Source organism: Aulostomus chinensis, chromosome 15, assembly GCF_037954235.1.
Source record: "Aulostomus chinensis isolate RoL2024-O1b breed Wild chromosome 15, RoL_Achi_v1.0, whole genome shotgun sequence".
NCBI classification, from domain to species: Eukaryota; Metazoa; Chordata; class Actinopteri; order Syngnathiformes; family Aulostomidae; genus Aulostomus; species Aulostomus chinensis.
Window position 1 is genome coordinate 18,906,474 of NC_141334.1, and position 72,089 is coordinate 18,978,562.

A 72,089-nucleotide genomic window follows, 5' to 3' on the forward strand; every position below is an offset into this window, starting at 1 on the left:
GAGACAGAGGGAAAGAAATTCAGACATATGCCTGCTGACCTCAACGTTTTTTTTTTCCTAACTAATCAATACAGGGAAGTGTGTGTGTGTGTGTGTGTGTGTGTGTGTGTGTGTGTGTGTGTGTGTGTGTGTGTGTGTGTGTGTGTGTGTGTGTGTGTGTGTGTCTCTCCCAATAAGGATCAGAAGCAGTGACATTGGCTCAGGTCTGTCTGACTCCTCTCTGGCCTTCCAACCTTTGCACATGCCTCTATTTAATTTTCTACCCTGTAATCTTATAAAAGACTGAGAAGGTCTGATGCATTTAGACTGTCCTCATCGCTGAGCTCACAGAGGCAAGTGGGAGATAAAACATCACGACTGCACAGTTGACTAAAAGCATCCTCAGGTACTTGCGAGTGCAAGCGTTTCCTCATGTGTTTTTGTTTTTTCCCGGTGTTTTTATGCATTTTTTCATACAAATTAATTACATTGAAGCAAAAATGAATTGTTGGCTTTCAGGAGCTCTCTTTCATACGAATACCCAGTAAAAAACAAAAACAAAAACAAATCTGATACAATGCATTAAATAACAATGTTCATTAAATAGCTGGGTGTATACAGCAAATTACTCTGAGCAGTACATATTCACAGCAGATTTCTCAGCAGTGTATCAGCGTAAATATGTTGTTTTGCACTCAGGATTCACCCCCTGTCAGCCTTGTTATTGGTTCCTCCTGAAAAAAAGCACAGCATTATTCAGATTTAAATTGTATCGAGTGACTCAGAAATGCCATAAAAAGAAAAAGAGAAACGTGACGGAAGACAAGGAGATGGACAAGAGACACAACAGGGGAACACGATCCATGATGACATGTTAGAGAGTCAAAGGTAGCGAAGGCACCCTTCCTCATCCCAGCTCTCAGATGTTAGTGGTTCTTTGGATGGTACATAATCACCATCTGAGACAGAATCACCACTCAAAGGGCTCCACTTTATGAAAGTGTAAACGGAATCAAGCAATCCTCCTGTGGCAATGCTCCACTGAAGATCTCCTGATGGACAGAGACATGTTAGAAACCCTGAGCAGAATGGTGTCCATCCTAATTGTCATTGATTGTTGAGCTAATGGAACATAAAATACACAGCACTACAGAGAGTGAGGATGTTTTGGCAGGTAGAACTGTTGGATTTTTCCAGGATGAGATCAGTGAATCTCCAGGCATCCTGTCACTGGGAGAACATAAAAGCAGGTGCAGGATCAGCACCAGCTTGATCACTTTTAGTAGTTTCGAAGGGAAAATGCCACATGTGAGTCATTATATAATGAAAACCAAGGCCTCAGAAAGCCACCCATGTTACACAGTAATAGCAAACTTATTTATTTAAGTTGTGGTGCAAACAGAAGTGTAAAAAAGGACTCTGGTCAAACTACAAGTACAGGATCTGAAATGTACTCAGTGTGTAAATATGAAGTATCCAGACTGAAGTATCTGAACCTGCAGCAGTTGTGAGGGTGTAATATGTCTTTTTAGATGAACATGGGTTGTAAATTGGAGAAAATCCTTTCTTGAGGGGGTTAGGGTCGGACGCCATCACAGTTCAACATTCTGCAGGTCCCTTGAAAGTGCGCAATGCTGCTAAAACTTTGATAGTTCTGCTCAGATTCATCAAAAAATAATGAGCTCTGTTAGGAGCAGAAAGTGCTGATATTTTGTTAAAATATAAGGAGTAAAAAAAAAAAAAAATACAGAAAAGTCATGTGGAGATACCTGAAAACTTAAGCAGGCTACAGGGTTGTTGTTTTTTGGCTGTTGTTTTTTGGCATGTCAGTGTTGATTTACACCGCTGGGGTTTTAAGACGAGTAGCTTTCACATGTTTAGAAGAAGATGCGGTGCCAATTAAACACACAGGATGTTTCTCTCGCCCGTTGTGTTAGCACTGCTGAGCTAGATGTCACGTTTTATATCTAGATGGCAAACACTAGACAGAGGTTTCTTGTCTTGTCTTCTCTACTCATTCACAGACCTCACCGCTTACGCACACTTTTTTTCTGACGCCCACTCGACTTTTTCAAACCTTCAATTAAATCTGGAGAAGGAAAGTAAAAGCCTGTGGGCAATTTGTAGCTCTTATTATATTTCATACAAGTATCAATCACCCGGGCTTGCAAAAACTTTAATATTGCAAGTTATGTATTATCAAATGTCTGTAAGAGTACATTTGTGCGTATAAGATACGTTTGCCCTTTTTTCCTTAAATTGTCACCAAAATTTTTTGGACAGTCACCTTCACTTCATGGATATTTGTTTTATGATGCTGTTCCTCAGAGCGTGCACTGATTCCCTCTGCTGAGAATCTTGGCGGAAGCGACCCTGGCAGAGTAACTGGCGCTCTCAGATTCCTGCTTCTGTGTCACTGCTGATGGTCAGCTTACTCACTCAACGATAGCTCGCTTCACCACAATCGCTGTCTTTGAGAGAAGATGGAGAATTGTGCTTTGAACTGTGAACAACTTGTTTGCCATCACGTCCAGCAGCTGTCTGAGCGCTCTGGTGGTGAGCCATGTGTGACTCACCTCCCCTGAGGTGTTTGTTGCGACCCGCTTTACCTGAGTTCAAACTGTACTTGACCAGTTACCATTTTGTGTCAAAACATACCCCCTCACCCCCCCAATTCAGCTTATTTGCCATGGTAGGTCCATCAAAACTCCTTCATGGGAACCAGTCAGTCCTTAGGAGGATACAGTAAGAGCAGGTGATAACAACCATTGTGGTGTAATGTACTGTATTTTCCCTTATGAGTAATGAGATGAGCCACTGAAGTGACGCATCATTACCACCTACATTTGAGGTGTTTGATCAAAATGGTCGCTTTGACAATACCAGAGGACCGCTTGGATCTTAAATGATCAAATATTACTCACCACTAGATCTGTGGATAGAAAATAGCTCCTTATGTAACTGAGACGTAACTGCGTTTCTCTACCTCACGGCCTGGTCCGTTCATCTCCACAGGCCTTTCCTAACTGTTAGAATAAGCACACACTTGAGAGTAAATGGAGACTTGTGCTCAAATAGAGTCAGTCAGGGGCTATTTGTTACAGTTTTTGCAAGTTCAAAGCCTTCTTCCTTTCTGCTTCTGGTAGAGGTCATGACAGTAAAGATACACAAATTCAGAGTAATTGCAAAAATTGGCGATCTCTTCTCAACATCCAGCTCGGTCAGTAAAATAGAGATATTTCTTTCTTGGAAATAATTTGAAAAGCTTGAGAAAGCATTTTTTGAAACTATCATAAGCTTCTCTTCTGTCAAACAAACTCTTTGCAGCCACACCTTCCATTAAGGTTGATCACTGGTATTTTGCATTAATGATTCACGCTATTGTGAATCAATTCCACGTTTATGTATGGAACTGCGTACGGCCCATTATGGTTGTATGGAGACAGGTGTTAGAGGAAATAGGTATTTATATTTGAGATTAAAATGAGGGGGTGGAGCGATACTCGGAGTCAAACTGAGGGCGACAGCTGGGCCGGTGCTATTAGAGTGTCAACTGGGAGAGAGAAACATCCTAAAAGGTACAACGCAGTCATCCAATAAAACAAGAAAATGTTGATCATAAAACAACACCGATGAAACAGCTGGTTGCTATAATGAGCGCCCAACACTGTGCCATTCAAAAAAAAAAAAGTTAAAAATGTTAAGATTTTAAAAGTACTACCTATTTTTGGAGTTAAAAAAAATTCAAAATATATTAGCTCAGCAAATGGAAGGACGGAAAAAATGAGAAAGGTTAGACTTCTACTTTACTTTGTGATCAGTGTCACATTAAAGAAAATTCCAAGGCACAGTGGTTTGCAAAAAAGGCTTTACTGAATGGGCTTAGTGCCTACGCTTCTTACCAAAAATGAACTTTTTCATCCCACAGCTTGCATTTAATCACACAGCAATGAGACATCTCTTGGGAAAACAAATAAAAAAAATTTAATGTTCCCTCAGTGACTCCAACAAAGAAAGCATGTAATCAGTCAGAGGAAGTCATTTACAAACCCACACAAAGAAAACAGGCTTTGACAAAGAGACAAAATGATGCGCTCATGCTAACAATCAAATAGCATTTCTTCTATTAAAAAAAAAGAAAGAAAGAAAGAAAGAAAATCTCGTTTGAAAATTTTTGTCCGTCTGAAAATCTAAATCGCAATCACACGCTATCACAGGCCTCCTGAACCAGCCGGCGTGTTTCTCTGTGTGACACCGATGACAAAGAGGAGATTTATTTTCCTCGACATTTTGACTGGATCCTTTTTTTTTCTTTCTTTCTTTCTTTGGAGCAAAACACACAAACTCTAAAATTAACCCGATACATCTCATCATCCCTGTCTCAGGCTTTAAAGTCCCATGAAATGATAGCTACAGTTGCCCACTTTTAATCCTGCGTGTTTCCCTGTTGATAGTTAATTATCTCTTCATATATGAAAATACATGTAAAAAAAATAGTAATAAAATGCCTTTTCTTTTCCTCTCAAAATATAATTCCAATGTATTACTCATCCTGCACTGGGGGGCATGTGCTAATTTAGCATCCAATGAAAATGCTTTCTAGGGTTTCGATTTCTCTCCTCATCATTACGCAATACACTGCAGCCCCAAGACTTGCATTGTGAAAGGAACTGCTGTTAAATGCTGCATATATTGGGTTGTTCATCATATATTCCTCTTGAAACGACTCGTTTTACTCCACAATTTGAATCATTTTTATCTGAAAATATTCGGAAGGTCTGAAGGGGTTAAATTATTCATCCACGTTTGAAAACGCAGAGTTAGTCAGAAGTATTAGCAGAAGTCCGTTTGGGCAGTGTAAGTCTCTAGCGATTACGCAGGAGGGTGTTATGCACATTCAGCAATATTGGTGAACGTAAACAGCAGTCATATCCAGGATAAGTCCCTCCCTCATTTGGGGTTTCAACCAAATACACGTAAACATGAAGAAACAAACAGCCTTCTCACACCAGCTTTAACCCTGGCCCTGATTTTATCGCATTTCAGCCCTCTTATTGGATTGCTGCTAGGACAGCTGGAGGTCAGTACTTTTCAACCCTCTACGAGGATGGTTGATGGGGCAAAGTAGAATTAGAGGCCTGTGGATGACATACATTGACATGTGAATTGCCTCTGGCATTCCTCTTTAACTGCGTGGTCGTTGGATTAGGCAGGGGGATGTCATTGGGATAACCCCAGCTAGCCCTAATGCTAACCATCACCACTGACCCTAAAGTCATCATTTAACTAATATACCAACACGCGCACACACACACACACACACACACACACACACACACACACACACACACACACACACACACAACTACCACAGGTCTACACCTTCAAACTGCTGATCCAATGGACTTTAACTGGAAGTGTTTTGCAGAAACCTCAAAGGGCGCCACACTGCACAGATTCCAGCGTGCGCACAAGCTTTGTGTTAGTTTTATTAATGACTCCGGTAGAGTGTATTTGCTATCTGAGTCTTTCCTCAACAAACTGAGTCAGTGCTATTACCCTGAACTAATTTGTAAATCCAATTGGTTTATAAAATATAACCTTATACTTTTATCCCGGTGATTACGACTACTTCAGATTAAATAGCACACTTCATTTAAATGTTAGGCTACTGAAACAGTAGAATTGTACTGCAGTAAATTTGTCTTTGCAAACACTTTAATAAAATCGGTCACTGCTACACACAAACATTGTGTCTCAGTTATGCTCACCAAAATGCATTCTTATCCACTCATCAAGTGGGTGAGAATGCAAGCTTGGCTGGTAACAAGAGAAGCTAATCAACAATTCTGCTCAGGTTAAAGCTCAAAGCATTTCTTAGAATCTTTTCCACAGCCTAGCCTCTGAGACCTTGGAAGAGACAGAAGTAACAGCTGATATAGTATTACTGTAGGATCGTTGTGCAGTAATAAAATGTTTAAAGGCAGGAGATCTTGCTTCCTTGCTGATAAATGTTGGGAATTACTTGAAGAAAATCAAATCAAAGTCTAAGAGAGAAAAACTGTAAGAGCATTAAACCTAAAAGCTCATGTGGGTCCGGTTCTCTGTGTAACTAGGTTTTACCAACTAACCAACACATCACATTCAATCACTAGACCTCAGCTGAAGCAAAACATGCTCGGACCGCATATTCTACAGATGTAACGGGACAGCATCATATCATCTCCTCGGCGAGCTCCAGCTAACCAGCTCAGCAGCATCTCTTGAGGATGGTGGTGACGTCTGTTGGTGCTCTGCAGTACAGTTAGGCTCTCCCGCACCACTGTCAGGACTGGTCCCTCTCTCTGTATAGAAACACATTTCTGGTAGTTTGTGTGTTTCACTTTTGATTTCTTCAGAGTCTTTCTCTGTTTTCCAGAGGGCAGTTTTGAGACCTTGTGCTATTTTCTCTATTTATACCACAGGGCACTGAGAGGTCTTAGATTAGATTTTCTACTTACAGATGAAGCAACAAGAGAAAGAAAAGGTCGTCACCTGATCTTTAGTAATGGGTTACGGGCAGCTACTTCCTATTTTCAGGCCCAACATTGATTTACTGTGACTTTTCAAAAAGAAAACTCAATACCGAGTTTGAGACGATTGTGTTGCTTACCCTGCAAAACTCTCTCTTCTTCAGGGATACTGCTGAGAGTGTAGCCAGTCTTTTCCTCAAGATCTTAAGAGCTCAGACAAGGCTTTCTTTCCAAAATCCACGATAGTCTCATATTACGCTCATCCAAGATGATCAGACTGTGAGCTTTTCAACCCATAATTGTTCAAATCTCAGAAAAACATTATTAAACCATCCATGTTACAAACAAAGCAAGCCCATCTGCTGTGAGACTCCTCAAAGACTCTCATTGCCAGTGTCTCCATTATCTCTTTCTGTGCAATATCCCCCTTTGGCCTCATTTCCTCTGTCATATTCCTCATATTTCATTTCCCTCGCCTTCCTCTCTCACTGCACAATAAGTGGGGACGGTCTTAAATCGTCCGGGAGCGAGGCATGAAGTAGGTTACTGCCCAACCTCCAGGTCAGAGGCATTTGAGTTGTGATCTGACTGACCATGACAATAGGATACTCTTTCATCTCAGAGAGGGCACAATGTGCTCAAGACGGGTCCAAGACCAGCAGCGACATATGTAATGCTGGCAGTGAAGTTTTCCTTGGAGACAGAGGCAAAGGCTGCAGAAATCTGTCTCCATGCAATCCCACTTTACTTGTCCAAAACAAGCAGTTGCTATAATCACACCAACTTCTGGTGGAAGGTTCATTCAGAGTGTGAGGTATGTGCAGCACCCATCTATCTATCTATCCATCTATCTATCTATCTATCTATGTATCTATCTATCTATCTATCTATCTATCTATCTATCTATCTATCTATCTATCTATCTATCTATCTAGCTGTTCAAATCAACTGACGTGTTTTGTTGATTCTCCTCCAAGCATGTTGAAAAGTCGTCATTCAAGTCATTACTTGATTGCAGCGAGACTCACAGAACTGCCATGATCCTGCCAGCTCTGACTGGAAGAAATGGCACCATGATGTCACATTAGGTCAATGGAATTCAAGTTCAAAGAGATTCAGCAGAGAGATACACCCTGAAGAAAGTAGTTAGTGCCAGTAAGTGTGGGTTGTTACAACTCAGCTCCACTTCAGTATTCACTAGCATTGTTTTAGACCTTTACAACATGAAATAGTCAAATCAAGCTTTTTTTTTTTAAAGTTATATTATGCCAGAGGACTGTTTTTTTGTGAACAATTGTGTTCCCTACCACCTTTGTCACACTCCTTCAAACTTCTGCGTGCAGAAAAAGGAAAAAAATGAAAAAAAAAATGTCTTGTTCACAATGGCAGCACAATGGCAATCAAGTAAGAAAAGGAGCGTCAAGAAAATGTAGAATGTAATAACTCACTTTAAAAGTAAACATTTGGAGTCACACAGAAATTGGTGTTTGCATCAAAAATGTTCGACTTTGCATGAGCCTCTGCTTGAATGTCATGACAGGGTGATCACCAGAAAGTGCAGCGGACACTTCAGGTAAACACCTTTTTTTTCTCTGCAGTGTCTGAACCCATAAGAGCTGCAGTAAAGGATACTTCCTTCGGCCATCCTCAGCGCTCACATCTTTTCGTTATAACCTTGGACTTGATATAGTCCTAGTGTTTCAGGTGGTCTTGGTGGTGGAAAGAGTTTGCGGTGGAAAAACAATTGGTCGGAACAACAACAAAAAAAAGTAATAGAACGGTGAGTGAAGTCGGAGCAACGGGAGCCAAAGTTTAGTTTAGAGGTTTAGTAGAATTATCTTTCATGAATGTGTTGCCTGCCTTTGGAGCTATCATTTCAATTTCAATTCAGTTTATTGGTGAGTGAGTTCCAGCCCACTCCTCTCTACTCTCTTTAATGTTGTGTGCGTGTTACAAGACTTGATAAACAAACATCAGGTTGCTGTGAGCGCTTTGCAGTAGAAAACACATTTTGATTGGTGGGAAATACAGAGGCGAAATCAGCTTAGCACAACCTGTACACAATGAGCATTTGACCACAATGTCCCTGCCCTTGTCCCTATCAACAAAATCCAAGCAATAATAATAATCAATAGCATTTCTCTTTTCTAAGCTAGTACTCCATCATTACGAGAAAGGAAAGTTATATTAATACTGCAACTCTTCCTGTTCTTCAGTTTCACAGATACTGGTTCATTCGAGAGATTCCCCTCTTCAAACCACAGGTATTAGAAATCAGCTTTCCTGTGACACATCCTAACATTTCATCTCAATTAGTGTTCAGTCAGTACAAACCAATTCACGAATCCCAGTCACCGTCTCCCCATTTCCAGCTTAGTCTGGACAAGCGAGCATTTGGTTTGTTCATTCTTTTTTTTAATTTAGCTGATTTGCACTGCCTTTAATTGCACCAGCTACTTCGATTTCTTTAATCGAAATTAGCAAGTAGCAGTGTCACAGGAATTTCTGATATCCAGTTGATGCATTTACAAAACTCTCTGAAATTTTAGCCCAGCGGATGCTGATAACTGTATTTAATCTGAAGTGATTTGATGAAGTTGTTCATTTGGAGGCTGAGCAGTCTTAGGCATCAAGTGGAAGTAAAGTCACTCAGGGCAGCAGCCTGTTCCCTCTTCTCAACTTCATTTTCAAGACTCAGCTGGTTCTAAGTGTCTAGCTCCAGGCTGCAGCTGACACTGATTTATCCTTTGCAAATAAACACAACGTGCAGTTTATGTTCATTTTGATTTGTCTTTTTGACATGGCCTTTCATCACCTAGCAGTGCCTCAACACAATGTTATTTTCAGCACAAGAAATCAGGCTGGGTAAGAAAAGAAGTCTGTCTCCTCAGGCATGAGCTGAAATGACAGGTTGCAGTAATAACAAGATTATAAAACTTTTATTGATCCCCTCTGAAGATGACTTTATAAAGCAAATTTCACACACATCTCAGGTTCACATATTTTTTTATGCAAAGTTATGGCACCATTACTTTCTATAATTTCACTCGGAAAAATATTCATGTGGCTGTGGCCATGGATTTATTTATACAAATGATGAGGAAGTATGTGTCTTGAATAGACCGACTATAAAATAGCATTTACACAATATCAACATTCCCCAAAACAGAATTAGCCAGGCCAGTGAGATGTTAATACCTTTATGCTAGTGATCTTGGGTGCAAGATAAAATATACATTCCACTGACATATTTTCTGACACCAGTGTAAAACTCTGGTGGACAGAACAGTCAAGGAAGCACAATTGGTTTCCCCTTTGGAAGCGACACAGTGATAAACAACTGATGGACAATATTAAACCCAAGGGGAGAAGCGCAGAATGACAAACATATTTATGCATGGGTGAACTCCATCGCAGCAAAGCTATCAATTCTGCATCTTTGTCAGTGCCTGGAGATGTTTCTTTACCCTCCATCTCCCTGTGCCTGTCATTACATTTATCCCTGTTCTCTTCTAAGTGCTAATACATTTACATTTTCAGTGCTGCTCAGTAATAAAAAAGGTGGAATGAGTGGAGGCCTTTTGCCATTGCTAAAACAAACATCTATTAAACCCCCCTCACCCATCCATCCACCAGCTTGGCCGCCCCATGGTGCAGTTCTACAGTGTTGCGGTTGGAGTCTCATCATTGGACTCACAGTTCTTTCCCTCAAAGTCTCCCAGGAGGCTCCACATTAGTATTTTGTCCAGTCTGGATTTTCATTATCTCCAAACGTGGAGGAAATTTGTTGAAACAAAAAGACACCAACTGTAGTCACAGATTAAGCACACAGCCACACAAAGAGAAAGGGAACATTGTTCTCTAGTGCCTCGGCGGACTGACATGCTTGTCTTTGGGTGGGGTCTAATTTCAAATTACACATTATAAACAGTCGCAATCAAAACTCCTGCTGAATTGCAGAAAACATGAAACCACAACTAGATTTTTCTTCACTTCTCTTTTCAATTGTTTAGATGAATCAATCCACGGTCTTCGTCAAAGCTGGGTTTCATCAGTGATAACAAACATGAGGGGAAAATCTTCAAAAGCAATTATAGCATAGACACGCACACAAAAAAGAAAACAAACCATCACATAAGGAACAAAATAAATAAATAAAGAAAGCTGTGCAGGATTTAATACTTAAAAAACACTGTTAAAAATAGCAAAGCATTTTTCAAACACAGCCCAGTCGGTATCTACGTAAATTATCTACATTTTTGTGCTGCATGTCACTAATGCAACACTACAATACTGAACTCAGGTGAATGATCTGGAGAGGTAAAACCAAGGCTGAGCAGCCATGATGAGATCTTCAACCTGCCAACTACTGAATAAGGTAATAACAAGCTTACTTTAAGACAAGTGGTTATTGGGTTGTTTGAAATAGAACAATTCACAGCTTTACAAAGCCCTTTCCTCAGATAGCTGGTAGGGCACATCAATATAGTTGAGGCGTTTGGAACAATGATTTGATAAGATTCCATACTGAGGATGACTAGTGAGCAGGAAATGAGTGCCAAAAATGTCTGTTTCTCATTATTTCTTAATCCATATTGGATAGGGGCTCCTTTGTGAGATAGAGGAGCTCTACCTGTACTTGCACTGAATTTGACCTTCCCACAGTGTATACATTCTTTGCTTACATGTCACAAGGAGAGAGCAGAGAGGAAAACACACACAGGCCATTACTAAGATGGTGAAGAAACAGTCAACTGTGCATTTACACTAGGGGTATTGGCTGTTTCCTGCAGTGTTCCCACACGGTTTCAGTTCTAGTTAATCACATACCATACTTTCAGTGCAGTGAACAGCAGGTAATTTGGAATGGGAGACCAGAAGAAGAAGGCACAGAGGGGTGCTTCATTAGTGTCCATGCGAAGGGAAATTGTGCATCTATACAGTTAACCAACAATACTGTGAATAGAATCTGGTACAGTACATCATGTGTAACAGTAGTCTATATCTGGGATTCCTCCTTCTCTGTAGCCCCGGTTGGTGCCTTGCCCCGCAGTAGAAGCATGGTTGGCACCTTTGTACAGACCAGTGCCATTGGAGGGGAATATGGTGTGAATGATATAATCCTCTTGTAGGGGTTTAGGCTGCATTGGCTGGCAAGCTGCCATAGGTGTCATCTGGAACCCAGGGCCACGGATCTCCAAGATGGTGTTGTCCTTCTTGGTGCCTGACTCAATGTAGTCATCGTAGGTCTTGTTTTTTCGAGAGCTGTTGCGAGTGTAATGGTCACGGGAACACAAATGGCCACTTCTATGTCCATACCAACAAAAGACACCAAAAATAAGAGCCAAACATACAATTGCAGTGGCTCCACCAATAATACCCGCCAGAGGCAGCACCATCATAGGCTGTGAATCTGCATCCTCTGCCTCCTCCTCTATTGGGTTGACGTCTGAAGTTTCAGCTTTTGCACATACTAGAGCTTCATCAGTTTCAGCTTCTCCAGAAATTACTCCTTTGTTCTCAGAGCTGGCAGGCATGGGCACCATGCAGATGATGTAGCTGGAGCGCGGTTGCAGGGAGGTAAGCAGGTACTCTCTGCGGTCACCCCGGACTAGCGTCTCTGTGATTGACCCCATTGCATTACCACTTCCAAGTCGGAGCCAACTCAGCCTGAAGGAGGAGCTGGGCTGTGCCACGCTCCAGGTAACACGGATGCTGTTGTGAGAGAGAGGCTTAACGTTAAGGGCCAGACTCTTCCCAACACCGCTGCTGCTGAGAGTGTAGTCCAAGCCAGAGTCAGGGAGCCCCAGGCCTGGTCGCTTTGATCGTAGGGTAAAGAGCGAGCCCTGAGGAGGGGTGTGGGTGGTAGAGCTATCAATTCCACCCACCCTGTCTCTGGTCCCTGCTGTCCTCACCACCTCACACTCTTCCATCTCACTTGTCAGGTCTTTCAATGCCATATCACGCACCCTGTCCGGTCCATGGCAGGTGAGACCTCTGACAGTGATTGAGTTACCACGGGCATTTAGCCAATCATACAGCCAGCGCAAGTTACAGCCACAGTGCCAAGGATTACCTCGCACTAGCAGCTGAGCCAGACTGTCCAAGTCTTTGAACAGTCCCCTTGGTAGGGTGGTCAGATTATTTCCTGAAAGATCCAGTCTCTGCAACCTATGCATGCCATCCAATGAGCCACGGGGCATATGAGTCAAGGCATTCTCCTGCAGTGACAGGCGCTGAAGATGAGCACTGGGCAGGTTGACAGGTGGGGTCTGGAGGGAGTTACGGACTAGGGACAATTCAGTTAAATTGGACAGCCGGGCAAATGTGTCATCAGCGATGCGCTGGTTTGCCAAAAGGTTCCCATCTAGGACCAGACATCTAAGTGAGGTGAGACCTCGGAAGGCATGGGTAGGGATAGTAGATATTCGGTTGTCATCCAGACGGAGTTCCTCCAGGGAGGCAGGCAATCCTGAGGGAATACTAGACAGGTGGTTGCGGGAGAGGAAAAGTAGGCGCAGTTTTGGGTTGTCAGCAAAGGCCTGGTCCTCAATGCTGACCGTAGAGATAGAGTTATCATCCAAGTGGAGCTTCTCCAGTAAGGGCATCCGAGCCAGTGCACTACGAGGAATAGTGCGGATATTGTTGTCCTGCAAATGTAATTCACGGACTGATGGTGGTAGGTGCAGGGGGAATTCATCCAGTTCATTATCATAGAGGTAGACCACACGTACAGCAAGATGGCGCTCCAAGGAGGTGGGCAAGCCTGGGTTGTTTATGTGGTTGTTTTGAAGGTAGAGGACTGATGCAGAGGGAGGCAGTGACGGGATGGAGCTCAGACCACGATCGTTACAATAGATAAAGTCTTCATCACACCTACATACAGACGGGCATATCATGTCCCGATCACCAATGTACCCTTGTATTGTGGCTGCAGTGAACTGAAGCATGCTAGCACGTAATGTCAAGCAAAGAAATAGCAGGTGGAGTCGAGCTCGAAGTTTGGCCACATCTACAGGTTCCATTGTGGTGAATGTAAGCATAGTCTCTCTTTTCCAGATCTTTTAATCCTCAGAATGTGGGGACCTTGAATCCTGTGACCTCCACCCTGAGATAAAAAGAGAAGTAACAATCAGCACTGATGCACACATTAATAAGTTTCTTTCAAAGGTTGCAAGATTTCTCAGATGATTTTAATACATTTTTTAACTAGCTCAGAATTGTTTATAAATAATGTTAATACAGAGATGTCTTGCACCAAATTTCACAGCCACATTTTTAAGGATTCCTACCAGAGTCACACCCAATAATCTGCAATAAATTTAGAGCAAAGTGATTCAAAGATAACTGCACAGCTGGAAGAAATCCAAAATTACAATTAGAAAAAACTATGCTTTCATGTGTACTCTACTGAATATTCAAAGCAGAGTGATTTGTTTTTGTTGGGAAAAGCAATTTTGGAATCGAGTTATTCAAATCTACATGTAAAATTAAGCTTTGTGCATAAATATGAAGTCTTAAGAATACTCTCAACTGAATTATTTAAGAGATCTTGAGAGGTTCCATAACTCCAGGAGTTAGTAGCAGATGGTTGCATTACCCAGACAGAACTGGAGATACTTTCGTCATCAAGACTGAACAGAATGTTCAAGAGTTTAATTCTCATCAGTTAGAGAGGAGACAATCTGCTCTTTGAGACTTTATAAAAAGTTCTTAATCCAGCTGCATCAAAGTAATTAGATTTAGTGAAATACCACTGTGTACAATAGGAAGAGCTGAGTTTAGATTATGCGACAGTTGATTTAGTGGGTCAATAGGTAGGTACAGTAGTTCGGTTAGTCAGTTGGTAGGTAGGTGAGCTCAATTCAAGAAGTCCAGTCTGCCCTGTTCCCTCCTATAAAGGCCCTCACTGGTGCTGTCCAATTACCTGTATGTAGCATGTGATTAACTCAAGTGCAAAAGAAGTCTGCATCACCTGTTCTCTGATTTACTTCAAAATGTGTTGTTACTGGATAACCAAGAGATGCTGCAACAGTAGTACAGTATTGACTGCAGTGATTTGGGAACTGGTACATCACAACACTCCGTCAGTGACAAATTGAGCCCATCACTGTCTTTGGGGCTATTAGTCGAACCGTTAGAGCCCACACAGCAGCATGCATAGTCAGGCTGTAGTATTGATTTTCTCACAAATCCGAGGTGATCTGCCAGAGCCAGTCAGCTCTCATGCAGATTATAGTATTCTCAGGAGTGTAAGTTAGACAGCATCATAATTACCTAATGGAAGCTAACTTTGGGAGAGGGACTTCACGTTGTTGGATATATTCATATTCACAAATATTACAACCCACCATTCACTCATATCATGAATTAATGCTTGAAAAAAAATCATAATCCTTTAGCAAGGTCAGAGGTCAAGTCCTCCTTCAAGTAGGGGATCGTACATACAGAGTTTCTTCCACTGAAAAGTCAATAAATTATAAAATCAAAACTAAACAGAGAAGCAGTGGAAGAGCTGAAAAAATAGGAAACGTTGTTTGTAAGGCCAGATGGCTTGATAAATGGGTAGATAAATATCTGAAGTTGCCGAGAGCAATTTATATTTCAGCTGCAGCAGAATATGTCACTTGAATTTACCTCAAAATCTGTGCATTGCTCTGCTCAGTCTGAGGCTTTAAGGTAACATTTTGCCAAACATTAAAATAACAACCTCAAAATCATTTTGACGGTGCACTGACTTTCAGTCTCACTCTTGCCATCTAACTTGGGTTAGGGTTAGAGTTTAGGGTTAGGGTTAGAACATTAAAATAACAACCTTAAAATTTTGACGGTGCACTGACTTTCAGTCTCACTCTTGCTATCTAACTTGGATTGATGATGACTTGGATGAAATGATGAGCCTCAACGCACGACCTAAACCATTGTTACTTGTGTCAAAACCTCTCCTGCCTCGAGAAGCCTTAAAAATAGCGTGCTACACACCATGTTCAAATTTCAACAGATTTTCGACGATACAGCTTTTAATAATTACCACAGAGACTGCTGTTGCCACTGCGTGCTACAAGCGTCTTGTGTTATTTTCTCATTATTTTTTAAAATGTTCAAATGAGTGTATTTCAGCATTTCTATTATAAGAAACATCATCTTGTACTGTATTCCAAGAAACAGTCCTATATTGTAGCTGTACTAAAGTACCATGTACTCGTACTATAGTTTGTCACCGGATGAGATTTCACAACATCAGGGATTTTATTTTTACTGAGGGAAACATTTCTTCAGTAATTTCTGTATGGCGTGTTCAAATGTTGATTTTAAAAATTAAATCAAAGCAAACAGATGTGATTTAGGAAGGACCAAAGCTAAATTCCACTGTCAATGTTCACAAGGTTTGAGTGTGCGAGGCTGCCGAATGGTAAAGAATGGAGCTTTGCCAGCGAGTTGAGTATTTGGGTCAGCCCTTTAAAAACAAGATAGATGTGGTGTGAGACTGAAGTGGTGCAGAGCCGCAGGGATTATCAGAACATATTGAGCAGTGATTCTCTGGATTAAGTAGGTGCTGTAAAGAATGGTGGACATTTTTACCTTCTGATTAGTCATTTTGCTTTGAGTATTAAGAGAATGATGTACAAACACTCCTTGACAGCGCTCGTGTGTGGGGGTTTGTGTGTTTATGGTTCACTACAGCACTGTGTGGTCGCCCATCCATGCATGATCAGATTGCTAACATTAACCCATATGTGGACAACGTATATGCTTGCAGTTGTGTGTGTGTGTGTGAGAAGCATTGGGGATGTGGGGTAATGTGTTTTCCAGACAGCCAGTCGCCTCAGGGAGCGAGCTATACACACATCAACCCCAAATCTAATACTGGAACCTAAGACTAGATCAATTTATATATATAAAAAGAGAGAGATGGAGAGAGTGACAGAAAGAAGCTTTGAGCAAGACCTCTGAATCCCATCTCCCCATTAAAACCCCCACTGAGAATTAGAGCTGGGAAATCTGGAAAACCAGATTTTGGATAACCAAAGGGGTTGCTGATGTATCAAGAGATCCACTTTACTGATGGCAGGAAAAAGATAATAGCAGCCCACAGCTTATCTTACATGTGATGTCTATGAATCGTATTTTAGATTCAGAGATTGGACATGTGGAAAGGATAACGGAAAACATGTCGGTCGTGACAGAAATAAATCAAGGGATCTGAGAGAGAAAACAGACAAGGCCAGGAAAGCTTAGTCTATTCATTTAGCTTAATCATAGAGGTTGTGTTGGATCCACAGAGAGAGAGAGAGAGAGAGTGTGTGTGTGTGTGTGTGTGTGAGATATTTCTTTTTATACTGTAGCTCAGAGACCCTGCTCTTGTCGTCATGTACTATTATAACATGGAAATAGAAATGGACATTAATTCCCCAAAGAAACAAAGCACCAACATGCAGCAAGAAAAAAAAGAAAAAAAAATCTATTTTACTTGTCATTTTATGTACAAAAAACAAAACGCATTGGCATTTTCATTAATGAACTTCAAGTGTTTTAAATACTGCCATCCATAATTATGATTTATTTCTTCATACCGAATGAGTTCCTGTGTTGTTCAATATTTGATGCAGCAATCTCTTTACACTTCATATAATCTTTTCTTATTTGAAAGCATGCGTTTATGTTACAGAGGCTGACTGAATGTTCTGCTTCGAACTGACATTGTTTTCAGGGTCTATGCACTCATTGATTGGATTTGCACTCAGCTATTTTTCACTGCAGCTGCTGAAATAAAGACAGAAACTATATGACACGGCACATAGAGGTTTGGGTTTTCAGATGAGGATATTTCTTATTATTTTGCCATATGAAAAAAAGCCTCCAATTTTTGTTTTTGCCGACATTTTTCATAAGACGCTCATTCTGTCTAAAACGAATAACATCATCCTGTATACTTTTACACTTGAAACCATATTCTACATCGTGCTAAACATATTTTAGCATTACAGACCCTGTACCTTCCCTGTATTTTCTGTGAGACTGCCCTGAGTATGGTTCTACTTTGTATTGCCCCAGATATTGCTGCCTCAAAGTATAATTATATAGTAGAGTGCTTCACACAAGTAGATTCATCTTGGGCGACTGTTGTTTGCTGGTGGGGTGGTGGCTGCATCGCTTGCAGACCATTATAGTGACCTATTATATAGCTTGACACCAATGTTTTATCGTTACAGGTCCATAATGTGTTGTGTTGAGCCACCAGTCTTGTCCAGTGCAGCTGCAGCTCCCTCTGAATTTTTTTGGCTCAATGTTTCTTCCTGGAGACGGCCAGATTACAGGTAAATCCTCTCAGCATCAACAACAGGACCATAGCTCCTCTGTAGCAATGTGCGACTGCATTGTGAACAAAAAGTAAGAACAAACCTTTCATGGTGCTGACAAGGTTTGAAGAGGTTCATGATCAAAATAAAGATCTTAACCCTGAAAAACACAATATTACAGTCCTCTAAAAAAATTCATTTAAATGTTGCAAACATATGTTTGTCCTAATCATGAACCTGATGAGAAAATCTGAAAAAATCTCCTTTTTGAGCCTATTTTTGAAGAAAAGGAATTAAACGCGCTCAAGTAAGCATCTCCTAGTGTTGCTGTTGTTTAAAGGGAAAAATATGGCATGCATACATCTGAGTTTTATCTCGGATCCAATTTAAAATAAAGGTTTTGATATTTAATGGGGGATTTGTCATTCTGCCACATGATGCAGTGAGACAACACCAGCTTGGCAGACTCGTTGGCAAATAAACTTTAGATGTGTCAGTGGTCATATTACAGGCTTTGATCACTGCCTCACTGGTTTTGGAAATCATTTGCACGGCTTTTAATGTTGCTGTTTTTCCGGTCATGTTCCCGCTACATAAAATAGAGAAAACTGTTTACTCTCAAGACTGGAATAACATCTCTGTTGTTAGAAAACGTACCTGATCATTTTATAAAAGCAAATTTACCTCCTGCCTTTAGGTTGAGTCTGTGGTTGTCACGCTTCTGTTGCCATTCTGATTCAATTTTCTTTTTATTTTCTCGGGGAAAAAAAGAGCAGGAGGTTGGTTAGGATAATTTGTTGAATTTGAATTTAACCCCTCAGTCCAGACACCAGTCAATGGACGGTCCAGGCAGCTGACAGTGTTGTACATTCTGGGTGAAAATTCCTCTGTGCAGCAGACACACAGATAGAAGAAATCATCAAATCTCTGGATATCCCGCAGATCTATACTGGACAGAGGTGCCTGGATATGTCTGGAAGCCATATTGGAAGTCCAATGAACAGTTGAACATAAACCTCAACAACCGTCTCATCTCGGATTTGATCGATTCTCTGCTGCTAACCATCCCTGAGCTGCTCTAAACACACTGCTGCTGCCAGCTGAGTTACACTGCAAATGAAAAGAAAATCATACTTTATTCTTGTATTAATTACATTGCATCGCTACTTATGTATTTTTTTCATGGCTGTTCTCATTAAAATGGTGTCACTGTATATACTGTGTATATATATATATATATAGCAGAATAATGTTAATATTCTTTGTATTTCCTGTTTGAGGAACACTGCCGTGTGATTTTTTGATTTTTTATCACAAAGAAGACATTTCTTTCTTTTGTTCAAACATCATCCTGCTCAGTTTTCCAGGAAATGGAAATTTGCATCAGGATATGTTAGCGGTGGTGATTACAACTGCAAATGGCTCGTCATACCATTGTTTTGAAATAAAACCTGACTAGTATGCAGGTTGTCTGTAAACATATCGAAGAAAAACTTAAAATCCCAAAAGAAGAGCAGCACATGTATAGTTTGGTTGACCTTATCACTGGCGCAGAAAAACACATTAACATTATCAATATCTAAACTAGCTCGAATGGTGGTGATAATGCTCATGAATTTATTTCCAGATTCCAATCCATCTTAAACACAGGGACTTTTTCAAACCCTGCTGGGGAATTCAATCAATGGATGGCATCTGTGTGCCAAAGGTGACGCTTTGTATCGTCTTCATGAGTCACGTGTCTTCGTGCTGCACCTGGAAGAGGTGTTACAACCCTCCCTCTTGTGAGGAGGTGGCTGTTCAACGAATGGCTGAGGACTGTTATCAAAGACAAGGATCAAATTCACCTGAAGTAAACTTGCATTGATTCCCTCTTCATCACATTTTCCTCTGACAGTTTGTGACAAATAGGGGCAGGAGGTATCACTTTAAAGCACACTGGAGTCAGGAGTCTGTACTCAGAGTGCTTTAAAGTGCCACCTCCCCCACAAAGTTATTTTGCCCTGCAAGCCCTCACAAATAGGTGTTGAGCTAACAAAGGTGTTCATTCACCACTATATCCCTTCTTTGGGACTCTTAAATGCAGAAAGAGCCAGCCACATATATTTAGCTTGAAGCTGATGGTGCCCCATCTCCTACAAAACTGTCCAAAAATGTCTGCTTACAAACTCTCAAGTGCATCGTTCAGTATAATCTTGATCTCGGTGTTGTTGTTGGTGGCACTGGGGCACAATTAGCTTCAAGCTAAATATACTGTATGTGTCTGGTGCTTTCTCCATTCAAGAGTCCCAAAGAAGTGATGCAGGAGGGAAACACATCCTTTTTTTGTGAGCACAACACACCAACTGTACTTGTGAGTGCTTGAAAGTCTGGCTTCAATCTAAGGCGAAAGGAGAAGAAGGAATACATTTCATAAGATATTTTAGTTCCTTAAAAGCGAGAGGCTAGAGACACGCTGGAAGGAAGTTGAAAAGCTTCACCAGCCTGTTATTTTACCCAGTGATAGGTGGTACTTATCTCAGTGTGACTTCAGCATCTCCCATTAATATCCACATCTCATCATACACATCAGATCTTTCATTGTCCTCGCCCTTCTTTTTCAAACAGAGCTCTTCACTGTCTCTGTTTGACTTGAGCTTTCTCATCCACAGTTGCTGTAATCACGTATGTGGCTGGTGGGAGCAACGAGGTGTCTGACTGAGACCCTTTCTCTCTGTTTCTTATATAAATTCTCCAAGTGTGTGCGCGCGCTTCGTCTTCATGCTCCCCCTTCGCCGTGTTTCCTTTCATTCGGCTTGTCACTTGTTTGTGTTTCATTTACAGTACGACTGTCAAAAAACGTTGAGCCCTAAATCTTCCCTGTGAATTTTATTATTTCTTTCTCTTCTTTAACCAGTTTTCTTTCTCGTACAAAACTCATTGATTTCTATTCAGTCTATAAGGCACCTCTCTCATTCCGTATCTCTTTTATCCATCTTTCTTAATAAAACATTTTAAAAAATCCTTTATCTTCCACACTGAGATCTACAAAGACAATAGATGTGTTATTTCCCCTTGGGAGACTGAAACAATAAATGCTTCAGTTACAACTCCCTCCCGTCGAATAAAATCTAATCAAAAAGGGAAACTTCAGCCACAACTTACAGTAGAACATCAATGACAGTCGTTCAATTAATCTAATTCAAGTGCATTTGCAGAAACCTCTTTGTTGTGTGATGGAATTGAAGCTTTAGAGACACAAGTGCGTATGTTCATTATGAAGTCATTAAGAAGTGAGTATTGTCTTGGTACTCACACTTGGAGCTGTTGGTCTATGAAAGGCAACAGTGTATATAAAGCCAGGCCGCCTCCAGGGCTCAGAAGAGATCTTTGCAGCGTGTGTGTGTGTGTGTGTGTGTGTGTGTGTGTGTGTGTGTGTGTTCTCCTACATGAAATATCATCTGTAGGAGTGTTTGGATCTTACAAACTGAATTTACTGAGAATCCCAGGAGACCTTGCACAGTTTCTACAAACTTCATTCACTTATGAAACCACATGACCTCACTTGCGCCGCTGAACTCTGCTTGGATCAATTCAGAACGAAGAACCGCGTACTTTTGTGATGGATTGAATCGATAAATAAATGAATATTAGAATAAGTCAAAATGTCAGTTTCAAACCACAATGTTTCATCATGACTCATTTGGATATTTTCCAGATTTTGAAATGAAACGTTAATTAGGGGAGTGACGACATACAATCCCCCTCCAACCAGCAGCCAGTTAAAATGTGTGTATTTATTGGGTGCTGGCCTTTAGGACAACCTTTACTGATCGCTTTGTTCGTTTGGTCTCGTGCCCCAAAAGAGAATGTGAAGAGGGGGATAATCAAGCTTTGCAGCTCCTTACTGTTCAACCAGTGATGTGGGGTTCGTTTGTTTAATAGCTTCAGTTGTCTCTGCTTTAATTACTTCCACCCCATTTGAAAGAACATGTACAACTAACTCTGGCGTCACTGGTTTGCCAGAGAGTATTTTTAATAAAATATGCATAAAAGGATGCAAGGAAATTATATCAGCTTTTTTTGCTTCTTTCAGTGATAGGCTGCTTCTTTTCCAGCTATAATCCTGATTTAAAGTGTCATTTAGTTAAATCCACATTAAACGGTGCTAAAGTACCCCCCCATCCTCCTTCCCCTTTATTTATCATCATTCATCCTGAGCCAGAGAATCAATTTCTCTGAGAAATGAATACTTGATGATATTTGAAAAACCCAAAAGACAACACTGACTCCTCTAACATGTCGGCGCGATGAGGCATTCTTCAGCCCGTTTCTGTTTCTCCTGGAAGCAACACACACCCCTGTTGTTGTTCCAAACATGAAAAATGTGAATCCTCCACCTTCATTTATGTAACGATGAAGCCCTGAAGAGGCCATTGGGATTAAATAGTGAGGGGTTTTTTTTGTTGTTTTTTTTTAGTTAATGAGACATAGACGCACACATGACATAGAGAGAAAAAAATAGATATTTTGAGGCCACAAGATATAATCTGTAACCTAAATATATTCATTTTAAGGACATAAGATAAAAACTTGCTCCATCAATGTAGTTATTTATTATTCAAAAATTAAAATAACTAAATGAAGGGAACAAGTTAAATCAACGATAAAGTTATATCTCGTGGCCTCAATATATATATATATATATTTTTCTCTCTCTCTCTATGCCAGAAAAAAAAAATGTCTGTACAAGTACTTAAGGACTGTATAGAATGTTAACATTTTGGTTGGTAAAATTTGGTTGGGAGATGTACTATCTGGCTACTGTCTAGATATCAAAAAGAGAAACCACATGGACATCGTTGAGGATTCTGGAAACATCTTCAGAACAGTTGTTCAAGAACTCTCAGCAGAGAAGTTCTGTGGTAAAATAATACATGATAAGCACTAACCAGACAAGTCAGGGAATATCCACATGTAGCTGTGCAATGAAAATTCATTTGCAGAGGAAAGAAATTCAGTTATCGTGTATAAAACACAAATTGTATCAAATCTGTCCATTTTCTACCACTTATCCTGTTAAGGGTCACAGGGGGCTAGATCCTATCCCAGCTACCTTTGGGCGAGAGGCAGGGTTCACCCTGGACAGGTTGCCAGTCCATCACAGGGCCAACACATAGAGACAGACAACCATTCACACTCACAGTCACACCTACAGTCAATTTAGAGTATCAATCAGCCTCGTCCCCTCTTGATGTCTTTGGACTGTGGGAGGAAGCTGGAGTACCAGAGAGAACCCACACAGGAACAGGGAGAACATGGAGATTCCGCACAGAAAGATCCTGTGCTGGAGCCGGGACTCGAACCCACAACCTTCTTGCTGTGAGGCAACAGTGCTGACCACTGCACCACCGTGCCGCCTTGTATGAAATCTTCTGATGAAAAACAAGACGCTTACTTTTTGAAGTGGGGCTGCCAGGGAAGGAGCGCCATTTGCACTATTTTTCTCTACACGATTCCTTCAAAGTTTGCCAATGGTATCGTCTCCAGCTCGTCGTCCATAAACTCTGGGAGGCCGATGCAGGAAACTCCTGTTCTCTCTTTTACCAGGACAGCCGAGTGTTTATCAGTGTTTATGTGGATGAGCTGCCTCGGCTGGTGTCGGATCTGCTCTCTGCGGAGAAAGAGATGACACAGAGGGGATCAAAGCTGACCCTCAATGTCAGTCCAGGGTCGGGATGCTGGAAGTTTTAATCACACGGCAGATCTGTCGGTCTTGTGTTACTGGTTGACCTTCTTTTTTTTTTTCTTTTTTTTTCTTACTTTTCTTAATCTACTCTTGTTTAGAGGATTGCATGGGTTTTCATTATGTGTGTGTTTTCTAATAATTTTGACTCCATTTAATCAAAAACAGCCCAGATAGAAAAAAAAAGACTGAACCCTCTGTTGAAGTGGTTTTAATGCCAATTACAAAAAATATACTCTCAGCAAACTTTAGAAACCCATTACTTTTACTTTGATTTTCTATCACATTTAATGCTGTTCTCCTGTCTACCAAGATGATGATTCTATCGCCGCGACTGTCAAAAGGTTGTTCAATCAGAACAACTTCAAAGAAAAGACTTTCAAGAGTGATAAGTCAGCTAAAGTATGTCACCATGAAAAGTTTTCAACCTTCCACAAAGGTTTTCCTCTCTCTCTCTCGATCTCCTCAACCCCTTCTCCTTTGTCACATTCTCTGAGAAGAAAATGGTTACTGACACCACAACCTCACAACCACCTCTCTTGTTTTCCCAGGTGAGGCCGTGGGACTCCACCAGCCGCCTCCCCGTCGCACGGATGCTCTCAGCTTCTCCCGGCTGACGTCTTTGCGACAGAGGGTCGACAAACCGAACCTCAACTGATCAGACATCTAAACTACACAGCTCCAGTAACTCCTCTTAAATTCTTCAACATGCCGCTTTCAATTTCAATGACCACTGTAAAGAAAAAAAAAATCACCTTCAAAAATAACAAAAGAGAGTTGAAGTTGTCTTTTTCAGCCGCATTTTCTGCAACCTTGAATAAAAACCTAACCGCTGAGTTGTTTGTCAATTTACATGCCGGTTTAATTGGGACCTGCAGCACTGAAGTTCTGAAACATAAAACCAATAATAATGTTGGTATGAAAGAACGTTTTCTGTGTAACACAAGCAGAGGTAATTACAATCACAAAATGAGAGGGGGGAACAAGACTGAACAAGTTGTCTGACGGAAATGCGGTGTGGATGAAAACTTAAGAGATAGAAATATACTGTTGCCCCGGAACAGGAGGTAAAACAAATATGACCAGACGTTCACATTTTGGACAGTGCAGCTGATCTGCGCTGCACGCCTGTCAGGCCTCCACCAGGGCTGCACTATTAATAGATCCCTAATCCACATCACAATATTACCTCACGACAAATAGCAGAAAAGTCCAATATTTGCCAATTGGGTCTCAAAACCACATCCGTCTCATTTTCATTTTCATTTGTAAAATGAAAGATTTTTGACGAGCAAACAAGCTGGTATGACATAACAAAAATAATAGCCGTGCTCGCATATTAAATAAAACAATGAACCTTTAGTCTACAGACAAATTTTCAAGCAGTCAAATAAATATTAGTCATTCAAAAAGGAGCTGGGGGCCGCAAAGCTTATTCATTCCTACCCCTTTATTAACTCACTATACATACCAACACAATCTGATTTAACAAAAACATCTTACAAAGTTTAGGATCGTGACCATTTTAACTGTTCAATACTACGCAATTAACGAGCAGCACAGCACATTATAATGTGTAAAGTTATGCAGCGGTCCCAGTAAATAAACAACCCCGAACCATATAATCATCGATTCCAATTTAATGAACAACCCAAAATCATGTGATAATCAATCCTAATTTAATAAACAACCCAATGGCGTATAAAACTCTATCCCAATACAATTCATAATAAGTGCTCCATTTGCAAATCATTCCTCCTCATCCATGTGCGTTTTCAGAAACACTTTTTGTGATGCAAATAATGATGTAGCAATTAAAATTCCATCCAAAACTGCAAATCACATGATCGCGGTATCGGACAAAATGAACTGCAATCAAAAGTCTTCTCACCAACATTGTGTCACTGTCCCATTAGCTTTCCATATTTTATATGTCGTTATTACGATACTATCTAGTAGTTATGATATCAAACTGACTACAGGGGGAAGTGGTTTAAAATAAATTCAAATGCTAAAAAAGATTCAAGAGGACGGTTGCACACAACGGAGGAACATGAGGCTGGCTATGGCTGTGAGGGGGGAAACATCAGTTTTTGTCATCATCCGAAACTCATTTATTGCTGAGCAAACACACCGGTATACTGTAGGAAAGGAGAGTGGAAGCCATGAAAGCGACTTATTACATTCATTCTTTTGTAAAGTTCAAGTTCTTTTTGTTGAAATCAGAGAGCAGTCTTTAAGAAAAGGTCAATAAAAATCATTGTTCTACACGGGTGTCATCATAGGAGGGCCCATCCCATGTAACTCTGTCCCCACGTCCCATCAGTCCTCCTATCATTGCCATGACACTTAACATGACCTTCTGATTCTCCACTCTGACTGACACAGATTGTCTTGTACACCTCCAGTTTCCGAACGGAAATCTTCCAATTGAATCCCTGCCAAACACCCTCTTTGACCTTGACATGATTAACCTCCTTTCAGAAATCCCGCCCTTCTCACGAGCTGTCAATCACCATGACATGTACGCGCTCACTCCAGTCCTGTCCAGACCTACGGCGAGTGTGATCCCTGGGGTTGCTACAGCTGCTGTGAGTAAAATCTGCTGACTCAGACTCAGTTGCTTGCACTCTTCGTCACCCATCTGGACTGCTGCAGATCTGAACTGGAAGATAGTTGTCAATCAACACCTCAACTTGTTGTCTACTAAAGTATCAGGACTTTACTTTCGCTATCTATTTATTGAATCTGTAAGGTTTCGCATGCAATTAAATAGTTTACCGTGAACCTCTGTCATTACCCTTCTCAAACCTCCCACGATTCTTTAGATTGATATTAAATGCAGGATCAACCTGCAGTTTATTAAATATTAAAAGGTACGCTTATAAATTTGACTCCCTGTCAGTTAATCTTCATTTTTATCCCGTGACTCAATATCCCTGGATGATAGGTTAAAGAAATGAATTGTTCAGCATTTGGGATGCTTTTTTTTTTTTTGTAATTCATTTCCATTTTGAGAGTGAAAGTGGATCAATAATACTGTGATGGCTTCAAATTCTACCGTGATGGCTTCAAATTCTCCGTGGACCCTCTGTCCTGGCATGTTTAAATGAAGGCATGGAGTAAGAGGTGTGTCTCCAGATGAGGAATTCTTTTACCAAAGTGTAGCACGCGGTCACACAACTCTGGAAATAGAGCTCCGCTGGGACAGGTTGTGTGAGGTGAGCTATCAGCTTCAATACTACACCTTGTATGTCTACAACAGTGTGTGAGTACACAGTTTTAGCCATGCTGCAGGCTAAATGATGAGATTAGTATTCTCTGTGTCAGCCAGGGGTGCATTTAGAATCAGTGAAATGTCTCAAGGAACTTCTAAATTGAGCAAACTTCTATTTCTTAAAATACCTCAGTTTTGCATCCTCAACTTCCAATATGGGTTTCTTGTCATTTTTTTTTTTGTGGAAAATTTACCCAAAAAATGAAAATTGGACTCTCATATCACAACTTTTTTGGAGCAGAGCGTAAGTTTGATATGTTTGCAATGCATCTCTAAGTGATGTAGCTAACATTCCCTGACTAGCTAACAGCGGCTAAGACAATGTACATTAGCGTACATGCTAGTTTATCCTCAAAGGCTTTATTTTTGGAGATGCTTGATCAAAAGGGATAACAAACAAGTTTATGAGGTCAATTTTGTTTTGTCATTGTTTGTGATTATATATTACTACACATAATGGTTCCCACCGTTAGCCGTTCGCATTCTTGAAATAAAGTTCACTCCTGGATGTGGATCAATGTTTTGTGATGAGTCAATAGGACTGGTTTGGCTTAGCTAATAAACACATTTTTGGTTAACATTAATGGTTTTGGTTCAACTTGAGAGGTTTTAGTCATGGTGGTTATCGTCATTTTTCACATTTTCTGCGAGACTGCTTTCTCTATTGTCTGCTTAGCGACATGTCTGCAATCTTCCCCGAGAACGTTCCTTTTTGAACCACCATGAATCTGTGCAAGAGCATCTCAAGCATAGAAAATAAAATAAACAGATGTGTTATTTTGATGGATTCTGCATTGGAGCTATTTCCCTCAGGTGGACTAAACAAGTCTGCACTGCTTTGAATGCACAGACATACTGATATCAATCTTCTTTGAGAAAGAAAGTGGAGAAGCCAATTTACCTTAAATGTTGGACTATTTGTGCAAGGTATCATCTGTATCTGCACGTTTGTCTATAGAATGCGGAACAAGGCATATCTGAATTGTTATGCACATCTGTTGTTACAGCACATTCAATCTGCTATAAATAAAAAATTCAAATGTGATTGTGCACTGTAAATTGTTTGTCCCTGGCTGTGATTTACAGTCATCGCCAGTGGAGGTGCAGAACCTGAAGCTGAAATGACACACACTACTCTCACACACAGATCGCCCGTGATGTGATCAGACTTTTAATGTGGCAGCACATAATGTCTATTCACTGACGGGGAGGCGGCGGAGGGCAGTGGAGACTAGGATGACAAAGATGACACATAATTGAGACAAAACGCACCAAATGAGATGATTTCACATGAGCGGTTTGTTTGGACCTCGCTCTATCTTTGTCCCGGAGTTGTTCTTGCTCTTTGCTATTCCATGCTTTGCCGTTTCACGGTTTCCTTTGAGGCCCATCTCAATGACAACTGAAAGAGCTTTCTCTCTTCCCTCCTTAACTAGGGAGTGCATCAGTCCTAATAAGAAAGCTTTTACACGGTTAATTAAGAGGCACTGTAATGCAGTATGTAATGCTTAATTTACTCTTTCTCATTCTCCCTCTCGTCCTTTTTAATATCATTCAGAATCAATCTGTCCGGCTCTCTTTTCCCCTTTAATGTGGGCTTTTCTACATCAAGGCCCACTTCTGTGCCCATGATTGTCCAATTTGCTCCATTTTGAGCCTTTCCAATTGGTTCCTCCTCCAGTGACAGACTATTTCTTTTAATTCTCAGTCTTGATGTTGCCAATTCAGTGCAGAAATAGAGAGGAGAAGCAGGGCAGGGAGAAAAAAAAATCTGATATAGAGAAATAAATGGGCTGCATTGGGGAGATGTTAAGATGAGAAAATGCTGGAAACAGGGTGCAGCATTCCTGTTGCAGGAAGTGGGCTTGCAAGGCCTCGCCTATGAGACAAATGTGGGCACGAGGGGAAAGCTGTTAAAATGGAGCGGGCTGGTGTTTTAATGGAAGTGGATGCGGAAACAGACCAACCAAAGTGAAAAGGCAAGGAGGAGGAAGAGGAAGAGACATGGATGTTTAGCGAATGGAACAAACAGAGCGGACACTGGGGGCAGGGAGCGAGCTGAGGTTGCCGTTTTAAAGGTCTGCACGTTTGAACATTAATTAAAAGTTATCCACTGATGAATTGCTCCATGATGAATTGTTTCCCTCACCATAAAAACTGTGCATGCATCCCAGAGGTATAGAAGCAGGCCACTAAATCTGTCATCTGTGTTTTTCATGCTCTCCGCTTTTGACAGTAATGAGCCAAGCCCGTATGATTGGCTGTTCAGCAGCTGATTAGAAGTAGTTTTTTCTAATACATGGATTTACTTTGACATTTCCTATGCAGGAGACTTAATGGCGTCGTAACATTGTTGAATGTGATGATTGCTTTCATTAGAGGTGATTTTTTTTAATCGGTTAATCATTTCATCTTTAAAAAAACAGATATCCTGATGAAACCATGTCATTCTAGACTGAGAGGTTTGTTGAAGCAATTTTACTTCATTTATCAAATTCTTATATATATATATATATATATTATACTGGAGGATTTCCTAGCTGAGACAAAGTTTGTGAATTTGTTTTCATTTTCTGCAAAAATTATATATATGTATATATATATTAATAATAATTAGTTATTCTTTTCACAACTGACCAATCAATTAATGGACTATTTGTTCCAGCACTAATACAGGTGCACAAATTCTGTGTTTCAAAGAAGGGCCTCCCTAAAGACATTGGATGGGATCTGCAATGCAACTCTCTAATTCAGCGGCGGTTCCCAAACTTTTCTGGCCACTCACCCTCTTCTATATCCCAATTTGGTTGATGCCCCCTGAATTCCCCACACCGTCGGGGGAAAGAAATGGAACAATGCTGTATACAGTGAGGAGAAGATAACGTCTTCTACGCTTCATCTGAAGATGAGGTGCATTTTGAAAAGCCTGCATTTATTTACAAATGAATATGTCAGCTTTTGATTTAAAATTTTAGAAGGGAAATATTTATTTACACGTCTTTATTGTGCAGGAAAATACCACTTAAAAAACAGCCCAAACTGCCATCACATTTTTTAGCTCACGCACCCCCTAGTGGCAGCTAGCGCATCCCCAGGTGTGCATGCACCACACTTTGGGAATCCCTGCTCTAATTTAAAGAGGAACTGACTTTTGTGTATTAAAAGTAAGTATTTTTTCCTACAACAAGTGAATGCAACATGAATTTAAGCAGAGCCTGAATACGATGGTATTTTCGAAAGTGTATGCTCTGTACTATGTCTTGTTGCCTTCGTTAATTCATATTCAGCTCATCATGAGACGCACACTCAGGCTTGATCGTGCATGTTGCAAATGTGCACACACAAGCCGCTTTGAGGCTGTTATGTGACGTGAAGTGGGAGACAAACTGCAGAGTTGCAGGCCGAAATGGTTCATGGCCTTGGCTGAGTCTGATAAATTCTGCCCGCTGAGCTCCACTAATCATTGCAGCCTGTCACACACACGCCCCTCTTCCCCAGAGAGTAGACGATCGCGTTCCTGATCTCAGGGCAGCCACTTGCTGACCTCATATAACACACACATGCGGACACACCCATGCAGCTCCCTCCACATGCAGGCGTGCACAATTGATGTATGAATTCCTTGAATGCTTCACAATCACAATACAGGTTGCCTTCTTGTTTGCTCACTGTAAGTGTGTTTCTGGGATGCACGAGACCAGAATCTACATACTAGCGCACTATGAATTGCCCTGTGTATGAATGGTGCTATCCAAATAAATTTGCCTTTGCCTTGCCTTACTAGCGCGCCGATATTTCCATATTATTCTTATATGTTTCCATCATCCCCATCTTAAGTACATACACACGCATGCACATGCAAACACACACACACATACACAAACACACACACACACACATACAAGCAACCACGCTTAGTGTGTTTGAAAGCTGTATCAGTGTAATTGATGCAATGACTGGAAATAAACAGGCAATTTAAGTGCTGGACACCTCACTGCTTTCTTTCTGCCCTTCTCTCTCCACTGCTCTCCCCCACCTTTATACTGCCTCTTTGTGTCCCATCGAACACACACATTCACACACACGCGCGCGCGCATACACACACACACACACGCACGCACACACAAACATGCCTTGTGGACTATCTCACAACTGCACAAGGTGGAATAAGGGACAAGGTCAACATGATGGAGAAAAAGAATGCCATGTGAGACAGCAAGGAAATTAGGCAGGATAAGAATAGAGAGGGACAGAAAACAAAGACTAATGTGGCAGATGACTCATGTCTGGATGGCCTGTTTAATGACAAATTTACAGCCCCACGAGAGTGCAACAGACCATGTCAACCCTTATCAAACAATATTTTCAACCATTTTGTCTTTTGAGCTGCTTGAACAAATATTAGAGCAGACCGTGCGCTATGCTTGTTCTTTCATGCTGTCAGAGGGCTGCATCTCTCAAGAGATGCAGTTTGGTGAGCGCTTTCACCTTCTGAAATGCTAAAATGCCCTCCCTCTTTTTATGATCACTAGCCCTCACTTGCCCTCACCATCTCTGCCCCCAAAAATACAGAAGCTAACCATTCCAAGCATCCCTTGTGTGCATCTGCATCCTGCACTATTCCTCTGGGTGCATCTATAGGCCGACCAGTAACGGTGCTAATTATTAAAAAGCTAGCTGTCCAGAAGTATACTTGCTTGTCTTATTCTGCTCTCGACTGCATTAATATGATCCCACTTGGTCCTGCTGGCGTCACCTGGGAACACTTATGCTGCATGAATATTAAAAGGTTGTAGCCGCATGCGTGTGTATGCAAGAGAGTTAATAATAAACGAGGTCTAATAATTTAATGGGTCTGCATGTTGACATATCCCATGGGTGAACCATAGTGTCTGTACATGAAGTAATGAGAAAAGACTGTGAAGCATTAAACGATACAGCAGAACATGACAAATGGAGAGCAGCAGAAACCAGGACAGCAAAGAGAAAAACAGGGGGTACCATCATTATTGGTAGAAAGAACCCTCGGGAATCCTCAGATGGCCGGGGGAACCCAAAGTCCCCAATCAGTTTTACGGACCCAGGCAGACAAAAAAAAAAATCAAAATAGGAGTATGCAGCACTCCCATGATCTGACATTATGAAAATAAAACTGTGAATGTGAAGGTTTGATGATTGATGATGGCCCCATCAGATCTAGAGGTGGTCAGCAAGAGAACAATCGCCAGCAGACACACGGCTTCTCTTTTTGTTCCCCAGGACTCCTTACCCAGTAAGCCCACATTTTATCTTCCATGAATCCTATCGACCTCCCCATTACTATCACCGTGTCTCAGGGAAAGAAAGCTCAAACTGTAAACACTGTCTGCTGTGACCTTTGACCTTCGCACGGCTGCTCAGCCATATTTTCAGAACAGATGACATTCGATCTCCTTGTGTGGGAAATATCGTTTTTCCTTCCATCTACACGCCCTTGACTCAGCCAGTGAATCAACACAGTCTTGACATGTGTGACACTGAGAGTATTTTACAGATCTAAATACGCATTCACTTCATTACCAAGAAAAGCGGCCTCCCTGAAGCACTTTATGGCATTGTTTTTAAACCCAGTGAGTAAATTAATACACAGTCATGTTACCCATTCAAACACTGGTAGAGATCACAACAGTGCAACCAGCAGCTCTGGACTCATGTCAGTGACTTCATTCTTTTTACTGAAGCTGTGCTTTTTCTTTCTTAAAGAACTATAAACCTGTACCTCCACTGAATTCCATCCATCCATTGACTTCCTCTTATTCCTGCTTAGGGTCATGGGGGGCTGGAGCCTATCCCAGCGGCTACGGGCGAGAGGCAGGGTTCACCCTGGACAGGTCACCAGTCCATCACAGGACCAACACATAGAGACAGACAACCATTCACTCTCACAGTCACACCTACGGTCAATTTAGAGTATCAATCAGCCTCGTCCTCTCTTGATGTCTTTGGACTGTGGGAGGAAGCTGGAGTACCAGAGAGAACCCACACAGGAACAGGGAGAACATGGAGACTCACACAGAAAGATCCTGTGCTGGAGCCGGGACTGGAACCAGGAACCCTCTTGCTGTGAGGCAACAGTGCTGACCACTGCACCACCGTGCCGCCTCCACTGAATTTACTTCAAGTATTTCTGTAACGCTGCTGCCAGTCAAACATCCAAGCTACATATTCGGATTTAATCAGTTTTTAAGGAAAAATCTAAATAATAGACGTCTGGATTTTTAGTGCTACCAATTTCAAATTGAATTACTTTCAAAATGTATTAAATATATATTTTAACAGGCAATTTCATTTAAATCGTTCTATATCTTCAACTGCTGAACGTATTTTATGCAAGTTTTACAGGTGCAGTACCAGATTATTGATTGATTATCTTAATTTTTATAGCTTATGTTTTGTTTGTTTTTTTTACAATTATTATCGTTTTCATAATATGCACACTAAATCAAAAGTATTCTTCCCAACAGCCTATGTTATGTCAGCCTAGGAGGTTGGAGTGAAGAAAGGCAAACGCTGATAATCCAAGCAAGTGTTTTAATGAAAAATTAATTAAAGACGACTGCTTAAAAAACACTGATCAGATTAGTCGACTGGTTAAAAACTACAGTAAAGTTGCAAACAGGCCGATGACGCATGAGGCTGAATGAACCTTACGGGAGGAAGACCAGCACAGCAGGAAGATGGAGGACAGGCAAAAATATTGTTTTCTTTTTATCAGTCTCCCAAATCACTAGAATCAGGTAGTTACAAAGATTTGTTCAAAAGATTTGTTCACATACTTCAGTGCTTGGCTGGTGCTCAAACTGCATCGCCCGACTCACTGAACTGAAACATGGCAGAATGTTCATGATTCAGCTCAGGATCTGCAGCTTCCAAACACACCAGACTCTGTTAGCCATTGGCCCGGAGAATACACAGGGATACGCTTATCCAGTGGGAGACGTACCAATCATTTCGGTAAAACAGGGTCCAAACTTAAAAGTTCATAATCTGATCTGTCTGAAAATGAGACTGCAGATGGGACTGTGACACCGATGAAACATCCGCAACAGCTTCATGGTGTGTTCAAGTGGGAAGCAAATAGTCAATCTCTATTTCAACAAAGTGGAGATAAAATACTATCAGTCACATTGAACTGCATGTGACAACTATTGGATGTTGTGGATTCTGGTTCGCTAGATCATCATCGCAATAGATTCTATCTAATATTAGTCAGTTTGAGCTGAATGAATCCCCTGGAAGTGAGTTTTTACCCGTTGTGTTACCAGTTAAAGTCAGACATCCCATTTGATACCTGGAGGTAAAGATGCAGAGGACGAGCCCTGTCCTCAGGCAGAACCACCATTTCAGACCAATCAGGGGTTGATGATGATGACAATCAGGGAGTCAAAGTTGCTCATCTGTGTCAAGCAGGTGAGGATGAGTGAAAAGCCAAATGGTGAGTCTCACAATAACAACATGAGGATGATGAATTTATCACGACAGGAGTTATTAAGGAGTGGGAGAGGAGCGGATCTTTTTTTCAAGAAAGGAAGCACTAATAGAAGGTGTAAAACTATTAAACACTAAAAAGTCACGTAAAAAATTTCCAAACAAATATTTACACAAATGTTGTTTTTTTTTCATTTCAAAATGTCAAGCCCACCCCACCCCCCAATCTGATGTGTTCCCCCAGAATTTCAGCCCTCATGGCAGATTTTTAAATATACTGTGTTCTTTTTCTCTGCAAACCAAGTGACATCTCACAACTGAGATGAGCAATCCATCAAAGTGACAATCAAACTCAGCGGAAATCAACTGTGAACAAAACCTTATCAATCATCTCAAAGTTCATATGGCAAACTTTTTTTTGCAGCAGACAGTTCCTAATCTACACATCCAGCAGATACGAGGCAACATTTATCACTCATTTACAGTCGCGCGTCAATCAACCTGTCCAACCGTCAGATAGTCACTCTCTCCTGAGCTCGTGGCATAGAGGCCCTTTTCACAGCGCATCATACACAAGCACCACTGATAGAAACTTCAATACAGTAACGTTCAATTTGGTGTGTCACTGGCATGTAGAATACCAGCACCCTGGATTACCTAAACGGTACAAGGCCATTATTAATGCTATTACCTACACCTGTGTTTATCCTGCCAAGACATTTCAAAATGGGCACTGTGAAAAGGGGCTGTTTTTAAAGTACTTTAGCTTGGCTCCAGCCCTAAATCGGAGATTTCAGATCTACCAAAAATGACTCGTTTGACCTGAATTGAATTCCCAGTTAGCAAATCAGTGCCTTTAAATGTGAAGACACAGTTAACTCGGGCTGAAAGAGTCGGAACACCGAAGCAGCGGTGAAGTTAACAGATAGATCTGATGTGGGTACTGGAGCTTTAATGAAAAGACTCAAAGACAGATAACTGCTCTAAAAACACAACAATATCACCACGCGTCACTGTGGCTGTTTTGATGGCAGTGCTGACCGCAGCGTACCGACTCCTCAGGTTGCTAGCTTGGTCTCACCAACAGGTGGAGAACACAGACGGGCCGCAGTCAAGGACAGCCTTACGTAACAAAAGCAGCCGGCAATAATTCATTTTCAATGTGAGCCTGCGACAGAGCTTTTGGCACCTTGGCATCAGCTGGCAGCGTGATGACAGCGTCTAGAGTGCCTATTTGAAGTTGAGACAACTTCAACTTTATGCAAATTAGCAGCGATGCCACTGAAGTAGTAACCAATCGAAGACGGGGTATGATCCCCCTCTCCCTGCTCTCCTTTTCTCTCTGTTCCAATCTGAAAATGGAGGAGAAAGTCATTGTAACTGTCCCTGGATTTCCAGAGTTCTGTGATTCATCCCTGTCAGTGTACAGAGATGGGAACCAAAAAAAAATATGATCTGCAGAAAAGACAATCAGACGGAGTAAGGATGTATTTCTTATAATCACAAAGGTAAGCTATTACCACAATTATGAATGTAGATTCATAGTAGTTTTCGTGAATAGTCTACTCAGCACAAATGTGATTTTGAGAAAAAAAGTCATAATATATATATTTTTTTAAATGCAAGACATATAGACATACATTCCTTAATAAATATACACATTTAATACATGGACAACTTGTTTCCTGTGACGCTGTTTGAATGACCCACCCCCTGGCCTCAAGCAGCCAGCGACCCCAGCAACTGCTGCTGCTGCTGCTGCTGCCCGGCAGTCTTTTGGTGTGAGTCCAGGATTACGTGGGTGAATCATGTTTGGGTCCACCACTGAGGTCATGAGAGCTGATATAATTCATTTATTGTTCATTTTGCAGTCTTTCATCTCTCTCCGTTTCCACTAGCTCAGCAGTATCACACAACGGTGGCATCGAATACTGCGGGCAGATTAACTGTACCAGTTGTTACAGGTAATGAACTGCAAAGTCCCGATATAAACAGAATTTGATGACAAAACATTCCGATCCTGGTCAGCTTTAAAAAAAATGTGCATGACAACACTGACCAACTTAAGCCATATCTCCTCCTTCAGTATATCTTTATTAAGAAATACTTTGTAATACTGATACACATGGCAGTGTATTACTGTTAATGAGAGTACCACAACATATTTAGCCTCTCCAAGCCCTACAGACAGAGAATTCAACAACTAAACGGATCATAATGGAATGTCCTTTAAATGTGTCTCGCTGCTTTCTGCTTACATTTTAGCACCGCAGCCTCACAGAGTCCAAACAAGGTTCTTAGCATACTGAAATAAATGGAAACCTCTAGCTGATGGACAGTATACTTCATGCAATTTGTTGCTAGGGACCGAAAATGAACACAAAGATACGTATGGTCAATATATATGATTATCATGTATGGGTAAGCTGCAGGATTGCTGTTTCCCTGTTCTCTTCTTATTTGTTAGTTGGATGCTGGATTGGCTCCAGCAGGTTCTATTTCCCAGAAATATCTCTCTCTCTCTCTCTCTCTCTCTCTCTCAATGGTCCCCCCTTCACACACCAAAGCAACAGTGTACATACACACACTCTCTGCAGTGCTTTTACCTCATTGACCACAGTATAATACTTCATTAGCCATATAGCAGATTTTACCTCTCTAAGTGAGATTAGCTGCCTTTGTCTCCTTTTTTGCATTTGAAAAGCTCCATGCCGTAAACCCTCTCACGTCACAAAGCCAATAGTCTCAATGTCAGGAAATTTTATGTTTTCCTGTTATTTTGCTTTATTCTTTTATTCGGAGAGTGTGCTGGAAGTAATCCATGGCCGTAAGACCGACTGTGACTGAAAAATGACACAAAGGATTTCCAGAGAGGTCAAGATCTCTTGTTACACTGCTAAAGAAAATAGAAACCAGATACTGGTATGAACAAGATACAGTGCCATTCTTTTAAAGCTCATAAATAATCAAATGTAGTGTAATGTGTTTATATATACATTAAAGAACAGTCTTGGGTAAGATTAAACACCTACAGTATTCAAACTGCGTGAGTCCGTTCCATAAAGGGCAGCCATTTTTCTTTCCGCACAGAGAAAAGTTAAAAAATTCAGGAGGTTCAGGGCCACACAACTCCATTTTAAACCTTCTGAGAAATTTTCAGCGCAATTGATCATCGCACTTCATTTCACAAAGCACAAAGCCTGAAGCAGAGACACAGAGAGAGAGAGAGAGAGAGAGAGGACTGCTTGATGGCAGTAGGAGGGAGGAAACCTGTCCATCTGGGCGCCGTCTGTGTGGGCTGATGGTTATTGCACCCTGACAGGGCTTCCTCACTGCAAGCGGCTGATGTGTCGCTGTAATCTGACCAAGTGTGGATGATGCAACAGGCTTGGATCACTTCTATTTGCACAGATACATATCCACTCCAACTCTCAACAGTCAAATTAGACGCCTTTCAGCTGCCTTATCAGAGAAATATCTATACAGAATGTGTTTACTGTTAAGCAGCAGGGCCATCACGAAATTTTGACTTGACTCTAATAAGCACGGTTGTTCCGTTGTTGAATGCAAACGCAGCCATGTGAAATATGACATGCAATCACGTAATACAGTTAAAAATGAGCAATACTCAGGCAGAACTGACTTTTTCTTGTTTTGCAGCTATTTAAGATGATTGCTGTCCTCGTTTCCATTATCCTGCTCCGACCTTGCTTGTGTGAATTGGAACTAGATTCCACCGGGCATGGATCTTTGATGGTACGTCTGCAACACGGCTTTGTTCAATCCTCAGTGTGCCTTCATAAGGAGCAGTTCAGAAGCAGTGCTTGACTGTACAGACACATTAAGTGTGGAATTAAGATTGCCTTATATTTCCCCTAAACTCCCCTAAATCCCAACTCTATGATCCAAATTACTTTTCCAGCCTTGGCATTTTGGTGTTTTAACATCATTTTTTCCCCAAAATGTACCTCTCAACATCCACTATGTAAATCCGCTGACCCCCTGGTCTGGCATTGATTACTGACAGGAAGCTCCATATCATTCCTTTAACTTACTTCCTGTCCACCTTGACTTGCTGCTTCTGTTAAAAATACACAAAGGGCATCATTTCGGTGGAATTGATCATTCCAAAATGCACTGCAGCACATCTGTTCGAATCGCGCAGCCTCGTCCAGAGAAGCCAGCACACAAGCCAGCATTCCCTGGTGGAATCCACAGGTTAGTACTTCCATTTGGTCGGTGAGCTTTACTGAAACTTTATTGTTCTCCAGCTGGATTTGCACTGGCAGCTTTAGAATTACACGGCCAGGGTCTTAAACCCTTTTGGTCAGGGTGCTGCTGCTTGCAAGCATTTATTGTTGTAGCTTTAGAAAACTGAGAGGCTATGAGTGACAGTAATCAGCTTCTCATCCATTTTTCAATTTTGTACATCCTCATCATACTTGGAAATCACCACAGTATGCAAATCAGTTTGGCTGTTGACCAGTTCTCGCAAGCTTTCACTTTGGCCACATAAACAGATTTCCTGTAACAAGTCGATTCCGTTGCTAGCAGCATGTGAGCACTGCTCGGGGAAAAACAAATGTGAGCTCAACTTTTATGCAGTTCATGCAGCTTCATACTGAGCTTATTCCGCTCAGGTCTCCTTGCAGTTGTTCTGCTTGTGAGCCGTTTCACTGAGCTTTGTGTGATGGTTTGTGAATTATTCATTTAAACATGATTGACCGCAGGATTGAATTACAGGACTGATTGATTAGTGGGCTCGTAAAATGGAATCCCAATCACCAGTGAAACCTAAGTGTGACTTAAATGACTAGAGGACGGAGCAGCCTCAGCATTAAGATGTGCAGTGCAGAGCCGCTCTGCTCCATGACGTCTCTCATTTCTCTCTGTAAAACCATGTACTGGATGCTTGGTGGACTTCACAAAAAAGAAGAAAAAAGACTCAATGAGGGAAAATTCTGATTAAACCATAATGTCCTTACACTGCAAATAGATGCGACACTGTGGGTTTTTTTCTCTGCGGGACCATCGTCCTCATTAGCCCTTTCAGCCTTTTTGTTTCCGTTATGGTGCGGAATCACTCGATGAAGGAATCATCTTAGCTTTGATCACGACGCATCTCCCCAGCTCAGGAAGACAGTGACAGTGTAGAATAAAACAACACACGACAACACAGCAACCAGCTGGGTTAGGTTGATGTCCTGTTGTTGTTTTTGGCACACTTGGTATTTACATTGTAGTTGATATTGTCCCAAATATGATTATGTCAACCTGTGAGTCCAGTTTGGGGCCGTCAGTGTCAAGCCATGCACGATAGCGGCTCAGAAGTACCTACGCCTGAGTAGCTCTTTGTTTCTCCCCTGATAAACGTCCCTGAAATAGGGGCTGGAGGGACACTGTGAACACAACACACACAAATACGTGGTCTACCAAAACACAACCTGTGAGTTCCTGCTGCAGAAAACACCCCTAATATATCTGAGAATGTGTGAGGTTTTGTGTCAGACCGCTCTTCATCTGACAACGAAATACTGTATATGCTGGACTGCACTCCTTCCTATTTGAATTGTCTTAATATTGAGAGAACATTATGTCTAACAACTGCAAAATGGCTGCAGTGTGGTATCAGGCAGCTGTCCACGTCAGCGTCTATCAACTAAAAGTGTTTCTTTTAACCACTGGCAGGCTCAGGTTGTTGTTGATTCTCAATGTCTGATATTGTTGAAATGATCCACACATAGATTTATTTTGTTTGTTTAAGCTTTCGCATGAAGTACTGGTTTTGAGAGGAGGAGGAGAGGTCATGCTGAAACCTACCTGAGTTGAACGTTTAGTCAACCGCAATAAAGAGTAACTGCTGCAAAGAATACATTTCCCAAGTCATGGAGGACGATTTAGTCATTTGGAATTGAATGAGGTATTTGAATCAACCCAAACCCAGACTAATGGCTAGCAGGAGATAAAGAACTTAATATCATTTAATCATAACAGAGTAATCAAAAACTAAAACTAGATCAGACTTGAATGCAAACTAGCTAGAGGTGAAGAACAAACGCGACGAACGATAGATGATCTGATAGAGACTGACACACAAACTACAACACCATCTGAAGTAATCACACAACAAGAAAGAGGCATGAGAACATGAGGGCACTCGGAACAAGGAAAAAAGCAAAATCCATAACACAGTTGTGCAGCAAAAGGTCAAAACTGACATCTTTTAAAAAGTCCAAACTGAAAATCAACTGCCAAAACAAGACAGTGACCACCCGTTCCTATTTATTGGAGCTGACGAAGCACTGGAAACTGCTGTGGGTGCTGTGATCTGTTGCCCTGACTGAAGAGCGCCTGTGTTCTAAAGAGCTGGATTGTTATTATACCAGTGATGAGTCCAACAGTGAGTCCATCGAGTGAGTGAGATTTCAAAGATTCAATTACATGGTGGACACACGTCTCTCTCTGTAGGTTCTTTTCACTGATGCTGTCAGATAACAATCTCAGCCTGTCGGTGGAGGAAGTAAACACTTCTGGAAGACCAACTTTGACGTGGATAGTTGCTCCAGGCCATTTTGTGCTTGTGGTCACACTATTAAATCATTTTGGTGTCTATCAATCATTGATCAAAGGAAAATAGAGTTCAAAATAAAAAAAATATATAAATTCCATCCATTGTCTTCCGCTTATTCCTGTTGAGGGTCGCGGGGGGGGGGCGGAGCCTATCCCAGTGGCTACGGGCAAGAGGTGAGGTTCACCCTGGACAGGTCACCAGTCCATCCCAGGGCCAACACATAGAGACAGACAACCATTCACACTCACAGTCACACCTACAGTCAATTTAGAGTATCAATCAGCCTCGTCCCCTCTTGATGTCTTTGGACTGTGGGAGGAAGCTGGAGTACCAGAGAGAACCCACACAGGAACAGGGAGAACATGCAGACTCCACACAGAAAGATCCTGTGATGGAGCCGGGACTCGAACCAGGAACCTTCTTGCTGTGAGGCCACAGTGCTGACCACTGCACCACCGTGCCCTTTTTAAAAAAATATATGCTGTTTGATTGAAAAGGAACCAAAAACCGGCAATCATAAAAAATGTGTTTTGCTAATTGTGAAAAATGCACATTATGATTTCTTTGCGTTTTGAATATCTCATATTGTCCGACCACCAGTCCAACAGACAGTCTATGTGTGCACCATCTTAGAAGACAAATGACTGAAACTGAGCATCACTCATCTAGCTGCTGCCAAATAATCCTCTGACAATTCTTTAGTAGATTAATGGCGGCAGCGCTAACATGGAGCCACTAACCATCACGGTCTCTCTACCGTTTGTGTCATACTGCAGTTCAGCAGATTTACAGAAAAAAAAAACCACTGACATGTAATGTGTAGTGGCAGCTGCCCAGTCTATGTTAATATATAAAAGTCTCAGGTGTTATTGCATGAATGTTTGTTAAATGTGCTAAACAACTACTGAACATAAAATAGAAATCCTCCTGCAGATTGTTGTTGCTGGTAAAACAGACAAGACTCTCTCTCTCGCTCTCTCTCTCTCTCTCGCTCTCTCTCTCTCTCTCTCGGTCTCCCCCATCAAAGCAAAATAACAAATCTCTGTATCCCTGGTTTTTCATTACTGCTTGTCTTGCTTCATCCCTCAAGGTTGAAGTCTGAGCCTTGTGTTTTTTTCTCCCCCCCCCTCTTTTTTCCCCATTCGTGCATTTTGTGTATTTCTGTGGACGCACCCTCTTTCTGAACAAGAATAATCCTAGATTACACATAGATACTGAGTGTGTGAGCATCATTCCCCTCTTGTTTTCCTTAACTGTGTGTTTTATTTAATCTCATGTCCATTTTCTTTGCAATCACTGACCTCAGCACTTGAATAAATTGTTACCAAATTCAGCAATCCAGCCCCAACAAAAGACTAATACATCTTGGATTTTCAGAGCCGCTATTCAGCCAACAACCGGAGACCCTGACCCGAATCACCTCCTATGCTGGGTGAGGGAATGAAAAGCAAAACTAGCTTCCATTGGGGAATTTTGAAAAGAGAAAAAAGGAAAAAAAAAATTATGAACAAATAATAACGGCAAGGGCTGCTCCTTTTTCATACTTCCTGTTTTTGGCAGTAAGATTTTCAGATATTGAAGCTCAGCATTAGCTGCACTGTATGTTTGTCATGAAGTGTTTTTGCACTGGGGGGCGCGGGGGGGATGGCACACACTGTTTGCATAATAGAAGGTGCTGTTTGCATATTGCAGAGTCATTATAGGAGATGTCTTCCTTTTACTGAGTGCAATAAACTCCTGAACATAAAGGCAAATCTTTTTCTGTGAGAGGAGAATGGCAAAGATGATTTCACACACTTGATGAGGCAATCATACAAATATCTTGATCTTATCATGTCGCATAGGGGATAAATCCTCATCTCTCTAAATTCAAAGCAGCCCACACGTAATGATTCTTTTTGGAGTCGATTGTCATCCGTGTCCGTTTTGCGGGAGCTGCATTTCTAGCCTTCAGTTCGAGCCCCTCGTCAACGACAGGCCTTCTGTTAATGAAGCTTTACATGTTTTAATGCATTATGGCTCTGTGGTCAGCAGGGACTGCACTGTGTATTGCATGTTTATGAGCTTTGAGATAAAAAAAAAAAAAGAGCAACAACAGATACTGAGCACGCACCAAGTCAGTCAAATGTGTATCTTCTCAAGTCAGCTGGCACATATCTGCACTTGGGTTGGCATGCCCACTGTACCCTACTGGCTGCCAGCTGTCACTCAGGAAGGCAGAAAGATGGAGGATGGAGAACAAGAGGAAGAGGAGAGACAGAGATAAAGGGAGTGGCGATGATGATGTGAGGACACCAGCCCTGAGGCATCCGTTCTCTCTTGTTTCTCATTTGTCTCTCTGATGATAACAGAGACATGGCAGCTGGAAAGAAGAGAGGTCGATGTGGGGGGCGGGGGGGGGGGGGGGGGGGGGACAAAGTTACAGGGAAAGAAGGAAGGAGAGCGTGATATGGAAAGTAAATAGAACCATTTTTCAGTATGATGGGGAAATTACTAAATATGCAGGTCACAACACACAAAGGTGATTCTTAATGTGTTGGTCAAGTTCACTATGACGGTCGCTATATTCAACTACTGTGCAGGACTAGCAGTTTACCCACAGCCTGTTGGAGAAATTATTGCAGCACTACAACAAATTGGGACAGACTGGGGAAACCTGCTGTGTACAAAGAGAAGCTCCAACAAGGTAAATTTTACAGTGAATTTTATACTCTTGAAGGTTAAGATTCACTTCGCTCACCTAATGAGGTGGGCTAGCCCCGCTTCGCTACGCCAGCCGTGATGACAAAGCACAGATTAATCACGAAGGCACACAAACTCACCTGCTACAATTTAGCATTCAGGACGGAAAAAAAGAATATTTAATTTTCATGATAAGCTTTTATGATGGCTGCACAAACAAATCTGACGCTGTGACGTCTCTCTGGCCTTTGCACCATCGATCACTGGTGTCAGGGGTGCACAGCAAATTTAGCTACTTCTTTTTTTTTCGGGTGTCTGCAGCAAGAGGTTTGGCGGTAAAAGCCTTGTATATCAGCACATCCTGCACAACAGATTTATCATGAAGATGCCTGATGTACTTTGCTCTGCTGCAGCACATTCACAGATTAATAGATTACATGAGGCCTTTTATGTTACATGACAGGGCATGCTGATACTACTTGCTCGTATTTCACCTCATGGGAAATATCAATATTTAATACCTTTGGCCTCTTTAATAGTTTGCAACCGAGAGGCGCACTGCAACTAGAGGGATTTTCACAATTTTCAACATTATTTGTATCATTTCTACCTGAATTGCTGTGAACTTTTCACAAGAGTTCTGTGATTTACAGTGTATGCAAGGCTTAACAGCACCGTAAATCATTTCATGACACATTGTATGACACTGTATGCTGGATTCAAATGCTTTAGTGCCCACAGATTTCAGTACTGCTGGGCCTCCAACCATTTAGAGCCACAACATACTCAACAGACAAGTGCTGGGATTTCAAAGGTGGCAGCTTTCTAAAATACTACCACGAAACCCCAGCAGTTTCTCTGGAGTTACACAATACGATTTAAAAGAATCACATGACATGCAAAATACTTGACAAATCCAGCATGTTCATGTACAGGCTTAAATGAAACACGGTTTACAGGCCTGCATGCAACCGCAGCATGTCCCATGTCGTATTAAAGTTCGAATCATGTTTTTTTGCCATTTTTTCGAATTAAAAACATCTAGAATAAATCAAATCAAGTTCAAAATCCACAGAAAAATGCTTCCAAAGGGACATCTTGGCTCAGACAACCCACACAGACGAGGAGATTTTTAATACTGCACTGAATATGAGCACTGTTATTTCTCCTGCATCTATTTACCAAATGCCTGGTCTTAAAATGAAGGACAAATTAAAACTGAGTGAGGACAGTGCGCTTTATCTCTCCCTCCACATGTAATGTACTTTATGAGCAAGGAACTAATATTGCCTGTGGTGCAATACAGGCTCTTTTGAGACAAACAAACTTTGATTTTATTCTAGCTCCATAAGCTCTCACAAGTCGCTTCAGGCTACTGATGTCTGTTCCCACAACTATTGTTACACAACAATCCAGAGATTCCAGAGTGCCACTCCCTGAAGTCAAACAATTTATCGGACAGCGTCGATGAGGATAACGACTGCACTTCTCACACAACACATTTCAACACAACCCAATCTCAAACAAAAATGGTAGTGGACTCATTTTATATCGCGCTTTTCTACCTTAGCGGCGCTCAAAGCGATTTACAGTACCATCTCATTCACCCATTCACACACACACACACGCACACACACACACACACACACACACACACATACATATATATATGACAGTAGCTTTTTGAAATAACATCCACAAAATAAGTTTTTATAATAATGTGGTTCGGTTTAGTCAGACATTTTGTCGAAGCTATGGTGCAGAACATTACATCATAGGCCCCGCTGTAGCCTACTGTCACGAGAGACGGAGTCCACCCTGGACTCCAGTCCATCACATATAGACATACAACCATTCACTCTGACAGTCACATCTACAACCAATTTAGAGACTCCAATAAACCTAAATTGCATATTTTGGTGTTTTTGGGAACCAGAACACCCAGGGAGAACCCACACAGGCATGGGGAGAACATCAGCAGTTGGATATAATCCCAGGAATTGCTTACTGTGAGGTAAGCACTGACCACTGCACCACCACATTCTGTTCAACACCAACACACATCATGAGATTTCTTAAATTTCAAAAATGTTTTTATATCTTTAAAATGGCGGTTGCTAACAAGTGGCTGAATGAGACATGAATCATGTCAGAGATGCATTCATGGCAGAGGTTTATTCATCCCCTACCAGCATCCTGAACAGACAGGCCGTTCTCTGCTCCTGATTGGGTCGTACTCGTTGCCATCCAGGGGTCTCATGATTGGATGCTTTGCCTTGTACTCATTGGCCAGGTGTCCACTGAGAGCGTTGCAATGTGTGCAGCACCAGAAGGCTAGCTAAAGCTTATGCAGTTATGAATTATAGTTATATGCTCTTTTAAGTGTTAGTAATACAAGTGTCTGCACCTGTGACATAAGAACATTCCTACATTGTGATTCATTTGAGTTGCTGTTGATCCACGCCATCAGCACCGGCATAGTTCACTGTAGTCAGCTTTGAAAAAAGGTTAGCTTAGCTGACTATAACTGTTTTAGCCTTAGATGCTCATCTCTAACACTCCTCACATAGCAACACTCCTGACGGACCCCACCCTCGGCTACATACAAGGCAGGCGGCTTTTCACTAGCCAATCAGAGGCAGAGTAGGGCGTGTCTCCCCTGATTGCAGGTAGGAATAAAATAAAGCCTCATGACATAGTGTGCACATCGAGTCCTGATTGCTTTGTGCATCTCGACTCTTGAAATGGTCCTTCAAAAATCATTAAAAGTGGTGTTCATAAATTAAGATTGTCACTATGAACAAAAAAACGTCAGTCTTATAAACTTTTCCAAAGAGCTTACTTTCTGCAATGACCATGGCGACCAGTTTCAAGGTTAGATACGCATCAAGGTTTGGGTTAATTTGGGGTCATGTGGTGTTCGTTCGGTACTAACCACCATCCAAACATGCCCCCTGAGAGCCCGCTGTCATGTCACATTGTTAAACCAAAGAATTTGTGTGTCCACCTTGAAAAAGAATCCTAATTTACAATGACACAGTTCTCTACAGTGTCAGCACATAATTTAGCAAATTACGTGTCACCACGACACAATACAGTGTTAATAGCTCCAGGTCCCTCTTCTTTAAGATCCCCCTGTCACTACAACTCAAAAACAAATGTTGAAAACATTGCACAGACTGATTGAGTTTTTAAAGACTGCTTTCAAGAGTGCTTTCTTCTTCTGTCAAAATAGCAGACATACAGTACTCTACAAACGACTCCAAAAGATCAAATGGATGCAGGGGGCTGTGTTGCAGTTATATCAGAGCTGATGTAATCAGGGGGAGATATGCGCTGCACACACAGCAAGACTGAAGCATAGCAGGGGAGGGAAAGCGGTTGCTGCCCAGTCTCTTTAGTGATATGGTGAAATTGTCAGGCTCTCATCTCTGCACTTTCATTGACTAGATTCAATTTTATAATGTGGGCTTAACCCTCACTTCTGCATATTTAGGAAAGCTTGTGCGATCACAGGCTTTGCTGTCGGTGTGTTGTAGGACAGGCTGGTGGATATCATACCCCCGCAGCTTTGACGTTCTAAATGTGATCATTCGAATAGATTTTAAACCTGACGTTATCTGTTCCAAATAATAATTACGGCTATGGACTGCAACACCTCCAGCCTCTCTGCAAGAGGAGAGAGAGAACAGCTCTGTGTGAATGTTCCACAAAAATGAGTCTTTTAAATTCTGTTGGAGGTATTTCTGGTGGTTACTATATCATATTTCCAACTAATCTGCATCAGCATTACAACAATCTACATACAGTAATTAGGGAACAATTGGAAATGTCTAATTCATGTCTATTTGTATTTTATTTGCCTTGGATTTGGAGTGCACGCGCTGATTCCGCCATCCTTACGCTGCCAAATAAATAGCCCTCGTAAAACTCAGACGTCTGCCGCACAGGTTGGCAGCAAGTTTACAATAAATGTCTCGGTGAAAGACAGTGTTGCCAACTCTTCTGCAATCAAATAAACTAATAGATGCTCAAAAAGTCACACGTAGAAGATGATACAACACCGTATTTATATATAAATGGCATTAATAGGTATTTCTCATCAGAAAGAAGGAATTTATGACATGAAAAGGAGTAAGATGGAGTGGTGAGTGAGTCATGAAGATGTCACAATCCGGCCTGTCGCATGTCCTCGCCAGCTGACCAACACTGATCTCATGAGCCTCAGTTTGTTCAGCCATAGTTCAATGTGCTGTTTACCCTGCAAATGTACAACTAATTCATTTGTCACCACGGCCAAAGATAGAGGCTGTCCAGCTCAGCTCAGAGGCCTGTAGCAAGGAAACCAACACCAAAGGCCTCAGTGGTTCCAGAGCCCTCCCCTCCCTCCCCTCTCCTTCTTCCCTCCCCTCCAAGGCATCAGAGCTGTGGAGAAGAGAGGGGCTGTGTTTCTGTTCTGCTGCTGCAAATGGCTCAAAAAGTGGTTTCCATCAAAACAGCCAAAACAGGGGATGTAAAATTGCTTTTAAAATATGTCAAGTCTCTTAAAAGCTAGTGTATGCATGAGGACATTTTGCTGAAATTAGATTTCTAAACAAGGCTGAAAATTTGTTGAAATACCAAATACCAAGGGTGAAGAAAATTTGCAAGTCTTCGTGAGAAAAAAGCTATCAGATTTGTTAAAGTTCCCTTGTTACCCAATTGCACAATGTGTCCCACTGAGATATAGATAGATAGATAGATAGATAGATAGATAGATAGATAGATAGATAGATAGATAGATAGATAGATAGATAGATAGATAGATAGATTTTAGAACAAACCATTCTCTCTGTATCTATCATTTGACCATGTGCTCAGACATTCTTCCTTCTTTTTGAAGAGCGGTGTAAATTCATACTCTTGAATTCCCTTAATAGGTCTACAGTACTGAAAATGACACTGTGGCATTCTCGGAATGACACTGTGTATCAGTTATTAGAATGAGTAACGTTTTCCATCATAATCAACTTATTTCTATGAGCTGCTTTTATCCTGTTTCTCAATCCACCTCCAGTCTGTCTCTGCCCACCACAGATACGGATGGGAACTGGTTACAAATGGTCTGATCCGTTGGAATCACAGGCCTCTGAGTGTATCAATTCATTTTATTGTTTTTTTTCCTGATGGATGTGCTTTGCAAATCAAAAGAATCGTGTGTCTACACTGCTGCAAACGAGCAACACGAGAGAGTCATGGCAGAGAGGAAGAAATGACCCGAAGCATGGCTTTATTTCACAAAGAAAGAGTGCGAGCTGTAATTAAGCTTCACATTTGAACCACCTCGGGGTTAACATGGTATGTCATCAACCTGGACGTCAGCCATCTTAGAGATATTGAATATAAACAATACAAAGCAACTGTATTTCAAGCATAACACATTGCAACTGTTCCTAAATATATTTCTCCATTGGCTGTACTCATTGGTAGGGCAGAGTGAATGGACCCGAAGCACGAGGAGTGCAAAAAAAAAAAAAGAAGTCTGGAGAGGAGGTGTGCTTACAGTAGTTGGCGAAATGGAACCAGAAGTTCCAGGGCAAGAATCCTGACAAAGTAAGTTTGTTTATTTCTTGTCAAGAAATATGAATGACGACTGAATCCTGATCCTAATCCTGAAGTGTTACAAGCATGCATATTAAGCTGCTGTTTCTTACATTCTTAGATGAGCGACTTCAGCATGACCTTACCCTGATCACAGCCACAAACCTGACTTCGTCACATTGAATGGCCTCAGTTGTCTATGCGCTTCGTGAAAACGGTGATGTCCAGATATGGAATACATGGCAGAACAAATCCAAGTAAAAGGAACCAGCTCACATATGGATCTTCAGCACCAGTTAGCTGCAGGTTCTCCTTTCCTGCTGTCTCAGTCCTTTGCTGTGCATTCTACCAGCTCCGGTGCTGTTGTTCAGCTATTTCAAAATCTTACAGTCATCTTCATTAGAGTACCGTATTCAGCGACAGAATACAATACATTTGGTATCTCAAATATGGCTGCACCTCCAGGCAACTGACAAAATCATGACATAGCTGCAAATACTCTGGGTGCCGTGGTTCCTAGTCTGTACTTATTTCATTCCTCTGTGTTCTCTCAAAAATGTAAAAATGTAAATGTAATGCTCTTGACATTAGCAAATCAAACAGTGACTAGACACAGACATGTTGCCATGGCTAAGAGTGCAGTTCTCTTTATAAACACTGCAGATGTGACAGTGAGAGGTTTAACCACAGAACATGCTTTCAGCTGGCTGTCACAGTGACTGTGTGGTGGGCTTGGAGACGCTCCAGGGGGGACATCACATGATTTCTCTCTTTCTCTGACAAATACTTTACCCTCTCACTCGGGCACATATCGGTTTAGCATGAATCTGTTGTCTCGTATACTGATGTATACATGAAAGTACTAATTTAGGTACCCAACCACAGTTGTGATTTGCTGATCATTTCGAGTCAGCTTAGAATCATGAGGAATATGTGTCGAGTATTCAACACTGTACAAGCACAGCAATTCCAAATGAGCGGCACGTCCTTACAGATCACCGCAATCTATTTTGATTAAGAAAACCTAGTTGAAAATATACATATATCTATACAGTAAAGGTTTCTTTTTTTTCCCACACAGGAACTGATGTTTGTCAGGAATCATTCAATAAAGAATCAGACTGATAAGCAGGATCATAACAGCATCGGTATGTATAGAATCTTATCAGTTTCCATTTTTAAACAGTCACTGCAGACCATCAATTTCTCAGCCGTAATGGCTACAAAGGGTAGCGGGGCGACTGTCACTAATGACCCTGCTGTCAGGAAAATAATGACTGCGCTGTTATGTTTTATAGGCAGGAAGTTCTCATTCCCAGTGGAGGCAGTAGCTTGGATCTGTTGATGTTGAGTTGTTTGGCAACCTTCACAAGACTAAGATCTGAAACATAGTTGAAGTCTTTGCAGATTTTATTCTGCACCATTTAATGTTTGTGCCAATTCTGACCAGATTTTTTTTTTCTACATGAATCGACTGTTGATATATGATGGAATCTGCTCAGAATTCAATGACCTACACCCATTTGAAGCCACTTAAAATGACCATGAACCATTTGGGATCAAGCTGATCTCTGGCAGCTACCATCTGATCTGCTACAGGTTGCCGAGTAAGACTCACTTCCAGGGAGCTGGTCATTATAGAAAGTAAGCCCCTGGGTGAGCTGCAATGGTGAATGGCCCCTATACATTATTACACAGCTGCTCAGCAAAGACATCCATCTTCTGATAAAATATTCAGATTCAAATTTGTTTTCTTTAATGCAACGCAGTAATTAAGAAGACAGTTGAGCAGTGGGGCTACAGAAACAGAGCAACCATGGCTTCTCCCGAGAAAGAAGAGGAACAATAGAAGCATAAATAAATCCAAACAGGCGTGCTGTCCTGTCTCTGACAGGCAATAAACAGGATTCTGCTCTCAAAATAAATCACCGTTTAATCTGGGTTTGCTGTAACTAAGGAATTACTTCAAATAAACAAATATGAAACTGCCACACACAAAGACCCTTCTGCTTCAAAGTGTAGCTGCTCTATCTACAAATAAATGAATTAGAGAGCCAAAGTATCCAATAAGAATGTTAATGACCAATCCTTTAATAACACCGGAGGAGGCTGCATTGTGTCTGAGGTGATCATGCAACAGCAAGTGTTACTCGCTTGCATATATCTGCTGATGTATGAGTAAGCCATGCAAATCAATTCAGCAGCACTCTGCAGCTTGAGCGTTGCAGCTATGGTGCAACTGAGGATTTGTCTTGAAGTTGTTGGTAATCAGCGAGGCCGATCTCCGTGACTGCCAGACGCCAGCCTCGGTGCCAGGGAGTCAGAGGGTTGCCCATCCAAGAATACCTCTCCCAACTATCACAAGATGAAATCCTTTGGAGATGCCATCTGTTTGTCTATCGCCCGTGTGTCCCTCCCTCATTGCAAGTTCTCATCGTTCTCTTTTGTTTTCCTTTATGACAAATCTACCTTCAACCAGCCTTATCTGCGCCGTCAAATTCAAGATTCGATGTGCATCACCGTGACATTCATCAGCTCCTAAAATTTCTCCAGGAGGTTTGATTTAGATGAAAAAAGAAGATTAAATCTAATGAATCAAAACACGTCAGAGCTGGTGAAATATGATACAGATATTTTTATACACAATATACTCCAAAGGAATGTTTTCCATTTGTCCACTGGTTGAATGATTGTCATTCTTTTATTGATCAGCCAGCAGTGGAGCTCTTCCCTGTTTATCTGACTGATCCCTGTCTTTCTAGTCGTGATTTGATTTCTTCCAACGTGCAACCCTTTTATCATCTTGCTGGGAACATTCCCGGACGGATTCGTTGCTCACGTCTGTCTAGTGAGTCAATGAATACCAGGTGCTGGGGGCATGGCTTGAAGGAACCCCACCTGACCAACTTAGTCAACCCAAAACCAGAATGGTAAGATAAACACGCCAGATCAGTTGTTGTTGAACTAAAAAGACTTAAAAACTTACATTTTGCCTCTTCAATATGAGGTTTATTCCTCCACAAGTCATATAGATAGATAGATAGATAGATAGATAGATAGATAGATAGATAGATAGATAGACAGATAGATAGATAGATACTGTAGATAGACAGATAGATAGATAGATAGATACTGTAGATAGACAGATAGATAGATAGATACTGTAGATAAATAGATAGATAGATACACACACAGGCACACACACACACACACACACAGGCGCACACACACACACACACACACACACACACACACACACAGGCACACACAGGCCTTCAAGTACACCATACCATTCATCTGCCAGCTAAGCCCGCATCCTCAATCAACTGGTTTGGCAAAGGCAAAGAGTCGCTTGTATTGTCTCCCACACAGACCTGATTGTCTCTTCCTCCAGCAGAAGATAAAATGTGTCAAATACCAGTTGGGCTAAAGACGCAATAAAACACTTACGAGGTGTACATTTGGCCTGATCGGAAGATGAACAGCATATTGGCAGTCGTTGCACATCAATCAAAGCTCACCTCCTGGATGGTGCCTCCGATGCTCTCTCTCTTCCTTCCTCTCTCTCTCTCTCTCTCTCTCTCTCTCTCTCTCTCTCTCTCTCTCTCTCTCTCGACTGATGCAAGTGGCTCCGGTTTGACCGCACAGGTCCTCCGGTGTCCTCCACAACCAGGTGTGACCACAAGCTCGCCTTGTTGTATTCCCATATGTTGTCGCCAGAGCGATTAGGAACGCTCCAGTTGATCGGTGACTGGATAGCCCCGGTGATCATGTGCTGCCAGCTTCCCTCTGTAACTGCTCCCTCCGCCCGTTATCTCCCCGCTGCGGCACTGGCTACATATACGCGGGGAGAAAACGTGCGCTGGCTGGATAACTTGTGCGCCTTTTCATGGCAATTAGTCGTCGGACCGGTCCTCGCCTGCACGTGCGTGCGTCTTTGTACAGAAAAAAAAATGCTGGCTCTTCTTGCTAGATCCGCTTTTTGCACCGCATGAATGGCCCCGGAGACGCTGTACGTGGATTATTTTCCGAGAGAGGAGGGAGAGGGGGGAAAAAAATCAGCTGGCTGACGCTGGAGAAGATGGAGAGGAGAGAAAGAGTGAGGCGTAAAGGATGGAGAGGATTAAAGGAGGAGGAGGAAGAGGTGGCTCGCTCTCGCTCTCCCTCTGTCTCTCTCTCACACGCACACACACCTGTTTATCTCTCTCTCTCTATCCATCTATCTATCTATCGATTTATCTGTCTGTCTGTTCATGTGTGAATGAACAATAACTCTCGCTCTGTACAGTGAATTTATCAAATCAGTCCATTTGGCTGTTCTCGTCCCTTATCACCTCACTGATTGATGTTGTTTTGCATCTTCTCATTTATTTCTTATGTATTTATGTATCAGCTGCACTCTGATCCGCAGCAGCATGGTGATTATTGTTTTTTCCCCTAAGTGTTTCTCAAATTGCTTGGACATCTGCTCCAGTTCCCCAGAGTGATGTGGACCACTGTGGGAGGAACCAAGCAGCGTGAGAGTGAGCGTGCTGGATCCCACTGGCAGGGTTGAGCTCAGACCAGCTGTCTTCATTTGACCTGTCCATCAAAATCCAATATTTGTCAGTTTGAGAGCTTTTTTTCTGTGAATTGGCTGCTGTGATTAGACGCTGTATGAGTTTGTGTAATGTGCTGATATTTCACACTCCATGAAATGCCGTGCAGGTGTGTGATTTGTGTAGAAAAGCCGAATTTTATACACGTAGGCATAAACTGTAAAGGCTCCTCTGATTACAGTGCAGAGCTTCAGCATATAACATGAATGATTCAGCCCCTTGAAAAATGAAAATGCAACTGCTCCTGCACTCCGGTGCTCGTGGTGCATCTGATCACATTTTTTTTTATACATCAAGTTGAAGTCACTGTTTCTGAGGGAAACAATTAGTGTAGGATCAGAGAGTGTTGCGGCGTGACAAAGATGATAACATTAGCCCTTTGAACAGCTCAAATGAGTCACTGAGAGATGAAGCTCAGCAGACAGGAGAGAGAAAGAGAGAGAGGCAGGGAAACTTGTAACCTCGTGTTGCCTTCTCCTCGCCAGTCATCTACCGTGCATGGGAGCTAAAATAAAATCAACCCAGTGATTAAATATGGGGTCACACTATTCCTTGTGACTGGCTGTCAGGTTGTCATCTAAAATCTTGCGATGATTTCGTGTCAGTCAGAGTTTTTGTAATCTTTGTTTATTGAAGACGGTACATTGTGTGTACCAGTGTGTGTGTGTCTGCTCTTATGTTACTGAAACTATCATTTCCCATCAGAGAGTTTAAACAGCCACTGACAGCTACCCAACAGTGCTGATGTCATGTTAGCGGGCCTGGTTTTCACATTTGGTTTCATGTACTCCACGTGTAGACTGTGTGGACTACTCTGCTGGTTGTGTTGACGTTCATGTCAAAAGCCATGTGTGCATGCGTGACTCACTGTGAGAGGAGTAGAGGGTTGTGGTTCTCATAATACAGGTTTAGGTGTTTGATGCTGCTGCTGTCCTTGCAGTGTGGCTGGCCTGCGCTGAAGCCAACTGCTAAGATCCTTAAGTGATAAAGCGGCCATCCATTGAGCTACTGTGCTGCTAAATGTGACTTACCATTAACATGGCCATAATGTAATTAAAGCGCAGTTACATGATGTTCAACACGTTTCGCAGAAGAAAATGCGCACGGTGAGAAGCTGACATTTGTCATTCTTTACCACTAAAACAAGTTTACAGATGAAGAATTAGCTGTTTTACCTCTATCGGTGTTATTAAAATGTAATTAACAATACGGTGATGGCGCTGATCATGTTCAAAGTCACCTTTACCCCCTAATCTGTAGAAGTGCTCTGCATCCAGGACTTAGAAAGGGGGTGAATCTAATATCTGCCCCCCCCCTCATGTGACATTTTGTTCATTGCCTCTCTCCCTCAGTGTCGCTGCTCTCCATTTCAGTCCTTATCCTTCCTCTTCATGGCGTCTCAGTGGGAGCGGGAGTGTAATTACGCAGTCAGGCGGTGTTTACAGATGCAAAAGCGCCTTAATTTATTCCAACTGTTAGCAGTAATTCCCCACTTTAATTTATAGTGCCTCCACCCAGTGGGAAAACCAGAGGAGCAGATAGCGAGGACGAGGGAGAGAGAGATGGAGCATATGGGTGAATATTACAGAATACAGTTGAGGACAACTTCTGCACATACGTGAATTCATCACTGTACTTTATTTAGCATTAACAGTTGTGTGTTCTAGTTTGCTCTTACTGAATTCAAATTCAAAGACTTTTTTCCACAGCTGTTATTTGCTGCTGAGACTGTTTGCGACGCTGCTGTTAAGTAATTGTCGTCATCAAGTCATTTGTGAAAACAGATGGCTGAGTGTGACATTTATGTCACGTCAGGCTGTGAACCACCTAACCAGTTTGTCTTCATTGTCATTTAATCAACACTTTAAGTCATAAATCAAACCTAAGTTCTTGTTCCAACACGTTACACCATACCAGCTAGCAGGGGACGTTCCAACAACACCGGCTAACGTTCCAGTAACGGACTGAAGCAAACGTTTAAATCTGAAGGATAAAAAAAGCGTCTTGTACTTATACTGCAAGTTTAACTTTACTCTACTAGAAATATGGCATTGCAGTTATGCGTCTGTCTTTACGTTTGACCAAGAGTGTGTTTTCAGCTCATACATAAAGAAGTGTGGTCACAGAAAATGAGGCTCCAGCGTACAGCTTTAGTGGAGGTGTTCATTTTTCTAAATGTTAAAAAATTAATATTAGCAGTAGTAGCAGTAGTAGTAGTTTTAACAGTAGTAGTATAACCATAAGAACCTCCCTGAAACACAAATATAAAAATGTTTGACCTTATTTTACCATAATTACGCATAATTATTATTTTTAATTATTCTAGTTTCTTAAATTGCAGTAGTTTTTTTGTGTTGATCATTACTGGGATACCCTTACTATTTCATATGATTTTTTTAATTCTTATTTACAGAGCTTCAGTCGTTATTATTTGCATATTGTGCAACAAGAGCACGGTCATGTGCTCTTAAGTGGAGACCTTTAGTTCCTACCTGCAATTGTTCTGACCAGGACTGGATAGAGAGTAACATGAGGTGGGACCTGTGGTATGGGGTGGGAAAATAAACTGGAGGGGAGCTGTTGATCATTAATCTCCTGCCATATTGGTATTGATTTTCAGAATTCAAGCTGACTGTGACATCAACCTCCAGCCTGGAAGAGGCTGAAGAACGCTGCCTCAAACAAAGCTGGATCACAGGAAAGCAGTTTAAAACTAGACAGACCTCATGAAGCACTTAACTCTGCTTAGGATACTAAAAAATAAATAAAGCATCTAAAATGTCTTCGTGGTATTGACAATTATATATATATAAAAAAAGATAGTCTTGGATCGCACATCAATGAAACAGTCAGAGATATTTCCAAAACTTCTTACAATTTTTCCATGGACTCAAGGAATGAGATCATACTTGATGTAATACTTCCAAGATTCTGCGGATACTTTTATCATCCCAGTCACCTCGAACAGTCTCCACGTTACGGAATTTACAGATTGATTTTTTTTTTTTTTTTTTTAACCTGTCCTGTTCAGTAGCTGAGGCAGGCAGCATCAATGTTCCTGGTGCCTTGTTGTACTGAAGCAGTTTTATTCTGCAAAGGAGGAATCTGATAAACTCCTCCTATTGCCATTTATGTTTAACTTTATTAGGAATGGTGTTGGTTCATTGATGAAGCTACCGGACTGAGGCTCAGGAGTGGACAGGAAGTGAGAACAGGGACAGGACAGTGAAGACAAAGGGGAGGGGGGAGACAAAAAAACAACAACAGCAATAGCAGAAAACAACAACAACAACAAACAAAGACAAAAACAAACAAACAAATAAACAAACAAAGAAAAAGTAACAACAACAAAAGAAAAAGAAAGAGAAAAAAAAAAACAATGGTTGCAGAATTTGCGGTGCAGGCTTACCACAGATTGATTTAGATTGAATCCAGATTCCTAAAACGTGCTCCCTGGAATCTGACTTGTGATTGAAAATCCATTTTTGTTTGAGATATCCTGCTAATTGACAAAGAAATGTTTCCAAAAAAATACAGGAATGTCATGTTCTAGTAATGTTTGATGTTGTTCTTAAGATGTTGCCATAAACCTTTTATAAGTACACTAACCTGCTTTAGAAAAGAACAATGCGACATCACGGAAGATGTTTTTGACCACACATTCTCAGAGAATGTTACCCATTACTGGAACTGAAACATTGCTCGAAGGCTGCGAGGCGATACCCTTGGAACAATGTATAAAGGGATGATGCCGCCTAGCTGGGTTTCCTGCTCCAAACAGGTTTTCAAGCTGTTTTGGATGTATTCCACCAGCAGAAAGTCTTTACAGGCCGTGAGTTCATTTGTTTTCTGAACTTAAAACCCCTTCTAAAAACTGACATTGATAACGTTCACGCTGCCACCTCACAACACTTACAACTGCTTTTATTGACTTTCTGCAAGGCGAGGTTAAAGCAAAAGCAAAAAACAAAAAAAAAAGCAAAAGACTTATGACAAGATGCCCAAGAAAAACAGCCTGCTGAGCTGAAGCAGCAGCCCCGGAAACACCCTCCGTCGTCCCCAGCATGAAAATGGGACTCCTGCAGCCTTTGAGGGCAATTTCAAACTGATACCTTTCAGAACTGTTCACGTCAGATGGAAAGAGCAAACATGGCCCGAGTGTTTGCATCAAGGGTTTGTTCTGAAATCTTGAAGATATATTCAACTCAAGCAGCTGTTTGTGCTGTGAAACCTCACAGATGATCTTGATGTCACACTGATATACATTGATAAAGATGCTTAATATCATTTTTCTGGCATAATCTCGTGCGGTGACCTCTCTTTAGGTGCCACCATCATGCTGAATGTAAGATAAAAGTTCTCCAAATTGGATGATGCTGTTTGAATAAAGGTTCAGTCCTCATATTATAGGACTGGAATATACTTATATTCCTGGGAAGGCAGCGCTACAGCTTAGCATTAATAAGACCATTAGTCGAGGGGCAAGAGTCAGTGCCACTGGGGCCTGATAATGAATGTAACAAATCTGCAGCTAGAATCACCATTATGATAGGGAAATACTAATTAAAGAAACAAGGACTTTTGAGTGCAAGATAGAAAAAAGATCATTAGGGGCCATTAAAGCAATACTTAAAACAAAAAGTGTATTTTTCCCTTTATCGTAGGTATTTTGTGCTTGTTTTGTTTCACTGCTACGTCACCTCCACTCCACCCCTGAAGGCAGAAAGAGCCAGCTGTGTCTGTAACTTGGAGCGAGTGTTGTCCCATGGCCACGAACAACAGCAAAACTGTCCAAAAACATCAGATTACAAACTCCCTAGCAAGAAAATCATCCGGTATAATCCACTAACACCTTCACGGCAGCGCTGAGTGTGACCGATTTGAGCAATCGGGTGAACCTACTCACTTGAGTTCATACGCGCTGTTGTACTGTGTGCTATAGTCAGTTTGTTCCTAGCTCACGTCAAAGTATTAGTGAAATACCGAGCATACGGCTGGATAAAAAAGACATGGATTATTCTGGAAAATGAGCTTGAGAGTTTGCAAACAGACGTTTTTGGACAGTTTTATTCTTCTGTAGGGGGAGCCATTGGCTCTGTCTGCATTCTGGAGTCAGAAAGAAGCAAAGTAGCAGTGAAATTACATTTCCATGAGCCTAAGACATCTATTGGTGATTTGAATGGCTAAATATATTTTTCGGGTGAAGTATCACTTTGAAAAGAATAATTTGCACTTCAGCTAATATGTGCTGCATCTGCTAAGGGCACAGGAGGTTCTCTTAGGTTACAATCAGATGCTGGCTGCCATGCCACTTTCCCCTTCTGTTGTTTACGAAGACGTTTGTCCATCTTTAAACCACATGACAACTTTCTGAGCATCTGACAAGGAGGATAAAAAAAAAAAACTACATCTTGCTGAATTTAGGATAAAGTTGATAAAGAAGCGGGAGTTAAAATGTTTCATTTTAGACTTCGGTAGAGCCGCCTCCTTTTCATGCAATCAACAACCCATTTAAGCGTAGTGTAATGGGTAGCAGGCCATGACAGCGTGACAACAGTCATTCTGACTGGATGAACAGCATCAGACTACTCAACTAAACCCAAAGCAGCTGTCAAATTCAACTTAATATGACATGACCTGCCGGCGACTTCATCTAGCTCACTCTGGTTTGTTTGTCCTTGGGGGTAATATCATCGTATAAAAAAATAAAAGTAATCCCATTTGGGTGGGTGGGGAGGGTGGGTCCTCTTCCTGCCATTGTTGCCAGGGTGGTGGAGAGGTTACTGTCAGTGACATTTCACCAGCAGGCAGAGCCAAATATTTACAGAGACACAAATTCTTAAATCTACATTGGAGTCATAATTTGTAGCCTGCAGAGGAAGATTTCTTGGCACAGAACAAGTTGGCACAGCACGGCGAGCGAGGTAGAGAAGGGTTAAAGAGGTGTTTGGCTCTAAGTCGGTACATGTTGGAGGGTCAGCTACACCGACTCCAATGTGGAAATTCTATTATTATTATTGTTATTATTTCCCTCCTCAAAGGCTTCTTGCAAGAGAACATCATTACAAGTGATGCAGGAAAGACAACCACAGGTTTGTATACTCCTGGACTGTTTGTTGTTACATTCATAAGGAAACATAAAATACCACATTATGAGAGGAGGAGGAGGTGCGTCCTTAATCCATTAAATAAGCCCACATTTTCTTGCCAAAACCAGCAGTTCTTAAACAGTTTAAATTTCAGAGAAGGAGCTCTGTGTGCAGCCAGGTTCAACAAAATGAGGCCGCATTCTCTTTCAAATTCTCATTCTAAAAACAAAGAAGTTATTTGGCTATCAAATTTTAAAAGAATGAAACATATGAGCATTATCACAAACATGAAAATAATTTGATAATAGGCTTTCTTTATTCTGAAAGAAAAATTCAATTCTGTGTTTTTCACACTGTCAGAGAATGGGGAAAAAAATGCATTATTTTCTCCTGTTTAAGTGATAACAGCAGCAGTTTTAGGGAATGAAAAACACAGTAATTGTGACTTACAGTATTTATGTGAGAAGCAGAAATGACTGGACCTGAGGCTGAGGGCCTCAGACACGATGGGAAAAGCATGAAAAATATAAACGCATGTTTAGTTTTGGTCTTTTCAATGTGGGTGTTGAGGGAGACAGAAAAATCTCCAGCATTGTCCCTTTATAGACTACATCAAGGGTGAGTTATTTGTCAGCATAAAGCTCGTCCCTCACAACTGCTCAAGACTTGTTAAAAGATCCCTTGTTGGTGTTTCCCAATTAATGACCTAATTTTCCACATGGCTGAGCCGACTTACACTATCCCGCAGCATACGGGACAGAAATACTGGAGGCAGGAGAGGTTGGGCACACACACACACACACACACAGACATATTGTTGGCGAGTCACTGGAGTGATAAATTTCAGTATCCTCCTCACATGGACAACAAATACAGTGTGACATCATGGGGCACAACAAAAACAGGAGAGTGCGTTTGTACTATCAAATGAAAAAGTCAAAACTGAGAAACAGACAAAAATGAATTAATTTTGAACCACACCAGTCAACAATTGGTATGTTTACTCCCCCGTGTGCTCACCCCTGCATTAGTTTGAGGTACATTTGGGTTTTGGTACAATTGGCTTGGTATTTATTCATATTTGGATTTTTGACATCTTTAGATTATTTTACATGGATAATTAATATTTGGAGGTTACGGTTACATGAACACCTACTGACAAAGTAATCGGTTCCCTAAATATCACTGCAGGTTCTTGTCATGCATGCTATTCTATGCTATGCTATGCTATGCTATGCTATAACAGAATAGAATAGAATAGGATAGAATAGAGCTGTTGTCAAATTGAATAAAGAACTGAAAAATCTAACAAATACAACGTAAGTAAGGATTTTGTTTCACCCAAAATGATGGTAAAATTTACATTTTGAGAGATCATCTGATGTTTCTTTGCCCAGCTGGGCTCTTCTGTACTTTTAATCTCCTTTTCTGTCCTGTTTTACATCTTCAGTGCTTTACACATTTAATTTGACGAATAATTCCCAGAGAAATGCAGGTTGTTTTGAAACTGAATCGTAAATACTGTCCAATAAACTATATAAAAATATATGAACTGAGTCTCTTGTAGGGTAAGTGCTGTTTGGCCACAGAAATCCTGAAACAGTCTTTTGCAAGACATGTATAATGAATGTCTCATGTATAATAATGTTATTGAGTTCAAGAAAGGAGGGTGCAGATGTGCAGGATGTAAAAGTGCTAATGTCAAAGTTAAACACTGACAGTGGGTTTGGGCTGCTGCGGCAGTTTCATTAATAATATTTCACTGTCACTGACAGCCCACTGCAGGCAGCCACCGCTCCAGTTACTTGCTCTGCATGCAGCCAGGTCGTCGTGAGACAATCTTTTATTCGTACCATCCCAGCTAAAGTAGTTTTATGGCAGAAGGAAGTCAGAGCTGCAACTCCATGGTGCAACAAATATTTAGGAACTAGGTTGATCGCTGCAGCTCTGGGGTTACTGCAGTAGCTTGCTCACACCTTGCTCAGTGCAACACCTGCCAGAACATCTATGGCGTTGTCAAGCACCGAAAAGACCATCTGGGATAAATGTTCCACCCTCTGCAGCTGGACTTTAACAGTAAATGACCTCTTGCTGAAACTGAACTCGTCCTTGATGAAATCCAGAGCTGCAGTATCGACAACTAATGTTTCGACTGCATGATGACCACTACGATCACTGTATCATCAGTTTCACTGCAGCACTTTCAGAATATTTCCAGCGAAGCTCCAGTGTATTAGGGAGATGAACTGCAGTATGAATGAACGTGTCACCAACTGCAGCCGTATGACCCAAATGTTTTTGTTTTCTGTGGCACCGAAGAATATAAGGCTGCAGGTTCAGACGTAATAATATATTCAAAGAATCAATTCACTGCTCATGTCTGGGCTTTTGACCATAAAGAAAATAATCCTGTGAATTACCTTTTTAAAGCTTTGCTGTAACAACACACCTCCTCGTTTTTTGTTTTTTTAATTTAAGGATGCAACTCTCCTTTTATTTCAGTTCCACTTCTGCCCTCACGCATTTCCTGTTCCAGTGATTGTTTGCCCTGCCCTAATGTGACTCATCCGAATTTGATCATGTGGTGAGTCAGAGGAGTCGGTACCTCCAATTTGTTTTTTCTGACCCCAAAATGTATTCCAGAGCATCTACTTGGAAAACTACAAATCCTTCGTAGCAGCCTGAAGTTTGTTCATGAAGTGTTGTGATGATGGACGTGAGGACAGATGGTTACATACGCACAGACACACACACCCTGTCTCACTCTCTCGCTCTCTCTCTCTCTCTCTCCCTCTCTCTCTCTCTCTCTCTCTCACACACACACACACACTTTTAAAGAGATTGGAGGAGCTTGCAAAGGCATATCATCTCAAATCCCCTTGATGAAAATTTAACATCAGAAGTAGTGTACTCGTGAGTGAGCTAATTTTGCTAACCATCTCAGTATGCTGACATATTTGCTCTGACATCTGGTGGGCAAACTGGACAAACTCAGACTTGGGAGGCCCTTCTCAAGATTTGACTTCAGATTGATTTGAATGCCAGTTCTCTGGCACTTTTCCCTGTTGAAGGTCAGTTATTTCCAAGTCCTGAATCCAATAGAATGCACCAGTAGTCCACGGGTCTCCCCTCCACCGTGTTCATGCACACAGGGAAAGTTCCCATTTGAAAAGATCCCACTTCCCACTTCCAGCAGTGTTTATGCAACAACAACAAAGAGGCAGCATGTTCAGTCACCCCCAAGTAGTCTGTTCCACTGCCACTGTCTGAATAACAGCAACAGAGCAGCAACCTTGTTATCATACACATAAACTGGACAGATGAAATGAACACCAGGGGGTCAATATTACATCTGATTTCTGTCACCACTGATAGTTAGCCAGAAGGCTAACAATATGTTAGCGGCATAAAAACTAGCAATATGATGAGGACAATTTAGAAACAAAATGTCAAGTTTGACATCCCATTAATCAGTGCAAACAAATACGACTGAAAAAAGTCTAAAGATTTTACCATCGATGCTCCCAATGTGGGATATTCCAAGTTTTACATGTGTTCTTCCCCCTCAGCGGGTGGAACTTTCCCAGTTGTACAAATAGTCTGCATGAGTCCCGTGTCAGTTCATCTTTGTAGCGTTAGAGCTTTTCTTCCCCAGCGTTTGGCCTTTCTAGTATTTTGACTCTCGCTCCAATTTTTTTTTACCTTGTCTCAGCTTTGCCCTTTTGCTCTGTTTGCTTTGTTGGCCGCTTCACTATGTTCCAAATCTATTTCCTTCATTAAAGGTCCTGGTTTTTGAGTCGAGCGTGTGAGTGTGTCTGATTATTTCAGGTACAGTTTGTTCTTTCAGATCATCCTTACACATACAAGCGTAGATCTGTGTGTATGTTTACAAGTAAGCCTTACATAAAAAAATAGCTGTGAGGAAACGTACAAGGAAAAAAGCTAAATTAGTAATGAGGCACCTACAACACAGATTCCTTCCTTCATTGTGCATCACCAACCCCTCACTTCCCTCCTTCAAACACACAAGCACACGCATTGTCTTCATGTGAAGCATCTGAGTGATCACGATTCTGCTTTGCTGTTTTGCATGAGGGGACAAATGCATTCGGGCTCTCTTTCAGCTGTTTGTGCCATCTTTAGCACTACACATGTGGCCTGTGACTGTACTGTGAGGCTTGAGTGATAGCTGCAGGCGCTCTCACTGCTGCTGTATACATTAACGTCAGCTCCGAGCAGTTTAGAGACTCTTAATAAGAGCAGCGCCGACTCCACAATAGAGTTATTGTGTTTCCTTCTGAAACAGCAGTCCTGTGTGCTGCATGTCGGTCTTGTGTGTGCCTCTAAATGCACTCATGCATTACCAGGGCTTGACCCAGATCACAGATAGACATAATAATGCATGACAGGTTGTCCTTTTGGAAGCCCCGTGCCCTAAAAGGCAAACTGGCCATTTGCAGCCTCCACGTCGGACACTCTCATGATGAAGGAGACCCTAGTCTGCTGCAGTATCATTTCACCTTCTTGAAATCCAGATGACTAATCCTCTCAGTGTGTGTGTCACGTATATGTTCAGTAACGGCTTGTTCATTAAAGCTTTACGAAGCTTTCTGTGAGTGAAATACTCAAACTGCAACACAGTGTTTTTATGGCTGCACCAACACATTAAATGCAAGAATCAAAACGTCCTCATTTTGCTTCAGTTCAGCATCAATTTGGTTTCTTTGGAAACTTTAATTTATTTTAGCCGCACATCACAAGGGGTTTTTCTTTTTTTAGAGGAACTGCAGGGTCTAGTAAGGTCACCAAGAAAATATCTCATAGTCATTTGGAGAGTGTGTCAATGTTATATTCACATACTCCAATCATAAGTAGCTCTAAAAATACACACCATGATGTCAAGTCAAGCACAGTTTCCAAAGCATCCACGAGTCTTCAGATTAGATTTATTCATTATACATAGGAACGTGTGAGCGCGGCATTAAAGATGCATACGAACAGCTTATCCCAAAGACTTTATGGATGCTCCTCACCAAACAAACAAAGAAGATGTAATATTTAGACGATGTCATGTTGTGAAACCACGCACAGTCACCACAAAACTCCCCCGGTTGGATTTATCCAGCGTTAATGAGGCTGAATTTATCCTCTGAGTGGTGTCATCTGAAGGACACGCACTTCATGTGGAGTGGGAGTCCATCCTGGATTGTTATAGTTCATGCAACTCTGTGTGGCCTCGTGAAGAGTAATCCAACAGCTCTATGATCAACAGGATTTTCTATTTTTTTGTAGTTATTAAAATTCAAAGTGGGAGGGGGGGTGGGGTTGGAAGTAAAATGGCAGAGGTGACAGCAGGCCAGTGCTCATTGCAGAAAAGTATTTTAGTACAGTGGAATCATTTAAAATGCTGCAATGTCTCTAAGTTCCACAGTGGTTCTGTGATATGTGCAAGATTGTATTAATAATCCATAACCTGCTCATTCTTCAACTGTACTTTGGTGCATATACAGTAAATGCACTCACTGAATTTATCCATGACCAACACTACATGATGGTTAATATTCATCTCTCTCCGTGATCTAGTCTGTTATGCTGCTTCCTGAAGCATTTAACCTTGTCAGAGATAGGCTGGGATCCATTAAGATTTCCTGAAAGGGTTGAGCATTACAGGCTCATTTAGAAGGACTTCCATTTTTAATAAACTGCTCGCAGCCCTGCTGATCAGATACCAAGAACGTGCACTTAACAATGCCAGAGAGATAGATATGCCTCATAATTTATATTACGCTAAAGGTTAAGAAATCATGCGGGAGCAGCATTGGCTTCATTTGTTCTGCTCTCTCCTTTTCTGAGTCACAGCTGTTGGATGCAGGTTTGCATGTTTGCATCAGCATTCTTCAAAGTTCCCCCCTGCTTTTTATACGCTGCAATAATGTTTACCTTTTTTTTTTACGGACTTGGATTATTTGTTTTACACGACGGTGCCTCTGCCAAGTGAATCTATAAGAGTCTGAACAGGCTCGTTAATGTGAATCACTGTCAGAGAAATTGTCCTGTGGGGGTTACAACACCGTCAAGTTCACTATGGCGTTTGTATCACTGTGTAATTATGATGTCACGTGTGGGAAAGTGAGACGATATCTCAGCTGATCCAGAAAAGATGGGCAGGGTTAACAGGGCGGTGAAGGGGATGATGGGTGCTGGTGGGCAGGGTGAGGTTAATGGAATAGGAGGGGGAAAAAGTGTAGTGGAAGCTCTTTGAGTGGTATGAAGATTGAAAATGCCTTTTAAGCTGTTGAATCAATACACACTTTCTCTGAGTGTGAGTCTGATTGTGGAGGTACTTTTGTCACAGAGGTGAAAGAGAGTAGGTTGAAGGAAAAGACCCTTCTGTCCACGATGAGCCTTTTATACAGCCAGAGACAGCCGCAATCTCAGGGGGTGGACTGATTGTAAGGCATCTCAAGTTTTCCCTCTTAGCTTCTTAGACTGCATTTAACACACTTTCCGGTCTTTGATCCATATTTCTGCCACAGATTTATGTACAGGCAATGTTGAAAAAGGAATTAAGCGTTATAAATTCAAATATCATTTTAATTTTTGCTTTGGTTTTATGGTTCTATTATTCTTTATGATTTACAGCAGCATTTATATATTCAGATAGCTCAGAGAAAATGTGCTTGAAAAAAAATATACCAATTATATTCTCCCCTTAAAGGGACATGCACACTTTTTGGGACATGAACTTAAAGGTCAGAGCCAGATAAGAAGATACCTCTCTCTCCCCTGTGCTACATGAGGGAGCTGAGAACCACAGAGACCAGCTGAACGCTAGCACAATGAATGCTAGGAGACGGTTGGTAAGTGTTAGCAGATATCAAAAAAGATCAGGTTCAGGATCTTGGTTTTTCCAGGGGAAATCCTCCTCATCTTCTCTTACAGCCTTGTCCATGATTAATAACAGTAGTCACTCAGTCCACTGCACACAGTCAGGGAGCAGTTCTGACAATCTCTCTGATTCTAAAATCACCATGTTTCATAATCAGGGCCTGAGCACCGACCACTGTGAAAACCCAACTGAAACTTATAAATGACCTAAGTTTTTAAGGGTCTTATTACACCTGCAAACTCATGAAAGTGTATACATGCAGAGGTTCTGGTGAAAATGTATTCATGTAATTTATATGTCTCCTGCATTGGTGTGCAGTAATGCACCCCTAGAAGGTCACAAAACACTAAACCCATGTATTGGTTCCATACATATGTACATATATCTATCTATCTATCTATCTATCTATCTATCTATCTATCTATCTATCTATCTATCTATCTATCTATCTATCTATCTATCTATCTATCTATCTATTCATCTATCTATCTATCCATCTATCTATTTATCTATCTATCTATCTATCTATCTATCTATCTATCTATCTATCTATCTATCTATCTATCTATCTATCTATCTGTCTATCTATCTATCTAACTATATCTATCATTCTCTCTATATACTGTATATACACACACATATGCACACTCACTCAAACATACACACACATTACACACACACACACACACACACACACACACACACACACACACACACACACACACACACACACACATGAGTCTGACTCCTAGGACCCCTGAGACCCCACAATAAAACAAGTCTTGTATTGTAATTAACAAATAGACAACTCAAGCTAATGCTAATAACTGAAATAGTCAAACCAAAGAAAACCATTCTAAAGACAAAGCTTAACCAGCAAATCAAGGTCTGTGCAGAGAAGAACAATCTCAAGTGTCTGCCACGGCCCCCTGAACAGACAAGGAGACAGTGGATGGGGCCAGACTCAATCCCTGCCCCTGCATGAAGTTAAACATCTAGTGAGCCAGACATTGCTTCAAAAAGGCTGACCTAGGACCTGATAACCTCCAGCAGCAGAGGCTCTGGAGGTTGTGCAGTCAAAGACTTTTTTGGAGGAAAGTGTATTTGATAACATCTGACAGAGTTATGCTCTCCTGCCCATCCGCCGCCATTCACTGTTCTAAGCTAACTGGCAGTCAGCGGATCTCTTTTGGAAGGTGAAATGGAAGGGGAGGATGGAAAAAAGGCGTATTTCCATGCAAGGTTAGCGTGTTTAATCTTACAGAACTGAAGTGACCAGTTGTTAAACAGTAAGACATCAGAGGACCAGAGAAAAAAAGACCCTAAACAGTTAACACACAAACATACATGTTTTAGCGAGTCAGTACTTGAGAGGGTGTCTTGCATGGTTACATGAATGCAGCAACAGAGCTGCAGAGTTAAAGCATTTAAATGTGATTGAGTCAGAGGAGGACAAACGTAAGAGGGATGACAATGCTTGTCCTCCAAACACAAGGTTGTTGGCCGGTGATGTGCTCAGCAGGCCATGAAGCTATCTCAATAAAGCTACGCAGGCTGACGCGTTTACCCACATCACAGGAAGGCAGAGGATTTACTGCCATTCGTGAACCAACTGTTCCCTCTGTAAGCTGTGAACGTACGCTGACCCTCGGGTTAATGAAGGCTGCTCAAACATGAATTAGATAGGACAGTCCCAGGATCATTTGACAACAGTACCAGCAATGACTGGCTGCACTGTGTCGCGTTTGTTGTCTTGACTTCCTGCTTGTGTCAGGCATATCCAAGCAACAACACCTCAGAACATGTTTATATCAGGCAAAAGTGGTTACACGCTGCACATCCTAAGAGTAGTTTTGGTTGTGGAATCAGACAGACTGAAACATAGGAGTGCAGTCTGCTGAAGTCCATCTAGTCTCACCATCTCAGCAGCCATCTTGGTAGTGTGAGTGCTATTGGCCAAACAAGCCCTGCAGTGTTCATAGTCTCATTAAATAGAAAAGCTGCGTAAGTAGAATTATTATTATACAAATAAAACAATAAGTGTTACGACTTATCCCTAAAATGAGGTTTAAAATGGCCTACTTATTCCATCCATCCATCCATCCATCCATCCATCCATTTTCTACCCCTTTCTCCTGTTTAGGATTGTGGGGGGGGGGGTGGAGCCTATCCCAGCGGCCTTCAGGCGAGAGGCGGGGTTCACCCTGGACAGCTCACCTGTCCATCACAGGGCCAACACATAGAGACAGACAACCATTCACTCTCACAGTCACACCTACGGTCAATTTAGAGTATAGGCTACTTATTTCTACAGGTGGATGTGGTATGGTACATTTGTACTCTTTCATGAAACCAAGTTTGGGTGTTGTTTTCAGATGGGTTTTTCATTTGCGAGCATTACACGTACTGTATCTGTAGTACATCTACACTTGCGTCTTCCTGCCAGTACAACAGGTGTGTTTTGAATGTTTCAGTTCAGTATAACATTCTGTTCATGTTTACCTCAGAGGAAAAATTAATGACATGAAAATGAAAATAGAAGTGCACGGACGCAAAATAAGCAGACAATTCATTGACTAACAAAATGTATTAAAACAGCAGCAGTTTGAAACAGGAGTAGGCAGAAGTTTTCTTGGCCTACCCCCTTTTTTTAGTTTAATTTTTCACTAATAAACATCATCGACACACCTCCTTGTCCACATTTTTTGTCTCTTTCTATAAAATCTTTGAGTATCCTGAAATTTAGTCGTTTGTGTGTGTCAGATGTCAAAAGGAGTGTGTCATCAGTCCTTCCCAGACCGGTGAGTATCCTCATCTTTCAGTCTTTAACTCTCTTGGTAATCATGTTCTCTGCCCTGGTCACATCGTTGATGTTGTTTGACCAACTCCCTCCAAAGCTAACATTCCCAGAGCACTCATCATGATTAGATCTATAAACATCCACTTGTCATGTGTTAACATCATCATAGAGGACAATTATTGTGGCGTCTTCTCAATGGGGCCCATAAACTTGAGAAAATGAACTGCAGAATAGAAGAATCTGGGCTGCGTTTGCACCGACTGTGGAAACAAGCAGCTCCACAGTGCTCCTTCTAAATGTGTCCCCGTTGTTCCTGCTGTCTGACGGAAGGACTCGCTCCATCTAGATCCGTCCTGGTCATGCTCAGTATATTACTTCATTATCATCTACCCCAAAATTGATTTGATTAATGACCCCTGACTCATTATGTTCATGTTATCCGCGGCTAAGCTGCTCATGTGGTCTCACTTCAGTCAGTGTCCAGCACCCTACTGACACCCGGTGGAGTGGAGTTTATGGTGCAGCACTCAAGACCATGGACAGCGTCGGAGTCCATGAGACTAATCAGTGGACTAATTGAGCATTGTTTTTGTTACATTGTCATGTATTTTATTTTAAACCACACACACACACACGTGTGTGTATATATATATATATATATATATACATATATATATACATATATATATATATATATATATATATATATATATATATATATATATATATATATATATATACACATATATATATATATATATATATACATACCTTGCCCTTCAGAGTGCTGCTTGGATGTGATGGCTGTGCCAATAACAGTGGCCTTTGCTGCAGTCACCGTCTGCAGAGCAGGTGAAGCAAAGACTTTGATTACCCCAGAGGCTCAACAAGGATTCATCTGCTGCCAACAATCAATGTGCAGGCTGCAAAGCATGCCAATCCATTTCTGTGTGTCCTCCTTGTGTATTTGTGTGTGTGTGTGTGTGTGTGTGTGTGTGTGTGTGTGTGTGTGTGTGTGTGTGTATGTGTATGTGTGTGTGTCTGAGTAATCACATGCATCATCACCACCACCTCTATAATATGACCTTTGTAGTTCTGGCGATGCCAACATGTGAAGCTGCCACTTTTCTATTGGCTGGATGTTCAGGAAAGTTTGTACAGAAACACAGAGCCTTTGATGATGTCTTGACTTTTTCTCTTGCACCATCATCAGGTCACATGTAGGAATCCCTGTAAAGAGTGGTGTTATTTCCATCATAGTGATAGTGATAGCCAAGTTAGATGGTAAACACCAACTAAACATGGGAAGGATGACTTGAACATTATATCTAATATTATCATCAGCGTGAATAGGCACGATTTACAGCCCTGATTCATTCATAATACAAAGAAACTACCAGTGGTCCTTAATAAGTTAAGTAATTCATCATGTCATTTGCACAGTATCACCGGCTAACAATCAGGAATGTCAGGGACACAGAGGAGGGCGATGTACAGCCCTGTGATAGGGTAAATATAAACTTTATAATTATTAGAATTTATCAATATGTAGACTATAGTTCTGTGAAAACATCACCGTTGTTACCACATTATCAGTGGCTCTTTACCCCGTTAACTTCATCTGAAAATTATTTTTAATCCAAATATCACGTTGGTGCAGTCATTTTATTAGCAGGTTACCTCATTGTTTACATTCCTACATTATCACTAAATGATTAGACTTGAACATGTGTCACTAGTCATACCTTCAGTACGCTGCTGCACATGTTTCATTCGTTACCCAGATACACTGATGGCTAATACAAGTGTATTACCACTTATTACTTTGGTGATTGCATGGATATTACGTAATTATCATGAGCCAGCAATGTGGAGCGTAGACCATTTTACTATTCCCCATTCTTGTATTCTTATATCGATACATCAAACTATGTGTGTCAGTCAGGACAAATTTGCAATTACTTTTGATGACAATTCGACTCGGGATTGGAACAAAAGTCTCCTAAAACTGTGATTCTTACAAACTCAAACAGATTATGTTTTAAGATGATTTGGGGAGAGTTTTTGGTTTCACATTGTGTGTTTACTGAGCTGGCGAGTGTGTGGCGGCACAGAGTGGGAGGAAGGCTGTTATCCCCCTCAACGTTTTGTGTTACTCCGAGCCACATGTTTCACTCTGCGCTAATTTTTTTTTTTTAACCAAAAAAGAAAAAAAGGAAAACTTCTTCGTGTTCACATTATCTAGCTATTTACATTTTGAATCCCACAATTATATTTTAATATATGGACACTTTGGGGGGGCTTCCACAATGAGTTACGTTTTGTTATAAAGTGCCCTTGTTTGAGAACCTGTTACCCCATTGTGTCCGTGTGTCACACATGAAGAGCACAGTCATAATGTCTCCGAGCTCATTGAGCTGCAGGGATGGGAATCATCATGGTACCTCCCTTGATGTGGGAGCTTTGAGTGAATGATAATTCAAGGCAGTATAACCTGACAAATCACAATTTCCAGCTTCCAAGTCAACATTTGTGTTGCCTTAAGACTTAACAAGTTAGTACTACAAGTTAGTAGTATAGCACGACATCAGCTCCTACACTCCTACCTGCCAATTTCCCA

The 72,089-nt window shown here is 41.4% G+C and overlaps 1 protein-coding gene across 2 annotated transcripts; it reads right to left on the reverse strand.

Moving 5' to 3' along the window:
* Nucleotides 1-9,048: 9,048 nt before the first annotated feature.
* flrt1a (fibronectin leucine rich transmembrane protein 1a) lies at nucleotides 9,049-53,205 on the reverse strand. 2 transcript variants are annotated; one of them, XM_086227293.1, is made up of 3 exons: nucleotides 52,615-53,205; nucleotides 23,229-23,444; nucleotides 9,050-13,599 (listed from the first exon to the last, which is right to left on the reverse strand). In XM_086227293.1, the coding sequence occupies exon 3, from the start codon at nucleotides 13,532-13,534 to the stop codon at nucleotides 11,474-11,476; it is 2,061 nt and encodes a 686-aa protein (XP_086083419.1). In that variant the 5' UTR covers nucleotides 13,535-13,599; nucleotides 23,229-23,444; nucleotides 52,615-53,205; the 3' UTR covers nucleotides 9,050-11,473. The 2 variants fall into 2 exon arrangements, with proteins under 2 accessions (XP_086083420.1, XP_086083419.1); XM_086227294.1 differs by lacking the exon at nucleotides 23,229-23,444 and having other exon boundaries at nucleotides 9,049-13,599.
* Between the last annotated feature and the right edge of the window lie 18,884 nt (nucleotides 53,206-72,089).

What these genes read in the sequence shown, in the direction of transcription:
- flrt1a (XM_086227294.1), bottom strand. Translation starts at nt 13,534, where the DNA reads ATGCTTACATTCACCACAATGGAACCTGTAGATGTGGCCAAACTTCGA.